This window comes from Plectropomus leopardus, chromosome 20 (genome assembly GCF_008729295.1).
Source record: "Plectropomus leopardus isolate mb chromosome 20, YSFRI_Pleo_2.0, whole genome shotgun sequence".
In the NCBI taxonomy this organism is placed as follows: domain Eukaryota; kingdom Metazoa; phylum Chordata; class Actinopteri; order Perciformes; family Serranidae; genus Plectropomus; species Plectropomus leopardus.
The window spans coordinates 5,128,604-5,200,692 of NC_056482.1; positions in this window are offsets into that span (position 1 = coordinate 5,128,604).

Genomic DNA, 72,089 nt, shown 5'->3' on the forward strand with positions numbered 1-72,089 from the left:
GGAGTTTACTCTTTTTGCTCAGCAGCAGGAAGCATGTTGTTCTACCCTTAACCACTACAATGTTCTTTCTAAAGCTCTCTCCAAGGAAAAACTGCAGATCCAATGCCCTACAGCATGGGGAAATTATGTATGCAAGACATGTTGGTTGCATATGGTCAGCAGACAAAATTAATATAAATATGTTCCGGCACAATGAATTAAAATATTATTTAATTATGAGCAGAATGATTAATGTGCATTTAATATTCATGTTTACTCATGGGATCATTCCAGCTTCATTAACCCCCCTGTTGTTCATTTAATTTTATTTTTTAGAAAAACATGATGACAAACTTGACTTATTGGATTGAGTTAAAAACATTTTCCACTCCAACAATGTTGTGATGGAATGTCTTAGTGAGGAGTACTGATATTTCTCTGAATCTTACCCCCCTGTTTTTTTTTTTTTAGGACTGAGCATTTCTTTAGAAAAACATCTTCCAAGACCAATGGAAGTGTGCTTTGTTTTATTTTATGAATGACAGAGCTTTGTTGGTTTTACAGCGCACAGTCACTCATGACTATAGAGAGGTATTATGCAGACTTCATACACCAAGAGGGAACTCTTAAACCCCATCCTGCATCTCTGACACTCACAAAAGCACCAAATAGCCATTGAGAACAGACAGGGCTGCATGAAATATAGCCTGGCATAGATAGTCATTTTTTGTAGCATGGGGTGTCATCAGAATATTTTTTTTTTTACTAAAAATGGGGAGGGAGAGCAAACCATACTCAAAATAAGGTGTAGATATGAGGAACAAGATTAGGAATATGGACGAACATCCCAAGCAGCCACCCGACCATTAACCAACCTTTCAACAGTACTGTGTTCAACACAATCTCAACCTCAACTCATCAAATACTGACACTTTGTGTGTGTGTGTGCATAGGCATGAGAAGAAAGAATTAATAATGCTAAACCAGACTCTGCAAACTCTTCAATGAAATGTAACTCAAGCCAAGCAATTGAGGCTTGGTCTATCTGTTTGTTTGTTTTGGTTGTCTTTTGTTTTTACTCTTGTTCTCTTTTTTTTTTGTTTCCCCGATTTTTTTAAGGAAGTACCTTAAAATTCATTAATGTTATTGCTTTCGTAACTCTACCCAAAACTCGATTTAATACCATTGCTTTCCCGACTTTGTATTTGATTATATTTATGCACTAAATGGTGAATAAAGGTCCATAGGAAAAAAAAACCCTACCAATGCTTGGTCATTGGCCCTACACTTTAAACTACGACACACTAAGTGCCTCTTTAGCGTCAGTGGTGGATGCTTAGGGAGGGCAGGTCAATTTAATCGTTACACACATTGTGTTTTTTCAAAATAAACTGCAGTTTGTACAAAAAATATGTAATATCTGCCCAATAAATTAGGGGTGCGCCATAATATTGGCACTTCATTGGTTTCCGTTGATATTGACTTAAAATATTGTAATCAGCCAATGTGCTAATTTCATGACCATTCGTCAAACCGATCACCCCCCCCCTTCTGTTTTATTTTTTTGACAAAGTGAACACAAACAAAAATCAATCACTAGTTTGGGTATTTTTCTTACTTAAATAAATTGAATTTTTTACAATATCATGCATCCCTACAATAAAAAAATCATTTCATTTTTAGATTTACTTTAAGTTTAGAAAACAAAAATACTTGCTTAGGTTTAGAAAAAAACATCATGGTCTGGATTAAAATAAGTACCTTTATCAATTGGCATATACTGTATATTCAATATAGCTCCAAATGAACAGTCAAGCTCCAAACATATAAAATCAATGTGTGGCATCAGATGGTTTAATCGTGATGGGCCCCCATGAATAAATGAATGTGTGGGAAGCCCTGGATTTGGTTCATGAGACTGAAACAGGACGACAAAACAAAAACTAGAGATAAAACTAACATTAAATTGGATCACAGATCATCTTCAATGACAACAGTTCCCTCAAACATTTACCTTCACACCTTACTGACCACATACCATTAGAGTTGGACAATGATGATGACTACTGCATGTACAGCCATGACAGCATGGGTTTCATGGAGTATACAGCAGTGTAAGGGCTTTATTGGTTCTGAAGCACACTAACAAGGAAATCAATCACATGTTCAACTCTATGGATTTCTTACATTTTTCATTTTTGATGTGTTTCCAATAAATCTCACATCATATTGTGACATATAGGGTCTGTATTGAAGTCTCCCTTGTGAGACAACATAAAAAAAATAACATTGACGTTGATGTTTAAATGGTGTTCTTTTTTTATTTACTCTTATTGTATTTTTTCACTTGCTACCAAAACTGGTGCGTGAATATGTTCACTTCTGTATGTCAAAACACGAGCACACACACACACAGACAAACACCAAACCCCTTCTTTAATCCAAAAGTCATTAAATATTTATTTGCTTTTGATTACTCTTGAAATTAATTCATCAGGGAGAGCACTGACAGGTGCTCGCTGTTACTGACAAACTGCTGTGGCAGTTACTGATAACATGAGATACTTAAGTATTCTGCACTGTAACCCTCCTATCTGTCTTTCTCTCTCTGCCTCGGCTTTTTCCTCCTAACATTCCCCGCTCCACCGTTCTGCCTCTCCAAGCTCGGCTCTCCTTTCTCCTTCAGTCAGGTAAGGTGAGAAATGATACCAGAACCAAAACATTTGTCACAGCAACTATCCACTGAAACTAAATTACATCGAAAGGAATTGCAAGGGAGGAGTGGACAACTAAAAAGGATGAGGGGACGGGCTATTTATGAAATAAAAGCGCTTCAGAGGAAACAAAAGTGCTACCCATAGGTACAAACTGGGAGATGGGGAGGGGGGGTGTGTGTTTGGCATTGAAGCGAACGGTGTATGGTGTGAATCTTGCCTTTGCGGCAATGCCCTTGAGTTAGCCGGTGAGGCATTGAATGGTGCATTGTGGATGGGCAGTTATCTCCAAGGCTTCCCTTTCAGTGTTATTAGAAAACACATGACAGCAATGCTAGCTCTTATTGAACAGAAAGCTTCAAGGCTGTGGAGACAAGGCTAAGAGGCAAATCTGCAGGAGGCGAATGAAATGACAACATTTGACACCCTGTCATTCTCTCAGCATCTGGGCATACAGATGGCATAGAATGACATTACAGTGCATGCATGCTGTGATAGTGAATGCAACATGTATAAAATATGCTGAGTGATAACAGTGTAATCACTATGTAGTATGTAACTATGAATAGAAGCTAGAAATGCCTTAGAGCTGATCCTAAGAATTGGTATCATGGTCGATCTGGGCATGTTTCAATCAATCGCTGCAGACTTAAATCCGATCAAATGCCAATCTTTTCATTACTGCACTCTACTGTCCACCACAGCCTGCTAGTGCTGCAAAGCTGCTCCACAGTGTTAGTATTTCATATGCCAGTGAAAATTAATATGTGCCTTTGTGAAAAACAGTCGCTGAGGTAAAAATATAAAATATATTTAATCTTTTATCTGTCAGTGTACAAAACACTCAGGTAGCAGCTCCTCATTTTTAGCCATTACTGTGGTTCTGACCCGTCTCTATTGTCAGTTAAAATGACAAATCGCTAGCAGCAGGTCTGCCAAAGGTCATTTGTTAAGGAAGAGCTTCCACTTTGCAACACCACAGTACCAGTGCAAGAGGACAGCATGTTTTTGTAGTTCCAACAACTCTACATCTTCTCCAGCAAAACATTCCAGCTGATCGCATGTCAATTTCAAGAGTCACAGTCACGATGTGATCAATTGGAAGCTCAATATTTGGATCAAGTAGCTAGTGAAAAGGTGGGGTTGCCAAATTTTGTAGTCTACAGTTTTATTTTGAACATAGTGGATAAAGGCTATGTTTAATCAACGTTACACATCTTTTGTTGTTACATTTGTATAAAATGGGACTCACCAGATACCCAATATTTAATGCCAGAAATATACTCACTTTACTCAATCTAATTCCAGAAATAACTGCATCTCATGATGTAGAAAATATTTTACATACAACTAGAGAAAACAATTTAAGAAGAAATTGCAGTGTGACTGCTAGATCTAACAGGATCGCTGATTTTAAAAGTCGAATAATACCCACAATCTATGACGTATGAGGAACATTTTCAGGAATGTTGACTACCTGATGCTAAGCTGAGGCACCAAGATTATGAGATCACATGAAAATCCATCATGTAAGACTTCAAATAATCCGTCCTGAAGTAAAGCGCCAGTGGTGCAGACCAGTCAGTCTCCTGTGGGAAGCTACTGGTAGCTACAGTCGTGGTTAAGGTCAAGTGACATCACAGAGAATTGACAGTTGGTTTGGGCTGGGCAAAATGGAAAAAAAATCAATTATCACAATATTTTTGACCAAATACCTTGATGTCAATATTGTAGGTGCTTTCACGAAACATATACAAAATTAGATTTTTTATTACTAATCATCAGTAATGTGGATATAATGACTAAATGGATAAAGACGGATAGCGCAGCTAGAATAGACTGTTAAGTTAAGAAAAATGACATCACTATGATGTAATGCTACTTTAAAACCAGGAAAAGCCTACACTTGCAGTATTACAATATCTAAAATCAAACATGACATCTTGTCTTATATCACGGTATCAATATAATGTTGAAACGTTTCAAAAAACTATTATTAGTTCAAAATAGCAATGGTACCTCCTAAAGATCTTTGCAGAAATGCTGCATCAGTTATCTGAAACAGAGAGTATTGCTTAATTGAAAGAAGAGCAAAGAATGATGGAAAAGATGTTCTAGTTCATCTCCCAACTGGCCAGTGATAGACCGTGATAGACGATTGGTACATCCAACCCCTTGCCAAATTGCATTTTCCAAACAGTTTCCAAAAATGGCTCTTCAGATGGTTCTGTGCAACAAACCATCTGGCACATCGGGTTAGGAGAGATGTGAAACATTTTAAAGACTGAATCCAGTTTAAATGTGAATGTATAATTGAGCAGTTAGGATTTTTAAAAATGCATGAAAACAAAGTTAAACATTCCATACAGAGAAAAAAAAAATTGAGCTGAATGTTTCAATTATTCCAACTAAGACAAAACTTAATTGCAAAGGGCAAAAAGGACCTGCAAAAATCTATACATAACCACAGTGGAATTGAGCTGAAATATGAAGTTACATCAACTGATTTATAATGAAAGCATTCTTTTTTTTTTACTGGAGCAAACAAAAGGATTCTGTTCCAATCAATCCTACCTCTCATGGGAATACCATGTACAAAAGCTTGTCTATTGACCAGATTCCAAAGTCTCAATATCTCATAAACAAAAACAATAGCTGTTTGATTACTACTGTGGTGCTGTCCAAAACAGACTCTCATCACAATTTATCAGCGTAATGTGTATGTTTACCTCAAAGCAAAATTTGTTTCCTTTGCATAACGTTCCGAATTATTTCTCTGTATTTGATTTTGTAGCTTTCTGTTTTCAAAGTAGATAATATCCCCTACCCATGTTTGGCTGCTGGTGGGCTTAGATCCCTCTGAATGAGGAGAAGAAATGATGGGAGAGGGGGTTGGTGAGTTGGATAGAGAATGGTTTCCCTCTGAATAATGTAACAGCGAAACTGGGCAATATGACCACCATGCGATCTCTTACAGAATAGAAACAACTGTGGATACCAGCCCATCTGTGCTCGTGATTTCATCTCATGTGAAATGTCAGTCAAATCAAAGCTGGAGCCCGAGAAAGAGTCTGGCAGTCATTTTTTGGGATAAATAAAACATGGCAGAGATGACTCTATTGCCCTTTATTCCTCTCTCTCTCTCTCTCTCTCTCACACACACTCTCTCTGTTTCTATCTTGAGTTTTTTCCATTTATGCCGTGCTCGAGCCTGGGTGCGTTTTAAGCAGCAGGAGGTACAGTGGCTTCGGCTCCAAGCCTCGTCCACTATGGGCTTGTCGAATTTGATTCAATGAAAAGCAAATTTATGTTCCTAAATTTGAATAAAATTGTGTATTGTGCCCCCATTTTACAGTGCTGATATGTTGCTGAGACTTTTGTGTTTTCCCCACTTTTCTGGAGATTGCTCATCCTGGTATCAGGACAGTTAGAGTGGCTGCTATCTTGTAACCTACTGTACCATGATCTAAGGTCAATCAGGCGTCGTTCCTCTGCTTTGCATGTGGATAGAGAGTAACGGCTTGCCTCAGGCTGGCCAGTTACAAGACTTAAAAGGGTTGTCATGCCCGAGTTACAGCACAGGGGTACATTTATTGATTTCACCCTGATAACGCAATATAGACCATTAGGACCAACCTGATGTTTTCAATCAAGCAGTCCATCCAATTGGTTCATGCCACTGAGACATCCCTATTTAAAGGATAAGGCTGGATATTGTTCCTTTTTTTCATATTGTTGACAACTCCCTAAAATCAGCAATATGTATATCTTTCAGCAAATGTCTTACCCTGCCTGTTCCAAAGCCTCAATTCAGCCCATTAATTTTGAGTTATGTTTCATGACATTACCATGCTCCAGCTTCTAAATTTTGAGAATGTGCTATTTTATCTGACTCAGTTGTCTTAATTAAATATCTTTAGGTTTTAGAATAATGATTGAGTACCTTTAGGTTTTAGAGTCTAAAGACAAAACAAGAAATTTAATATCATCACATTGGGTTTTAGGAAATCTTGACAATATTTCAAAGACCAAAGAATAATTTTAAAAAATATTTACAAATTAACAGACCGTATCACAATGTTTGTTTACATAAACTTCGACATTAAATGTTACAGCACTGAGCATTGGTTGCCTCATTTGGTTTAGCCACATAAAAAAGGCCCACCTAAAAAAAAAAAAATCAACATCAGTTTTCAGTGTATGTTCTGTTTAGAATATTTTTACCTCTTAACCTTTACATTAAACAGCCTTTTCCAACTAGGTAATTAAGTTGTTATCTCAAAGCTACCAAACTCCTTGTCATGTGCAAGTGCAAGGTAGAGCAGTGAAAATATTTATTTTCTTTATATTAAAAAAAAACTCTGATAACATACTTTAGAAGTTTAAAAATGTACTGTAACTATGGCTGTTATTTAGTTTCATTCATAATTATATATCAAATGTTTGTTATTCTGATACACCACTGGGTAACACATCTATTAATATAATGTTTCATTAAAAAAAAATCAAAAAAATGACATCAATACATAACCTATGTGATGACTAAGATACATGAAATGATATGATGACAATAAAAAGTATTTAAAAAGAAGAAAATATTTCAAATATAGCATACACTTTTTTTAAGTGGTTAAAATACATAATGCTGTGGCCCCCACTCACAGCAGTCCATTGCTGAGCGTCTGTGCTGTTAGATTTGGTTAACCAAAGATGCAAGCAGAAGAACTCAGTTCATTAAACAAGCAGCAGAAACATCTGATAGGCCAGACCACCATATAACCAACCGTATCTTTGAACGTTACAGCCACTGCTAAAATGACAACAAAAATAAACAAATTTGCCATTTTAATGGGTTTGTCTACCCAGTAGTATTACCACAATGTCACACTGACTCTGTCAGTTGATAAAATAATTGTTGCAGCCATAACCTACTAAACCCTAAGACCATGCTTCAGGTTTTTGTGACATTTTGGTGCAAGCTCCTTATTTTTCCACTAAAATAAAATCCACAAATGAATTGTCAAATTGTTTTTTAGGTTGTCATCAGCTAAAATGTGACAATTTTCCGAAATCATTAAAAGCTCTTTTTCAACGTGAACGATCAACAAAGAAATTCATTTGGCGCTCGTGGGGAAACGCCTACGAAGCCACAGTCCTTCACACAGATGACTCAAGTTGTGTAGCGATACTCTCATGTGACACACTCAACACATACATATAAACATATCCAAGCTGTGATGCATTTGCTCACCCTTTCACTGCCAACACGGCTTTACTGATCACACTGCAAAAGCCTCTGTTAAGTTAATCTCTGCTGCTCAACATTTCATCAGCCCCGTCTCCTCCCTGAATCCACCTGTGGGGACTGATTCTAGGTTCCTCCTTTGGGGTAAGTTTGTTCTCATCACTTTGTGTTCTCTCAGTGTGTTAGGCTTTAAACTTTGTGAGTGACAGGGTCCTGTTTTTGCAAGATATGAAATCTGGATTACTGGATTAAAATTTGTCCTCTAATTGAGAAATAAATGTAAATTGTATGGGGAGTTGATGCGTGTATGTAGCTGGAGAACTTCATTCTTATTTCAACCACGCTCCATAACTTAGCTTTGCCTGCATGTTTTGCATTATTTAGTCAGTTTTTTGTGGAGTTTGCCTTTTCCATTTCATCTCATTTTTACATAAAGTATTTGACTGTTGACATCCACATTATTGCACAACATAAATATTTATTTCACAGCCTGTCAGAGAGCCATCACAGATGCCACTTTAAAACTTGGCAGATGTATAACAACATATACCTACCCAGCTTATGAAAACTACATTTTGCATGCACGGGCACATTTAACTTTCAAGCACTCACAACATTATTGTTCTTTCTGCCAAGCATAGGTCAGTCCTTTCAAACATCATGCAACGTTTTGCATGGAAATGTAGCCACTGTGGAAATGCTGGTCATGCAAATACAATGTACAGCCAGTTCTTAAAGGTTACATTTAACGCCTTTCAGACTAACTTAAAAAAATGATGAAAAAACCTCCTTGATCTCTACATGCAAAGTTGCCCTGAAGATACATACTGTGTGCATAATCTAATATTTATGCTATGCAAATTTCAAAGTTGAAGCTAATTTCAGAACTTGGGATGCAAAAATGAAAACCTTGGGGCTAGTTAACTAATTGACTTGCAAATGCATCTTTGTTTCACTGCCATGTGAGCTAAATGGATGTCAATGGGTCAGGACAGATTCACCCGAAGAAAAGGAAAACATGTAATGATGATGACCAAATGGAGACATTTTTAGACAATGCATAACATCTCAGTCTTCTCTCAGGCCTAAATGCATCACCAATGTGTGCATCACTGCTGTGAAAGACACTGAATATTTACAGCATAGTTGATAAAACTGGTAGCTGGGTATCTTAAAACTTGTAAACTTGGTGCATTTTTGCACAAGCGTAGGAACCTAAAATGAAATTTATCCACAACATTTCGAGCAACCAAAATCAACTGCAAGTTGCGTAAGTGAGCAGAGCCCTAGAGCAATCATTTCCATATTGTATTTTGTGTGAAACAATAACTTAGGCTAAAGAAGTGAAGTGAAGAGCACACAAGCCATCTTCTCCAATTTTACTGCTATTTCGTCAACATGACAACTTCTCTGTGAACCGATTCATGTGGTTAATGAGACCCTCTAGCAATTTATAGCGCGTGTGTTGGCTTTATCAGCTAAAAAAAAAAAGAGAAAAAAAAATAGATCTAGCATGGAAATTAATTGTCAAGCATTACTCGAACTATGGGCTGTGGTTATGATATGGAACAATATGATTTCTCTTTCCATTACAGCTAAAACGAAGCAAAGGGCAGCAGAGATGACATTATCTTAGCTGTTGTCTGAACAAAACTGGTCATCAAACATGTTTTGGATATCAAATCAGCGTAATTGCAGTTTTCACCATTAAAAACACACACAAACAAAAAAAAACCCACATGAGCAACTAAAACACGGTTGAGAAAGCTCGTGCCGCATTTCAAGTAAAAACTTGTCACAATTTAAATGCAAGCTCAAACATGTCTCACTTTTTTTGACAGTCACGCGCGCGCACACACACTCACAAGCACACACACACACGAAGTGATCACACCGTTTGAAATATCACTTTTCAAAGCCCAAACACACTAAAACCACAGCCACAAGCGCTGTCTGTCGAAGCAAACACGTCTTTTTCTCGAGTTTATCTTTGAGGACTGAGACCCCCCATGGGGAAAACACCGAGCTCATCAAAGACTGTGTGTGTGTGTGTGTGTGTGTGTGTGTGTGTGTGTGTGCTGTGCTTACCTCTTGCTAACGTCGCCGGGGCTTGCGAGCCGAGAAGCACGAGGATGCCGAAACTCAGGTAGCATCCTCCCGAAAACTGTCCCATCACTGCTCTGCGTGTCTCCCTCCCCATTGGGTCCGGGGGCACTGGCCGCGGGTCTCCGGCATTTGTCGTCTGCTTGAGGTACCTCTAAAACACGTCCCCGTGTCCCCCGACGGACGCTCTGTCCAGGTGTTTGGGTTAGTTAGTGTCCACCAGGAGAGCCGTCACCTCACGGTATCGCACTGCGGAGGGGGAAGAGATGGAAAGTAGTGCGGAGCGTTCAGTAGTCCGCTCTGTGCTGCGCGAGAGTGGAATAATTAGACAGAGCGCGCGAGCCAGCAGCTTTCGGGTTTTCGGGAGAGCGAGCGAGAAAGGGAGAGAGAGGGAGAGAGCGCGAGGGAGATGGGTCTTGTCCAAACCCCTGCGGACCTGTTGAGAAATTACAAAGGTGCGCGCGCGCGCACTCGCCTCGTTTGTGCGAAACAACATCTTTCAATTATCTCTCTTTTCCCTCTCTCATTTTTTTTTTCACATTTCAGCTACACCCAAGCCTGTTCTCTGGACAGCAATGTGGTCATTTAAATCGACACTATTGCCTTGGAGCTGTTGCCAGTGGTGTTGTCTGGAAAATTACGTTTTTACTAATTAATGCCTGTCGTCAGTCTATGAGCATATGCCTGTGATTGGTGTCCATTTGCCAATTAAGCAGGGAGTAGCCCAGTTAAATCAGATTGTATTTCCAAATGTATTTCTGTTGGAGTGATCAGCATATATATATATATATATATATATATATATAATTGCGTATATTACATTTTGGATTATCATCACTGAAGTACAAAAGCAGCCTGTAAACTACATTGGCCTTTTCAGCCAAAGTCTGAAGAAGTATTAAGATCCTTTAGGGACTGTTTGTTATGTATGAGGGAGAAAGAGTTGCAAACAGGGGAGGCATGTGAATTTATTTTTTTCAAGCCCCAGAGAGGGACTTGTGTGTTTTTTGTTTGTTTGTTTTGCTGTTGTTGTTTTTTGGCTCATGGAAGGAACATACAACTTTAAATGGTTGTATTTTTGTTTTTAAATGGCCCCCACATCCCAAATCCTGCTTCCAGGATTTTCTTTAAAAATAGCCAAAATCACACCAATAACAGTAGCAAGAAACTGTAAAAACAGAAATTCTTGTCAAATTTTCAAATGTCTGACTGTCATAGCCTACAACACGTAATTTTTAAGGAGGATTTGCGTTTTGCTTACAAAATAATTACGTGTGTTCAACTCTAATTCCCATGCTGTTTGCACATTGTTTTCACTCCAATACCTACAGTGTGAAATAAAAACATTTTTTTTTAAAAATGCATTCATGCATGCATTTTCTCACCGTCACTGAGGGAGGCTCAGTAACTTTGGGGAGGGTCAAGAAAAAAAACAAAGCCACACCCCTGCCACCCACCTCCTCTGATGAATAAAGTATAGTCCATTACTAAAGTATAAGCAATACCACTCAGTAAAAATCCTCATAAATTTAAAACTATATGCATAAAAGTGCATAAGTGGCAAAATTTACTTTCAAAATAAAAGTAAATGTACTTACTAATCAGGCAAATTGGCTTCTGTCAAATTGTATTGGTATTTATTATACTTTTGGACAATTACTACTTCTGTAAATCACTTTTTTATATGGTTGCTGGGTGAAACTGATTCTGGCTTATTTTCTATATTGGGGAGTTGTTCAATGTATTATACTTATAATAATGTATTGTGTTTTGGTGCCACAGTGGGTAAATTCAGGCAATGAAGGAGGAGAACAAAAATGAAGACAAAAAAGTCACACACAAGTAGGTGTGGTGAAATAAATGTAAGCCAGACCAGCGACAAATTGAGCAGGGGCGTGACAGGTGAGGAGGCCAGGAAGAGGTAATAAGGAACAGGTGCCTCGATGCACAACAAAACGCTGATAGTCTGACACTGACTGGGGAAAATGAGCTGATATAAGTAGTGATTGGGGAAATGGGACACAGGTGAGCAGTGGGCGTGAGAGTCAAGTGGTTGGGACATGTGGACAAGTGTGAGGCCATCTGGTGGACAGGTGGAGAAGTGCAATAACTGCACAGCATCATAGAAATGCAGGGGAAGGAGGCAGAGGTTCTGACTTATGGTTTGTTATATACGGAATTTGTAAAGTAACTATATCTGTGACATAAATGTAGTGGAGTAAAAAGTACAAAATTTCCCTATAGTTCAAATTAAATTAAATTAACCCTTTAACATTACACACACTCATATCGCTCTACTTGCAAAATGACTTTTCAAAATTAAGCTTTGAAAATATATACATTAATATTATTTTTTTAATTTCACTGAGTTGATTTTTTGAACCAACATCAGTCCTAATAAATAAATAAATAAATAAATACTACTACTAATAATAGTAATAATAAATGTCAAATATTCATTAATTTTCACAATTTTAACCCTTTAAATGCCAGATTTTTATCATGATGCCACTATGATTTTAGACCAAATAAATGAACAAATTCTTTTTGATATACTATGTGAAAAGTATTTTTTTTATTTTATTTCTATTTTTGTTTTACTATCACAGCCAGGGATATGTCAATGATTTGCATTGCATTGATTGTGACAGTGCACCTTGTGGAAATAGCATATATTGACTCCATATGCCAAATATGGTTAAAATGACATCATCAGGTGAAAAAAAAAAAAAAAAATTAAAAACTCCAAGTCAAAAGCCCAGAATAACACCCAGAAATAATACAATACATGTTTTTATGCTTTGATGGCTGTGGGATCAAAAATTTCAGTTTGAATAAGTTTCAGTCACACATTTTCTATAGTTATCAGTATGAATAACAGTATATTTTTGACTAATTGTAGGAGCTGAGCTGGAAATTCCAAAATTAAAAATACAATATTGCCAAAATGTATTCCATATGCATAAACACTGCCAAAATAATCAAAAAATGAAGAATGAGAAGCACATAATATGTGCCAAACAGTCCCTAGGCGAGGAAAATAATTTAAATATCGCAGTTGGCTAGTTTGATTGATATGATTTCCCTGTATTATCAGAGTACTTTCTGAAATTTATCTTGCGTCCCAAGACAATTTCACATATATACAAATAAATACAAGATATAAAACACCACAACTAACCAAACCACAAAACCATATTACAAAGGCTGCATATCACGTCAGACATTCCAAAAAGCAGATGTAGTGCAAACAATTTAAATGTTCTCAATAACAGTGATGAAAGTATAGGTACTTAGTTACTTTTGACTACTGTATAAAGGCTATGGTTGCATAATTCATCAGTATCAATGTACGACTTTTAAAAACTGATATTTTAAAATACTTTGATTTGAAAGGTAACCAGTAACTGTCAGATTAAAGTGGAGTAAAAATGCAATATTTCCAGTACAAATGTGGTGAAATGGTATTATAAAGTGACATGAAATATAAATAGGTCTCCTCTACTAGAGTACCTAAAAATTGTCCACGCTTGAGTTAATTCCACCACTATGAGCTACTATTCTCACTCAGTGTTCTCTCTGTTATCATCTCTATTGAAACACACTGAGATAACCTCAAATCAGAACGTATCCACTTCCACAGAATCACTGCCGCGCGTGCTTATCAGCAGCAATATACTGTACAATCCAAAATGTGTGTCCATTTGTTTCGTATGTAAATCACTGCAGTTTGACCTTCTCTGACATAATTACCCCTTTGACCAGAAATGCAGTGATTCATTTCCCAGAGTTCTTGCCAGGGGTCACCCTGTCAGGCAAGGTTAACCACTTGATAATATTTCTAAAGGGAGCCGTAAACTGCGCATTAAATATCTGGGATAGCCTTAAGGCTATTGAGCTACCTGTCAGACCGTGAACAATAGAAAGACACTGCAAATGCTCGTCTTTTCTTCTATGAATGAGTCAGTTTTAATATTTAGAAAACACCAAAAGGTGCAGAATGACACGTTTAATTGCTATAGTAAACTTTAAATATCCTCAGCTGTGATAAGAAACATGGGCTGTTGATTCCCAATGTAATAAAACTACTAACTAAACACCCTTGAGCTGCTGAGGAGTATCTCAAATGGTACTATATTACCCCTGCAATGCCAAAGAAAGTGTTCAAGTGCTTCACTGTGAGAAATAATGTTGTGGGTCATATTAAAACTACTGAAACTGCAACTTTTGTGAAAACTAATCAACCCACAGGACCAAAAAACTATCAATGGAATTGGGCACTTCCTCTATAGTTCAGGTATATGTGTGAGTGCATTACAATTTTTTTTTAAAAAAGCTCATCACAAAAACAAATGAATAATAAATTAAGAAATACTTTTATCCGTGGAGACAAGATAAAAGCGTGTTTTCAGCCTTTAAAGATTTATTTGCTCTATCCAGCGTACAAAGCAGACAGGTCCAAACAGTCATACTCTGCTGTGGTTAGTTTTTGTTATTTTCAAATCCAGACTTTGTGAATTTGTAAAACAATGTCTTTGGTCTTTCTAGTCACAAATTTAATGCAAGAGTGGAGGGTATCTTGTTCTTAACTTTGAGTCTCAAACACTTGTGCACATCTGTATGGTTATTCAAATTCAGTAAGGGACTGTTCTCTATAAATCGGGTGGCTGGGATGTGACTATAGCCCCCTGGAGTGACAAATATTTTCCTTAAGCCTCTCTGAGTGACTGGGGTAATGCATGGCGCCCTGTTCAGCATAAATAACCATATTTTACAGTTTCTGGCTATGATAAATGGTGTGATTTTGGAGACTTTAACTCTTTGAAACATGGATCATCAGTGTTGTTGTGCTGCATTCAGAGGCCTTTTACAAGCTATTTGAGCATTTGAAAAATGAGCACATGGGTTCACTTTCTTTCAGTAACATGGGGAAAAAGGTAATGACCAACTTGGTAAGAAATTGCAGGAAACTTGTTAAATGTGACAAGAGAATTAACTAAAATTATTTTCATGTTAGAAAATCACTCCCCCATATATTTAAAATTATGTCACAGAAAAAAAGTGATAAAATCTCTCTATATATTTTTTTTAATTCTTCGTTTTCATTCTTTTTACCATTTTCTTGTTCGATTTTGTTTTTTTATTTTCTTCAAATTATTAGGTAATTTTCTTGGAACTTTTTTACTTTTTCTTTTGCTAATTTTTGGTTTGTTTTGTTAAGATGATCGTTGCCTTCTCCCCATGTTTGCTCATCTTTCAAAGGGTTCAAGAGAACGTGCCTTTCAAACCCACTTGTGCGTTTGGGGGTTTTGAAGGTATCTAAAATAAATACAAAAAGAAACATTAAAAGTTGAATGTCCCTTCCTTAAGCCAAATAAATAGCATAACCTCCTCCCCAGAGCTTAAAAAATATTTGAAGTGCCTCCCCCATTTTGCACCATTCCCTCCCATCTTATAAATAATCAAGAAAATGAAAATAAATCATGCCCGAAAACATGCTACCATTTAAGTCTTTTTTTTAAAAGAATGATAAAATAAGCACGGCTTGCACCTTGTAATAAAGAAAAACGATGCAGGTAAATATCCTGCAAATACATTGTTGATGTCATTAAACAGCCACGTTTCCCCACAGATAAGATGCTATACGGGAAAAGCCATTTTCTTGCTTCATTCTGTGATGGAGGGATACCCAGACTGCAGGTGCTTGCATGTATATTCTCTGATGGAAATATGCTAAGCAAGCACTTTCTTGCTTTTACCAAATAAAGCATTTAAAAGAACAAGGCAAAAACTTCATCGTCGCTGAGCTGCAGCAGCATTGGCCCACAGCAGCAGTGAGTGACAAACACAAATAATCCACTCCATTGTCTCATGTATATTGAATTTGGTGTGTATTATGGAACTCCTTCAATTTTCCTCCTGCCAGTGTGTGTGTGTGTGTGTGTGTGTGTGTTTGGCACAGCATTTACAGTCTTCCCACAACTTTGCAGGGCCTCCACTGAGGAACAGTGAATGTCACTCATTTACTCAGTCAACCAAATCCGTCTTCCAGAAAGCTCTGCCTGTGAGAATGATATTGTTTTTTAATCCATGCAGTGTTGCTGAGCTTGCATGTGTTTTTTTTTTTTGCAGCATCGCCTTTGTGCTACACAATCATAGTGATACACACAATCAGATTTTAGCTGTGTCTGTTTCTCAATTCTTTTTACAGCAAAGAAACAATGTAGCAAGTGAAGGCTAAAGGTACCTTGTTGAGTGTTTGGCCACAAGTGGCATTGCAGAGCGATGCTTGTATAAATATTTTATTGTTTTATTGTATTTTAAATGATCTGACTGTATTTTTAGTTTCTCTGTAAAGTGCCTTGGTTAACACTTTCATGCAGGAGATTGGAGTTCATGTCCTGTAACAGATACGTAATCACAAATTACATTTTTATCAGTCACAACCATGATCTTTCCAGAACCCAAAACACCATTTTAAAGGGGCTCTATATGAAACTCAGAACAGATGAGTCGTCTGGACAAGACCCTAAACATAGAAACAGCTGAGCCAGTGGCTAGCTAATGATGCTAACTCTGTAGAGAACTGGAGAGTGGGCACCACACTTCTGCAAAGACGTGGTAACAGCCCATTCTCATTCCAAAGTCATCATTTATCGCTGCTTTTGCAGTGCCTTCAGCGTACGATTTTAATGCCAAAAGCCACCCTTTGCATCTGTATGATACAGTGCTGGACAGCATCATCTGAGAATCCAGCCCGACAGAACCATTTGTATGGTTTTTTATGCCGCTGGACAGCATCTGCCAAGCAGCATGATACCAGGATGCCTGGCATTACTTAAGACACAGCCAGGCAGAACCTGTCACGTCAGCATGATACTCTGTTAGACAGGGACATGTTGAAATGTTGCCAGTAACAACATGAATGGTAGATGGGTCCAACAAATCCAGCACTTTCATGCAAAAGTTCAGTGTTTGCTTCTCATCTGAATGTGATGTTTTTTTCTAGACCTTACCATGCACCTCCCTCTCCTAATCCTAACCAGCCCTGACTTTGCTGTCTGATCCCAACCACCCTTGGCACCATGTGCATTTATTGACCTTTCTCATGTTGGCTGCCATGTGCTTTTGTTGTCTAAAATGGAAAAAATAAATTAAAACTGCATAATCCCACCATGTGCTTTTGTTGGCATCAAAGTAGTGGCATCCCAGAACATCAAAAGCAGATGCAGAGGGACACCTAGATCCTAATATGTAGAAGTTGAAGTCTACTGCAAAGCAGAACCGTGACGACTTGGTGTTGCATTGCTGGATTTTTCAAATTCAAATTTAATGGTCGTTGAACACATGCACAATTTAGGCTTCAGTCTTAATAATCACCTTATTTTACATGGCTTATTCAAAATTTTGCCAAAAATATGGTGCATGTAGGCAGTCTTTTGCTGTGTGTCCTCCATATTCTCTCACCCCCTCTCCTGTCAGTCAACAAAATTGCCAAAAAAAAACAGAAACTAGATCCTGTCAAAAACACTAAATTCCGTGCTCCTGTATACATTTTGGTTTCTCATGGGACAGGAACACTGGTCTCTCGAATGAAAGGTGTTTGATTGTTTGAGCCAGCCACATCCGCTAAGTGGACTTTGTTGCTCTTCATGCTATGTTGCATAACCTTGCTTCTGTAATAATTGCTAACAAAAAAATGTAAATATGGGGTTTTTGCTTGTAAAAACCACCTAAGTGGTCGTATTTTGGAGGACCATTTTGCAGATAGAGCAGAAATTGGGAATTTAATAAATAATTTGAAAATACACATTACAAATAGCCATGTATTTGTATCTCTTGGTTGTGCTAACTTTTCCAATATATTGTACATGTGACATGTTTTTGTTTGGCAATAGAACTGACATGGATGCATACTGTATTACTGTATGTGTCTGAGCAATAAGGTGATATGATTCACATTTTTTTGCAGACCAAAGAGATAAAACGCTGTAAAAGATGAGAGTTAATATAGTATAGTTATATATAAAGTTAGAGAAAAAGGTAGCTGCTTTGAAAAGCTTTTATGAGCTCGGAAATGCACTCCAAATGTTTTTTTTTAGGGCTTAAGGATACATAATGTCTCGGTGAATAATGCGGAATACAAATGCACCGTATAATGAAACCTCCTCAAGGTACCTTTGAGTGCATCGCTTGAAATGTAGTTCAGAGATGACAGACATGCAGTTGCTCATCCGCCCTCCCTGTCGGCTAACCTGGAGCTTTGAACCAACAACCCCCCCCCCAGTCATTAGCCCACAAGTCCAACATTCCCGGGGCTCAGTAACCTCACAGTGCTTATCCAATATACGATGCGTGTGTTCTGATGCAAAAACAATGGGCTTCGCTTTTCTATTAACCATTGTTCTTTGGTTGTTTAGAGAATAGCCAAAATGTGCAATTATACAACAAAAGACAAGGAAGAAAATCAATGTATTGGGTGTATTTTTCTATCTAATTCAATAGTATTGAGTTTACTATTCATATTTCCGTCACTGAGATCAATAATGGAAGAGCTTAGACAAAAACAATTTTATTTATTGAACAAATCTGACTTAAGGGTCTTCATGTTCTTGCTAAACAACTCCTATACCATGTTTCATTTAGCTTTTTTGTCCAAAACAATACAAATTTTTTATTTCGTAACAGTTGAAACTTAAAGGGATAGTTCAGATTTTTTTGAAGTGGGGTTTTTATGGGGTACTAAGCCATAAACAGTGTATTATATACAGTAATGTCAGTTGGAACGCTCCCAATTTGGAAAAGCAGGCCATAGTCCAACATGCAAATTTAGCAATGTACTGCTGTGGATGGGGGCCAGCAAAAAAAATGTATTTTAGCAAAATACAAACTAAAAAAATAAATATCAGTTCAACTGTACACTACATTAAGAGTATTTTTTACTGCTTTTACTTCACATCAGACAGTGATTTCCAACTGAGAATTGAAGCTGTTATATTGCTCTCTTCAAAGCCAGACTCCATTGAGAAAAATAGTGATTTAACATCATCAGACACAGGAACTGCTGGTCTACCACTGACTCAATCAGTTAATTTGTTTGTCTTATTGTGTGATTTGGGCGTTTAAAAGAAATATTTGAGACTCATTAAAGTCAAATAATTGCACAAACTAAGTAAATGATCGAAGCAGCAGTAGCCTAACAGCTCCTGTTTTCAGCAAGCTAAAATGACAACAATGTCAACAGAGTCTGCTGACTTTTTCTGAAAGGGGGAACTAAAACCAGTAATGGCTTCCCTGTCAAAATGGACTGTCTCACAGAAAGGTAAATTGGTGAAAATACTCTCAATAAAAGCGTGCACTTAAACTGATGTGGATTTTTTTTTAGGTGGGACATTTTTTAAGTGGCTAAAATATATTTTGTTGCTGCCCTCCATCATCATCAGTACAATTGTTGGCTTTGATTGAGGCTGCCAACTGACACTAATACATAAATACCACATATAACACCACTGCATTATCCCTTTGAATGCTCATTCCACAGAACACATGCTGTATAATAACATGCAAGGCTTAAGTTATTATGATATATAAAATCAAGTGGAAGTCAAGAGACCACAGCTAAAAACTTCTCTTCAAGGTTCTTGTTCCAAATCTTACTGGGTGAGAGAAGCAAACATAAAAGAATCGATTCAAGATTAGACAAGGCCCTGATCTCCTTCTATCACGGCACACACAGCCAGCAGCACACGCTCACAGTACAAGCTCATTTGGGCATGAACAAGCAGAGGTAATTTCCTGATTGGAGGTATGGGCTGACCACCCCTAGTGTAATTGTGAAAGGGAACTGCGGGAGGAGGTGTGCATTAGCAGTGCATGCGGTAGGGAGCTGGTCAATAAAATAAGGTCTTTTCATCTTTTATAAAAGCAGTGCACCTCCCACCATAATGACAGTCATGTAATGGAAAGGAGAGTCGACACCAGCCTCTCCTGAGAGGCAAATCATGTTCTTGTGTAGGAGGTGCAAAGCAAGCCCATATATAAATATACGACACCATAAATGTGAATATATGCCCCGGACAGACGTATACAAGTGCCCATACATGTTGCCAGGGCCCATTGTGTTCCCGTTGAGGCTGCATTCACATTTAAATCCTGTCTGAAAGGGCCAATCCATACAATAAGCATATGGGAAGACGCATCTGACTCATCTGTGTCATGTACTTGACTGAATAAAGGTGCATTCAAGTATTCATTTTGCTTTATGTACAGTACAGCCATACAAAAGGCCTTGGTTGCCAATACTCTGCATGAGGTCATAATCTGATTAATACATTTACACGCCGACATAGAAACTGACAGCTCTCCGTATAATCCTCTTTACAGGCATGAAATACTAGAATGACTGATTCAATGATACAAACTTGAATAAGTGAAAGACTTCAGTGAGGGCTCTTGTGAGGCTTGTGGCTTTCATATACGCTGTATCATTGACATACATTAATTGGTTATCTTCTCCCATTTAGTAAAAAGTACCTCAAAAACTTGTTCTTGCTTTTAATTTGAGATAATTCTAGCTTTCCTCTTATTCCCTTACCACCCTTTAACACCTTGATTGATATCTGTTTTCTTCAGTGGCATTTAAACCTCAGAAACAAGAGAAAATTGGTTTAATATCTTTGAAAAGCAAACTGAAAGGGTTTTCAGGGTTTTTTTTTTTACTAATTTCATGCCAGTTTTTGGGCCATCCCATGCAAAGTTGATCGTTTCCCTCACCTTTTTGAAAGAAATAAATCCAGTTTGCTCACGTATTAAAGTGTTAAGAGTATTTTTAACGGATTATCTGCATAGTCTAAGTTTTTTTTGTAAATAGTCTTCTGAGGGTTAACAGAGGGAAAACTCAAATGGTCTACATGGAATTTGAATTCACACGCTTTGGATAGTGGAGCTGTCAGGAGTCTGTGGGGTGAACTGAGTCTCACACAGACAATTGAAAATAAATCAAATTAATTTTGGTCGGATGATTTTATTATTTGGTGGTTTCACACATTATTAATTAATTAAGAATTAGACTTAGTTAATGTGATCAGGGTTCAGTGTGAATAGGTTTTGATTTTGAGGTTAATACCGGTGAAGTTTCTGCAGCTTAAGTCTGATCTTCTGTCTCTCCCTTTGTGTTGATCGGTGCTGGAGATGGAGATTGAGTGAAAAAAACACTGACTGGGGACATCGAAATGTTGGTTGGAACCAGCACCACACTCACAATATCTGGGATAATCAGCCTAATTTTAAAGCCTAGTTACAATTTGAATTCAAAAGTAACTTTGAAACTTTAACTTGGCTAAATGTGGGTTAGTAAAAAAGAATGGGGCTGCCTTACTGCCAAAAGCAAGTGAGAGAGTGCTAAATGTAAATTTAATTGTGGCTTTAACACAATTTATTGCAAAAATAACAACCTCCCCAAATGGAAATACAAGTTAAAAAAAAAAAGAATTAGAGGAATGTTAACTTAAATAATTGTCCAACTCAAATCAATCTACTTCAATAAAATTAATCCAATAGAAAAAAAATATGTTTGAAGTCCACAAAATGCAAAAATAAAAAACCCACAAAAGAAATGTGATACACAAAGAGGGGGAAACTTACCTTAACTTGTTTGTCCAGTAGTTCCAGCCGTCCACATACTCTGTGACTCTGCCCTTTGAGGAAACACCAAGTAACAGAGACATTAGAGGGCTTTGTCCAGTGCAGGCTAACCAGTTAACAATTCCCTTCCCTTGTTCTCATAGGCCACTCCCCCTTCACATGTGTGCAGCAGCACACCTGAGCAGAGAGAACCGGCTTGCAACAAGATTGAGCAAAGGGTGAGAGAGAGCTGCAACATTTAAACAGTGTCTCTCAAGGTTATTTTACTTCAGAACCCCCCCAACAAAACAATGTCTTTCCCCTCACTCCTCTTCCCGTACAACTTTTTTAGAAATGACATTTTATTGTTGTTGACAATGTCTTAGAGAAGGAGTCTTCAGTGTTTTTAGACCAAGAACCTCTTAGCCAAAATCAAGTCAAAGCAGGGACTCCCAGCTTATTTTATTGTTTTTTTTTAATAGTAAACTTTGTTATTCATACATTTTTGCAAGGCAGCAAAAACAAATGAGGCAGAAATACAATGTAAAACAGTAACACATTGAATGAACAACCAAATAAACATGTAACACCAGGGTATTTTTTTCACAAACTGAAAATAGTGCAAAGGGATTTTAAAAAATAAAATAGACATTAGAATTAAATTCATATATTTAATTTGGAGCACGGATTTCTGGTCTTCACTGCTTTTCTATTGCATGAGGTAGATAGTGTTTTAATGTAGGACTCATGAATTTCCAAATTCAACTGTTCAGCCAACAAGGAGGGAACTGAGAGCAGGTAGGTCTACATGAGCTCAGGTGGTCGAGCCGGCTAGCATGACGGGTGTTTGGCTGCTTTTGTTATAGCATTACATTAACTGCGCCGTTATATCTACGAGCTCAACTGACTCTGAGTCTCCTCACTTGAGGATGAACACCAGCCGTGTAACATATTTGTAATTGGATCCCAGTGCAAATGTTTTCCTTAGAGCCCTCACTTTGCCCCAAACACACATGTTGGTGTGCACACACATGCACAGACTTTCACAACCACGGCTTAAAATGGGCTTGGGTTGTCCAGGGCTCAGCCGTGGAACACAGGCTCTTTTTCTTGGGCATGTAGATAAAATTCCAATTTTAATTTTTCACAGCGAGCTGGTGGCCAGTAGCAGCACTAGTTTTAACCTATGCAGCAACAGAATGTTTGCCGGTCCAGAAGGAAGTCGGGGTAGTCAAGACCGCCGTAGGATTTGTACTGGCTGAATTCCAGTTGCTCCAGAAACACATGGTGAGCTGTTGCCCAATCTTGCCCCTGCAAGGTAGGGTCAAAATACACAACTGCTAAATGTTGCACATCAAAACAGCGGCCCCTGTTGTTGAACTGAAGGACATCCCTTCCATCCTGCAAACTCTGGACTCGAACCACCACAGCCTGATTTCTCCAAGCAGCAAAAACCCACAAGCACCCCTGACATGGTTCTGATGCTCTTCACTGGTTGCACCGTCGATATTTACACCTCTGATGAGCAGTTTGAAAGTAGTGCCAAAAAGAGTGATGTCCAGTGATGCCCACCCACACAAATGGCAGATGTATTTACATACAGCAGTATTGGTGTACTCCAGCTGGTGTATTTAAGATGCCTCATAACCTTCTCAGGCATCCACTGTGGAGGCCTAATGATGTTTACATGTACAGCTGGGATACGTGTGTGCATACCAACACGCCCACTTAAAAAATGTTGATTTCTGTCATCTGTCTCCACAATACAGCATCCTGCGTAGAGCAAGGCCATCATGTCAGATCACTGTCACTGCAGGAGAACTGCTTCCTGCCAGTTAGGATCACAATGGCTGTGCTCTGTTTGGCCTTGCCACATGTTTGTTTACTCAGAGGCAGGGATTGTGTAGACTTTCTATTAAATGACGGTCAAGTGCTGGCATGTTTGCTAAATGCTGGGGGTACATTGATCATTGAGGGTTCGGTGCGCTGAGGTGTACTTATAAAATCAAACATTGTAGCTGTCTGTTTGCAATGGTTTTGTTGAAAACTTGCAACAATAGCAAGAACAGTAAAATTCTGATCACGTGTTTGTTATTCATTAGCATTCTGTGGCAAATTTACAGAGTGTGGAGGCTTATTAGCCCAAACTGGCACCTGCTTGGCAATCCTGTTAGGCACAAAACCCTGAAAAGATGAAACAAATAGAAAACAGTGCTGCATCCTTCAAGCTATGAAATTTGATAGTCTTAAACGTAACACCACTTTAACGCACAGATGTAAGATGACTGGTACTACTTTTTTTTTTAAACAGATATTACCGCAGCCAGTGAAAATGTTCTGTACCAATAAAACAGCCCTGACATTTCTGTTTATGCTAAAGGCAGAGTACAGGGAGGGAGAGCGGTCCTATTTCGATGAGGCAGCAAACACACATAGAGCACAGCAGGTTATCTGTGACCGCTGTGTCCTCATAAACACGAGGCGATTATGCTGAAGACGCGATAGAAACATTTAACCAACATGTCCTTGCTTTTCTCTGTGGTGTTCTGCTGGCCTTCAGGCAAAAAGCAACTGAACAAAATAATAAGACAGAAAATTACACAGAGGCAATGTGTGGGAGATATTTCATTGTAAAGCAGTTTTGTTTGTCTGTGTTTGGTAAATAAGTTCTGAGGACAAACTGGCTCAGTTTTTTGCAACACTAATGGAGATTATACAACATCAAGGCCTGAACTGAAGATTTGCTTATTTATTCTTTCTAAGAAATAAATTAATCACTCACAGTTTTTGTCACATTAAATCACTCAAGGTGAAACTCCAGTGAAATGTGATCCTGTCAGCTCCATCAACTTGCATGTTATAGTTTAGTCCTTTTTTTTGCCTCCCCCTAAACTGTAGGCTGCTGCTTTATGACTGACCGTGTATCCAGATGTACGTATGCATACGACATGCAGGACGTATGTTTATAGCACCCCGGATGGTTCTGGTAATCCACAGTTTCTGGCTGTGAAATGATTTAACTACAGCTTTGTTACAGCTGCTTCTGTTGTTTTACAAATTAAATCGACCACACACAGTGATGTCCTGGAAAGTGTTTCAGACTCTAATTGGCTCGGAAGAGTCCTGTGTTCTGTCAGATCAGCATACAGGAAAAAGAAAAAGGGTCACCTGGTTAAATGGTGCCGTCCAAACTCATGCCAAGTATTGGAACAAAGAGTTTCCTTTTCCTGTTGATGCATGCAGATTAATCAACACATTCTCATCCTGAATCATCAAATATTTCCACTTTCCAGTGGACTGCCAGGTCTACATATTGCGCTCTGGGTGTCCTTCTGCATTTGCTGTTTCCTTTCTGTGATGCCGCTAATGTTAATGTCAATAAATGCACATAAAGGGATTACACTGCACGTTAAGACAACAAAAGCACATGGCAACCAACACTGGGATGTCAACAAAAGCACATGCTAGCACGAATGGTTAAGATTAGGAAAGCGAACTTCCGCATGAAAGTCCGAGGTTTGTTTGATCCATCCACCACCCCATCTGCCTGCCCGCCCTATAGGGTGCTTCATGCTCCTATCATGTCATTATAGGCAGCCTTTCACCCTGACGTTGTCCAACAGGTTCCATCTGGCTACGTTCTGAAATGACGACAACTGTCTAAGCATCATGCCGTTCAGCCATCCACTGGCGTATAATAACACAGCCAACTGTTCTGTGGGGCTGTATTCTGAGCTGACGCTGTCTGGCAGTATATCATGAGGATGCGAAAGGAGGCTTTTTGACATACAGATCTTATGCCAAAAGTACTGCAAAAGCAACGGTATTTGACACCTTCAAAATGAGAAGGACAGGTTAACATCAGTACGGTCTCACAGAAATATGTGAAATGGACAAGGCCCTCTAAACAATGTGTGGTGGTGAGCACGAAATGTGATGAAGCAACATGCTCGCAACATGAGAATAGTCCAAAGTCTTTCATGAACTGTTGCAATTTTGTTAGGTTGAGAGAACAAAAACAATACTTGGTTAAGTTTAGGAAAAAGTTGTGGTTTCAGTTCAAATAACTACGTAGGAGACATAAGTGGCGTAAAGTTACATACGTTGCGTAGTTACGTGAAGTCTGTAATGTCCGTTAAGTCAAGTCAAGTCATGTAACTATATTTAAATTTGGTGTAACAGGGGGCACAAACAGCAGTCTCCTGGTTTAAAGTCCATGTTTTTTGACCCATCTTTCATGTGCACCCTACCCAGACTTTCTTCCTCCTTAAATTTAATTTGTGTGTCCACCAGGACAAAACATCCTCATGAACTTTGCATTGGCAACGCTTTTGCAATTTTAACACATTTTCTGCCCATCATTATGCATTGTTAAGAGTTCTTATTCATTACACGTCTTTCTATGAGATTGGACAGGTAAACACCACCTTTGGAAAAAGTGAGGAGGATATTTACTCCTGGAACTAGGGGCACTCAAAATACCTCCTCCCATATTTTTGCATGTACGTTTGGCTGTTTTTTTTTCCTTATTTGAAGTACATTAATATATTTGAATTTATTTTAAGCTTCACATCACATTTCTCCCTTGCCTGTAGCATCTAGTGATATACAGTACCTTGACTATTGTAAAATGACCAACATATACTGAAACAAGGCTGGGACTCTGCTGTATATCTGCTCACATCTGAAGACTGCCAGGAGCAGCTTACCTTTTGTTAACCTCCCCTTGGATAAAATGAATAAAATAAAAACTTTGTGTGCATTCTTGCACTGTGTTTGCCTCTCAAATCTGTCTGCTCAGACCTTGAAGAGCTCACATAGCCTCTCCCTCTTTAACTATAAACGAGTACTGATGCACACGTCAGTTTCAAGGTCCGAGAGGCAGGTGCACGAGAAGCATAGACACGTATTATATGTGCATGAGTGTGTGTATGTGCGGTTGTGTGGGGTAACAGAACCAGAACGCGTTGGGTACAACACAAAGAGCCATTGCCCTCCAGCAACGGGCTTAGCCTTAGAGAGCCATCCCAGTGACAGGGCCGGGGGTCCATGGAGCTAATCAGACCCCTGGGACATGCTCTCAGGCAACAGTTTTTGTTGTTGATACTTGGGGATTCTCTACACATAAGGACAAAGAGGGATAAAGTCAGTCTGAAGGTCTTTCTCTCCCCCGGCTCATCGTCCACCTTTGGCTGGGTGCTGCTGACTGCAGGGATTCATGTGCTGGTCCGTGTGAGGACACAGAGTCGACAGCTTTCTCATTATTGCAGATACTCTCACACCTATCACAGTGTGTTATGCATGCATGATGCAATGTATAAAATGCTGAAAAAATGTCCATGAAAGCAAAATTTAAACTGACCAGTTTCACTTAAACACCCACAGTGCCCCATTTTAATTAAAGGAAATATCACTCTAATAAAATAAAAGCATCCAGAAAGATTTTGAATGCTGTGGTGTTTAGAAACTGGATGATCGTATAACAACATCATCACTATTCAAAACCGAAGAAGCAGCCCCGTGGGACTCGCCCTCAAGCAGCAGTTTGTGTTGTTGATGCTCAGAGACACAGAGGGATGTAATTGGTCTGAAGGTCTTTCTCTCCCCTGCTCATCGACTAGTTTTGAGTGCTGGCTGAAGCAGTATATCATTATAGTATATATGCTAATATACAGCACTGTTGGCAGAGCACAGCTACCAGAATGAGGCTTCACATTTTATATCGTTAAAGGTGATTGGATGTCGGATGTTTAAATACAGAACCAACACGTTTTTAACCCTTTGAAACCTAGGCAAATTGGTTCGCTGTTTTTTTCACAAACATGGAAAGAAGGCAGTGAGCGAATTAAAAAGAAATGATTATTGATTTCAATGATTAAATGAAATTAGCAAGGAATTAGTAAAAATGTACAAGAAAATTACCTGGAAATTAGCACAAAAAAACAAACAGACAAGACGGTAAAAAAACAAGGAAATAACCTGAAAAACTCATTAAAGTATAATAATTCAATAAAAAATATGTTTTAATGTATAATGGTAATAATTAGAAATATAATTCTATGGAAATTTACTGCCTTTTTTTTCTTTTTTTTTTAAATTCTACCTACTAATTTCTTGTAATTTTCACGTTTCAGAGGTTGAAATATTTTGTGAAAGGAGTGAATGCATCACAAGAAAGTGATGTCCATCCAGGTTTTAAAGGGTTAAATCACCAAATAATAATTAGGTAAGCATCCAGTATTGATTCACTTAATTACAGCAAGGTTAGAAGTATTGATAATTCAACTAGACTAGGTTTGTAACCTCTTTTTAACCCCGAATACTGAATGTATTATTATGCATCAACCTTCAGATTTGTCAGTGTGTTCTGTCATAGATGACACAGCATATTTAGTCTCTTCTTACACGGGATGCTTTGAATACATTCATTTCATGTCTAGGGAATCAACATTAGTGCAACAAGGAGATGAGGCTCAAGGTACGTTGTTATTAAAATAATTGAATGATTTTTGTTTTCACACAAGAATTGACTAGCTGGCTTCCAGTTGGAAGTCTGGATTTTGTTTTGTTGACTATCACGGTGTATGCAGGGCCTCTCGTACGAGGGTAAAAAGGGGGAAAACTGTTCTAGCCACTAGGGGGCAGCATATAGAGGAGAGCAAAAACTACATATTTTCATAATGCCCACATTTTATTTCGAAACAAAATCATCAAGATTTTTAATCAAAAATAAATGACAACAAATGAATTTATTGTAGTAAAATGTACCCTGTTTCATAATAAAAAGCCCTTTTCTAAAAATCCTATGAGTCTAAAAAACTAACAAAAACTAAAGAAATGAAAAGCAAAAAAAGCAAAGCAAAGCAAAGAAACAAAAGCCACAAAACAACAACAACAACAAAAATGCACTAGACCATTTTAGGAGCTCAGCAATTTCCACGGGTGGGCCTGAGTATATGTGATTATATATTCCTGTATTGATAACATCAGGAAGGATTATAATCATATTACAATCCCCTTTTATAATAAAGGAGTCCTACTCATGGATTTGTAATAACTGCCTGCAAAATCTGATTTCTGACTAATTTATATTATCTCCTTATGAGATTAGTGAGCCAGTATTATAATTTTCTACCCAGTACACACCTTAATTGTGTTTCTGTTTCCTTCACATAAGACAAAAAGCAAAAAACAAACACGTGCACTTATGTTATGATTAAGGCCTTTTTTACCCAGCCGAGAGATCACACCACCACGGCCCGAGAAAAACATACCATCTGTGCAATAATGTTACTACACCAGAATCTCATTGGAAACATTTCCACACAGTTCAGTCTGCAGAGATATACCACTCCTTGTGTTTTATGGAAATCAAATGTCAAAATTGACTAACTGGTTTCCCCCCAAAGCTTCTCTAGTAATCTTGCCCCGGAGCTTCTGACATTCATGCTAAGGTGAAGACGAACTGTCTTTGGTGATTGGTGCAATATTGCTCTGGGGGTTTAGAGCAGCTGCCAATCAGGGCTCTCGCAATATAGCCCGGATTCTGATCCAGATTTTCACTGTCGAGTGAGCTATATTCTCAGGGTCCAGAGGTGAAAAAATTATGCATGAGTCTAAATCCAGAACACATGGGTCACGTGTCAAATCGTAGCCTATTCTATATTATATTTCAGCGTCTTTGGATATTTTAGGATATTCATACCTTCATTATACATATACAAGTGCAAGCGGAAACATGCTGCAGAAAATGCCCAGAGATGTGTGGTTAACAATGCAAGTCAATGATCAAATGAAAAACTGTTTGATAGAAACTGCCTTAAAGGGATAGTTCAGATTTTTTTGAAAAAGGGTTGTATTAAGGTATCTACAGATGTCGGTTTGCAGGCACCCAGTTTGAAAAAGCAGTCCGACACTGAAGCTAAACAATCTACTGCTGTGGATGAGGGCCGGAAAAAAGGCATTTTTGCCACCTAAAACAGAGGCCCATTTGAAAAAAATCAATATCAGTTTAAGTGTATGCTATATTTTGAGTATTTTCACTGCTTTACCTTAATTGCTGACAGTGACTACCAATTGGAAAAGAAGGCTGATACATTGCTCTCTTTTGAACCAGACTTCAGCGAGAAAAACAGTGATTTAACATCACTAAACGCAGGAGCTGCTGGTCTACCACTGCCCCAGACAGTTAGTTTGTTTGCGTTATTTTGTGACCTTAGTGTTTAAAAGGATTAGTTTAGAAATCAACAAAGTCACAAAAGAACACGAGCTAACTAACTGATGGAAGCAACAGTAGACCAGCAGCTCCTGTGTTCAGTGATGTAAAATTAGTTTTTCTTAATGGGGTTTGGTGGCTTTTAGAGAGCATAGATGAGAAACTGAAACCATTAAAGAAAAGTTAAGTGGTTAAAATACTGTCAATCTAGCATACACTAACACTGAAATAGAATTTTTTAGGTTGGATTGTTAGTAGGTAGCTAAATTATGTTTTGTTGCTGGCCCCCATTAACAGCAGTACATGGGTTAGCTTCTGTGTCAGACTCCAGCCTGCTTCTCCAAACTAGGGGTGCGCCGACTGACATCTACTGTAGACAATACAATGACTATGTATAAGTAACCCATATAACCTCACTTAAAAAAAAACCCCAGAACTATCCCTTTAATGTGTGCTTGATTTTGGAATCTATTATATATATATATATGTTGCGGACTTTTACTATTACACACTTCCCACATTGTATTCCAACTATGGCACAGCAGGATAGATCTGATCATATCTTATGTGATCTTATCTGTCCTTGCTTTTGGCAAATAAAATAGTATAAAGAGTATAAAATTCAGATTAAAGTAGTCTTTACTCCTGAATCCCCTGTACACAAATAAGCCATACTAATGAAATGTTTTGAATTGTTTGAATGTTTAGAATATGAAGATCTTCATATGGTGCATGAATACAAATGTGCATATGTGGCACAGGCTCTAAGAGAAGAGAGCAGTACTGAGGATGACAGCTCCCTTGTTTTGCTTCACTTCTGGAAGGAAGGACTATATATCTATGAAATAGTTTTATAAAGTACTTGCACAGTCTTGACATATTTGGGTAGTTGTGAGTTTGTTAGTCGAAGTGTTATGAAAGTAAACAGTGTGTAGAGGAAAAAAAAAATATCAAGCTGGGCTCACTGCCAACTGCGCCACTGGCAGTGTACATCTTAAAGCAGCATAAAGATATCTCAGAACAAAGTTCACATGATGCATCACATCCTCTGAGACCAATTATCTGTTTTTCCTTCTTAACCGCGCAACTCTCAATTTCCTCTCGTTTCAAAACCTAACACAATAAATTGTGCGAGGAGATGGGTGGATTTTTATGTGAGGCAACTGAGAACTTTCTGGGTTTTGAAATGTAATATTTAAGAAATGTTGATGGTGAATATACAAAGGGAAAAAAAACTGTCGCTATTATAAAAGCATTTTTGCTTTCTCCATTTATTTTTATATAACAGAAATATCCTATTATTTTGCAAAGAACAACACTGTTGACTGAGTAATGTAGACGCATGTCTGTTTCTTCTGTATGCTCTTCCAAAAGACACCTCATGAGGTCATAAGTCATCTTGTCGCATAAAAAGGATACTGAAAAGGCCAACACATCCACAGCATGTAACAATTACTCCTGAATAAAAGTTGTGAGAAAGTGAGGCAAGTACACTGCAAGGTCTTAAATCAGTGCTCGACAGCTCAGGTGTTTTGCTTGTCTGCCACTTTGATTTGTACCTGTGGGAGACGGAATGACACCCTTTACCCTCCTTCCTCCGTCGACCTTGAGCGGGAAAAACCAGAGGAGGGATTGGAATTGGCTCCGGCCCAAACTTGAATAGTCATCTGTCCTCCCCAATCAGTCAGCCTTTCTCCATTAAAACAAGGGCAAAGCACCGAGCGAAAACATACAGGGCTAAAACACACAGGTGTCGGTGTAGAACAAAAGAGAAGCCCATCTTGCCAAAAACTCTGGGAGGGAACAGGAAGCCTCTGCCCTTGATGGATGCAACATCCATGGAGAAAAAAAAAATGCAAAGACAGTTGTTCCTGAACACACGTTGAAATATAAAGTAATGATGTTGGGGATACAAAGTCAAAATGTAGTGCAATTTAAACTGAATTTTTAGAAAACTAGCTAAAGGAAATCTGAATTTAAATGCTTTCTCGTCCACTATTGTTATGTGAATATTGGGAGATGGTCCACCGAGAGAGTATGAACTAGGATAATCAGAGGTACCCCAGATATGATATTATCATGATAATTAGGTCATGAAACTATAGTATTGCAATTTTAAACATGTTATGCTGGGTATTGTTATTGCATATATTGCGTCATTGTGGGATTTAATAACCTTTCTTCAAATTGCGGAAAAACTTCAACATCTGTTTTTACCTCATGAATTTTCAGTGTGTTCATTTCACTTGAGTGATTTTTATAGCAGCAACATGTATCTAGCGGATTGAAAAAAAGCTTAATTTGAATTTGTAATATTAATAATTCATAAAAGCCTAATAAAATATTGATACTCGGCGGTCCTATATCAATACAGTATTGCTACACAAAACAATGCGATACAACAGTGTTTCGAAGTAATGGTGTAAGACATAAAAAGTCCAAATGTAGCGCAAATTTTTACTGAATTTTCAGAAAACTGCCAAGAGAAAATGTGAATTCATGTGCTTTTCCATGCACCGGTGTTGTGCAAATATTGGGAGTTGATTCATCGAGATGAGCAGTAAATTCTAAATCTCCAGTCAGGTGCCACTGCAGAGGAGGGCACAATGAGATGACTCAGAGGAAAGAAAGGGATATATAACACTATATAATGGAAACAGTCAGTTTTGAAGGACTGATGTTGCAGCTTTGAGTTTTGGTAACTGCCCATGTGCATACAAGAGCAAAATAATTCTAATAATAGTTCATTTAACATTTTAACAGTATAAAAACAAATGAACTTACAGATTACGTTTCTTGGCGAGCGAAACAAAGCAGATGGAGGAGGCTTTTGAGATATATCTTCCACCTGTGTGGCATCTGACAACATGGCAGATTCAAACCTTATACCTTTAACTATATGAGCTGTACGTGAACAATGCCAGCAGATGTCTCTAAACTGCACTAAAAGCAAGAGATATTTTGTACACGACTGAATAAGTCAGTGACCCACTTGAGCTACCCCAGTTCAGAAAAAGTCTGGACACGCCACTGCGATTCAACACATAACTATAAATCCATCTTTAGTGGCATTTATCTTATATATGATCTTTGTACTCAATATACCAACTTTTCATTCTGCCCCAAGCATACTCACTTTTAAGCAATATTCAGGTTATAATATACTCCAATTATTAGTGTTTCCACTCAGGGTTTTTTATTGTGTAAATTAAAAATGTGCATAAAAAGGTGAATGGAAACACATCCAAAGACAGTGCCAGAATAAGTATTTAACCCTTTAACACTGGGATCAACATCAGTTTTTTTGTGCTGCATTCAGATGCCTTTCACGAACATTCAAACCCAGAGAAATAAATTTAATTTCTTTGAAAAACAAAATATATATATAATGAGCAACTTGCCCCCACTTTGCCTGTGTTTAAATCTCATTTAAAAACCTCCTGTTCTCCTTGGCCTTCTCAGATCCTGTATGACAGTTGCCAGTTTGTGGTGGTATCTTATGGTTTTATTGCCTTTTTTTATAAACATTTTTTAATGTGCTGTTTAATGTTGTTTATGCTATGTTTTATCTTTTTATTGATGTACAGAACTTTGATCTACTTTATGAGCTTCATAAATAAATTTGGGTTGGACTGGATTGGAATTATTATCAAGAAACGGATGAAAAAATATCCAAAAGAAATGTTGTTTTGTCTTAATTATGTATTAAGAATTATGCTACAGAAAAAAAGTTAAAAAAAAAAAAAAAAAAAAGGTTATTTTCTTGTTTCTTTGGTTTAGTTTATCTTGTCTTTTTGCTTATTTTCAGGTAGTTTTCTTGGACCATTTCTACTAATTTCTTGCCATTTTTTGTGCCACTGCTTGTCAAGTTGCTCAATCTTTTGAAACAAATCAGACTAATTTACTCATGTATCAAAGGGTTAATGCAAAGGCTGTCTGCCATGGAAATTATTGATGAGAGCTTTTTTGGATGCATATTCTATAAAACATGCTTTCAAGATGCTCACCTAGCTGCATTTTTATTCCATCCAGAGAAGAGGGCCTCACAAAACAGAAAGCACCAGAACAGAAGTGGGCTTAAATCACATGAGGTCTTTTGGTATTTCCAGTTCGGAGCTAATCCGCCTATATTTTTTGAGGAAAATAGCTGTGTTTATATGCAAAATGCCTCATGAATCAGGCGCTCGCCCTCTTGTTTGTTTGCTCATCTGTTGATTTTCCTGGCGACAGTTAGCCTATGTGACCCCCAGCGGCCACGAGGAGCCATGGTTCATTGTTCAGCTGACACTGAATCAAAATGATTCACTTTCCTCCTCTGCAATGATAATGAGCTGCTCAGGGGTCTTCTGTTTGTCCTTGTTCCAAATAACACAGTAAGAGGAATAAAAAAGGAAACTGAATGATATTAAGAAGTCGCTTGTCTTGTTTTTCCCTGACAAAAGGTACTGTGATAATTTTTAGAGTTATTTTCCCAGAATTATCTGGGTTTTTTTTCCTAATGTCATCACCATAAATTTCTGCACACTTTTGATCCACCTGCCTCCAGCTGAGCACCTCTATGTTTAATTCATGGAGGCTCGCAGATCAGTCAAGAGTCTTTTATTTTTTTGACTACAGCTGGTTATGCAAAGACAATGATGCCGCGTTTCCTCAGCAGACTGGAAATATGCGAAACAAAAGGCTCCACATATGAAAGCTTTGTCAAAGTGGAAAGCGTCAGACCTGCAAATTAGCGGCTGAATGATGTAGGTAACACATTGTTTCTGATTTCGCCGTGCCGTTCTGCCTTTAATAGAGAGAAAGAAAAAGTAGATGGGTGGCAGTAGACAGCAAATTTTAAAAGGGAAAAATCCACAGTGTGAGTCCTTGAACAAAAAGTTGAAAAAAATGACTTCTGATTAAAAATATTCATAATTAAGTCTCACTCTCCTGCTCTCTGTCAGAAAAAGTGCTCTCATATTAATAAACAAAATCTATTCAAATACTAACCACAGAATAATACATCTAACAGGTAATGAATGAGTCCCCATAACACTATTAATATTGGATTGGATCTCTTTGCTGTTTTATTTATCCAAGTTTCAACAAGTGGCAGATTTTCTAAAGATTGCATTAGAAACCAAAACACATCCTTCGCATGCTTTCGACAGAAACATGTGCAAACCCTTTCAGATGAGGCAATCTTCAAACAAATCAATCCACTCAATCTGGAATGGCCAGTTACCCCCGTGCTGTGGAGATTGGAAAGATTCCCATGTTTACAGTTCTGTGAACTGACGTTGGGAAAAAAACTCTCGTCAATCCTCATTTTGATAAATAATAAAATGAACTAGACGAGCCGGAGCTGATTTTATATGAACGTATAAGGATTTCATCTTATAGTATCTTAGCTCGACTCCCTGGAGCTGCCTCACATGCCTGCTTGCAGACAGTGAAGGACTCTAAACCATGACCATGGATGACTAATATATTCATACAGTTACTATTTAACACAATGACATCCACATACTTTCATATATAATACTTTTCCACAACAGTGATTGTTCACATCAACAACAGAGGGTTAAAAATATTGTGCTTTAACAATATAACCCTGTATCCATTCAATTAAGGCTTACTATACTGAAAGATGGACTCAGATGGACAAAAGGCATGTGTGTTAGTTTAATTTTGAAAAGAATTCGAAATGTTCCCAGCCAGGGTGACTGTAGGTATCAGGCACTTAAATGTAATGCTTTTCAAGATCTTTTCAAGTTTCTTTTTAGCCAAATTTAAGAGGGATTTTTGGATAAATAATCTTTTTATTAAATTACTGCAGGTGAATAGTTAATATGCGATCCCATGCAGGTTTTCTGTGGGAATATCGTGTAAGAGTGAGTCAAGCTAATCTACATTTTGCCATCTCCAAGGAAGCCAAATTGATGGAGATTGTGTTGAAATATGTTTTGGAGCCCCAAGTGGGCGTTCAAGAAACTGCAGGTTTGGCACTTCTTTGTTGGCTTCATTTTCAGCTGCAGAGGATGCCGCTTGGTTTTTTATTTGTGTAAATACCATGAAACTAACGTAGTGTTATCCCCCATGTTGAAAAGTTGAGTCCAAACACTATCACAACATGATATGTACAAAGTTTTCCAACTTGTCCTCTAACTTATGTAAAAGATATGTCAATGCCCTCAAGAAAGGCACATAGAATGGATGACGTGGATGATACTTTTCTGTGTGTAATGTGTAATAATATATTGTATGAGTTACTGGTATTTATCCGGCCATCTCTTACAGACACCATCATAACCTAAAGTTACTCCCTCTTGTAAACAACACATTGTTCATGTGTCTTCATAATCAGCCACTGTAACAAGCGCTCAATGAAAAGTTATTTGGAATATTGAAGTAAACATGAAAAAAGTGATCTGATAATCAGGGTGCCAAATCCCCTCCTTATTAAACAATAATCAAGCATGGACGTAACCTTGAAGGAGCCTAACATAACAACGAGCCGGAGTGATGGATGAACTCGACCGCAGAGGAAGTGCACAGTATAAATGCATCCCGCCACCAGCTGAAGTTATTTGCTCCAGCATTCACTCGGTTATTCAGTCAGTCAGTAAGTGGAGCCGAGGCTTAAATCAATCCATTAGATCCATCCATCATCTCAGTATCTCGGCGGGAGACAAACACTGATGGATCTGCTCACATCGACTGGCATTCCACCTTAAAAATAGGCCCTGCTCCTGTGTCTTAGAGTGCACTGTGAACAGAGTGGGAAGAGGAGAGAAAAAGCTTGTGTATTTGCGTTTATCTGTTGGAAAGCACAACCCCAATCACTCATCACGTTTCGTTGACAGCGAGCACATGACCACTGCCACATCCTGTTAGTTTTCCTTAAAGTGAGTAACTTCAGCAAAAAAAAAAAAAAAAAACATAAGAAAATGTTTACTTCTCTTTGCTGTCATCTTTTAAGTAAAGCCTTCAGCATATTATAATGACTAGCTACATGTGACAACCCTTCAAATTGACAAGTGACAGCGCTAATGAGCAGTTAAAAATAAAGTAACTCCTCATTAGCAGAAGTGTTTTTTTTTGTTTTCCAGACAAATAAAACTCTTTCACTATCTGAATGAATTGCTGCATGTTTCCCCAAGAGTGGAAACAGTTGAAATAATTTAAAAAAATACTTTGACACAGAGATGGAGCGAGATAAAAGAAAGTGATGGCAGGTGCGGACGCTCTGCAAGTTAGAAACACATGGATTCACTTGTGAGGGAGCCACTGGTATGCGGGGCAGCCAACCATGAATTTAAAAAAAAGAATATTTAAAAAGAGAAGCGTGTAAACCATAAGCCACCTGGTGACATTTGTGAAAAAAAAACTGTTTGGCCACAATCTTTTGCATGGGAACAAGATCATTTGAGTTCAAGCTGTTGTGGGGTGGTTGACAGTTTTAGTGAGTGATGCTATATATTATGCAGCAAATACAAATACAAATCCCCAAAACACAAACATGTGAGATATATATATATATTTAAATACGGAAAAAGAAAAAAAAACATTAATTGTGATAATTAAATCTCTAATATCTATGAATTGTTGGCCACTGCTTGTGTGTGCAGCTCTCAATCATATCAATTTTGAGAATAAGCAATCATGCAACCATTTGGTGCAGATTCCATGTGGCTATAACTTGTCATATGACTACCAGGTAAAGTGAAGACCAAGAGCAAACAGAATCAGCTGAATCACCTGAAACGGAGCATGGCTGAGAAGTTAGATTCCAGAGCTGCAAAAATCAAACCAACATCTTGCTTTTTTTTTTTTTTGCATGAATGCAATTTTGAAGCATTCAGTCGTAGCTGTTCAGTCTTCCAGTTTTGCCGGTTGGTGCTAGATAAAATCTATAACTTCCCAGAGGTTGGCATATGTTTACATATGAGTCCATCCATTTTTGATTGGCTGAATTAACCTAATCTTTTAATGGTGATGATACACTGGATCTGTTGGTGTATGTGAAGTCAACAGAACCTTTTTATTTTATGGTACTATAACTAGGGGACCTCAAATGAACACAAAAAGGAAAAAATAAATATGGACACACTGTCCACTGTCCCTGTATTATCATCAATCTGTTGATGCAAACTTTCATAATGTCAGGCACACTGCAGCTTCAACACCTTAAAATAAAAAGCAAGTCCTGTGACTAAAAATCTTTTTAACATCAAATCCATTGATATCCATTTGCCTTTAAATATTCATTCACAATAGCTTTTTTTCACGACTGTTTCTGTCAGTCCTGTAAAGCTTTAGAGGACTGCGAAGTTCCATCCATCAATTAGCTATTAGAGAGTTTTAACTGTATTATTTTTTTTCCAAACAAATAAACTACACAATGTTTTCACACAGGGACAACACACCGTGCTGTACAACATGAATCACAAAAGTTTGCCAATGAATACAACTGTTTTATCACTGTAGACTAGACCGCAACATCTAAACATTAGGAAATAAAATAGGCCTGTGATGGCAAGGAGTTGCAGCTATAAAGTTACAGTACACACTGGATAAAGATGACCTCATTCAATACAGGATATCTGAACATGCTGCGAGGAGGAGCCGGGAGTGGAACCAGCGCTCCTGTGAATAGTGGACCACCTGCTCTGCCATGTGAGATACTGCCAGGTCAGATGCTAATCAGGTTTTATAACAACTGACTTTAAAGCCTCACCTTTAAAACCTCCACTTCCATCTTGCATCTAAAGGTCAAATGTAAGCATCAAGTATTTACATTCAGAATTATCTGTATGTGCAAGAATAGGTGAGAAAAAGTAATGAAATCTGAAATTAAGTATGGCATCCTATACCCCCCCACCCCCACACATTTCTTGCGGCTGCAGATAAAGTATGTGACCTTTTCTGCTGTTCACTAGTATGCAGAGCGGGTGGCTATTAGAAAAGTCGCTGAATCCAAGACGGGCGATAAAACAGCTGTTAGCAGTAGGAGATGTGTGCTGAGCTGGAGAACTCGAGCCTCGGCTTTGAGGGAAGGATAAGGATCAGTCAGCAATGAGACCACCGCCTATTGCCTCTGCATATCTAACTCTCATCAGTCTCTCATGGGCAGCAGCTGCGGTGGAAAAGGTGACTCAGTGCTCATTCTCAGCTGACGTGTGACACTGGAAACCCATGCTGCCACCACATTAGGCACACTGTAGACCAGATTTACCACGTGGAAACATAATTCTCAGTAAGTTTTTAATCAACTGAACATAATTTCTATAAAAAATAATGCTAAAAAATAAGTTTCAGATTTTTTAAAATGAGGATGTATGAGGTACTTATATATAGTAAGTGTATAATATGCAGTAGATGGTGGTGAGCAGGCCCTCAGTTTGGAGAAGTAGGCAGGAGTGTTACCAAAAAGCCCCACCTTAAAATATCAATAACAGTTGAAATGTTGGCTATGCCATTTTGAGAACATTTTCACTGCCTTTTTTCCACCTTTTTTCACTTTTTCCACTGGGGAAGTTATTAATGGATGTTCTGGGTAAACCCACCAGACTCCACTGACAAAAAAACAGGATTTTAGGTTGTTGAACAGCAGCTCCGCGTTGCTCTTTGTCATTGTGTGACTTTGGTGAATCTGAACTAACCTTTTTAAACACCTAAATCACACATATAACAAAAAAGGAAGCAGTTGACCAGCAACTCCTGTGTTCAGCATTGTTAAATTACTGATTTTCTCAGTGGAGTCTGGCTGTGAAGAAAGCAATAAAGCGACTTAAGTTCCCCATCAGAAACCGCTGAAGACAGGCTAATGTGAATTTATTTTAAATATAGCATGCACTTAAACTGATATTGATTTTTTGATTTTTTTTTTTTTGGCTAACACCGTAGGTGGGGGTTTTATTTAAACATTAGGGGGTTACACATTTGAAATGGGGGCTTCGGGGGTCCTCCTCTAAAATATTTTGAGCAGCAAACACTTAATTTCCTGTATTCTGGTAAGTTTTTTCACACTTCTCAGTGTGCTTTCTGTATAAATTTATGGTGTAAATATCTTAAACTTTGTATAAATAAATACATTTAAAGTAAATTAAAAAATCTGTTGACCCTGTCCATAGCTGTAAATTACAGACTGACATCTACTTTATCTAAGGCACTGACTATGGATAAGTATCTCATACAACCCTACTTCAAAAGATCCAAATTATTTATTTAAACACCAAAATATATCAATATATAAAAAAGCACATCATCCAAGATGAAATGATCCAAATTTGACAATTTGTGTGACACATGTACTGGAAATGAGATGCTTTGTATTGAAACCTATGGGGGGAAAAAAAATCAAGTCACATTTTCACCCTTTCATCTGACCTCAGAGCGCCAAACTGGTTGAATCAGATCAGACTCGTGAGCATGACTAATGACGGTGTTTTGAAGCATGCAGGACGCCACCACAATGTGGCACACCTTTGGTATGTAGACAGACCAGCCCTCTGTGTGATCGAGCCAACAGGATTCAATTTTAAGGATGCCAAATTGTAAGCTCAACAATGGATACTTGACAATGCCTTTGAGACCAACTTGAAAAATGAATACATCTGACAGTAACATAAAACTGTAAACCTAATATTGTTATTGATATACACATATCAAACAATCTAAAGTAATGGAGCACACATTTAACCCCTTGAAACCTGAGCAAATTGGCTTGATTGAAGGCAATAAGTAACTTAGGAAGAAATTGCCTGAAATTTTGCAAGAAGATAGTAAAAAGTTATGAAAAAATTACCTGAAAATTTACACACAAAAAAAGAAAAGAAAAAAGAAAACAAAAACAATCAAACAAAAGAAAAATAAGCAAGGAAAAGATGTGAAAAAATGCTTAAAACAACAATGAACCTGAAACATAATTTTAAATATGCAATTATTATAATCAAATCATATCTGGACATTTTTCCCTATCTTCTTTCAAAACATTATTCTAAATCTACAAAATCTTGCAATTTGCAGGACATTTATTGCCACGAGAGCACGAGAAAAAATAGGTTTCAATGGGTAAATATAAGAAACAATGATTAATATAAGCTAAGATAGTTATGAAAAATATTACCTGAGGCATAATGATTAATATAGGCTATTTTAACAAGTATCAGGATGACAGCATGTCTGTACTGACAGCATTTAGCATTTTTCTCACTCTATGTTCAGTAAAAACACTAACATCCACTGACAGCTGGTACATATTGACTGTGAATATTGCACACGATACACCAGATTGCAGCACGAGTGATATATAAATGTATGAAAACATGACATTCACAGCTAAACTGGAATCCATATTTTCCTACAGGCTAAGTAGTAGTAAAAGGCATTGGTTAACATCAGGTTGGTGCAAACAACAGCTTTGTGCATCATTTTGCTGGTGCACAGAGCTGTAGTCCTGGCTGTGATGGACAACTTGTGTGGTAGAGCAGAGTTCTGACTGTGATTGCTTTCGTTCAATTTGATTCTGCAGTTGTTTGACAGGAAACATTTGTTGCCGAGGGGGGAAAAAGTTCATCATGCATCAATATGCATGGAAAAGCTGGTGCTCAGGCTTACTGTATCTAAAGAATTCAAATTAAAAAGAGATATTGTGTCCCTGTGGCTGCTGTACATTATTCACACTTTGCAACTTTACATATACTGGGCAAGATGAACAGTGCATCCAAGCTTGGAGATCACTGCCTTTAAGGTGGAGAGAGGAACTGAGTCATTATTAATTGATTAAAAATGGACAAGAGGCAGTAACACCATATGAATCGCAACAACAGCCAGGTTACTGCAACATCAGAACATTGCAGAAAACTTTGGCCTGTGATAGTGAGATGCCTCCTCCATGTATTTGTACTGGTTGAAGATAACTTTATAAAATCAAGGATATTTACTTCTGCCCAGAAGGTCAAGTCTTTGGCTTGGTTTGTTTATTTATTTATTTTTTACCAGGATTTTCAGTGAAAACTATGAGCCCAGCTTTCACTAAACTTGGTGGAAGGCTGTAACATTGGCAAAGAAAGAACCCATTTAAGTTTGGAGCGCATCAGAATCACAGGTTAGATAAACAATTATTTTTTACTTTGATACATACAGACATATGTTGTGCAGGATATTCAATATGAAAGTATTTGAACATCATCATGTATTATAGCAACTGTTTAAAGGTATGATTCATCCATTGTAATAGTTTAGGTACTTTCAGAGGCCTCGGAGTCCTTCACTGTCTGCAAGCAGGCATGCGAGGAGGCTCTAAGGAGTCTGAAGGCTAAGATACGATCAGATCAAGACCTTGTAGAAATTTAGACTCTTATGTTAGACAAAGCTGTATGATGTGTGTAATACTCTTTATAAAGGTGAGTCATTGCTGTTTCTGTAATTTTTTGGTATGTCTTAATCCATGTACATGCTGTACCAAGAGCTTCTCAGATCCAATTTATGTTGGCATTAAACATTTATATTCATGTCATGTCAACTGTGACTCATCAAATTTAGATTATTATTCATTGAGATGAAGATGGACCAAGAGTACAGGGTTTTTTTTCCAAATCAGCATTTTAGCACCCATTGATCCCTTATCTTGAAGTCAATGGATTTATTCTTTTTTTTTTTATATATATATATTTTAGATGCTTAATTTAAGGTATGTGGTTAACAGGCTTAAAAGACCTTCACTTTTTGTTCTATGGCATAAAATTTGTCAGTAAATCCCCTTGTGAATGTTCAAGCTTCTAGGTGTCTTAAAGAAGATGGTTGTTAACAAGGGGTTGACCAATAATGTTTTTTCAGGGCCGATAATGATACCGATTGTTAGTACTTAATGAGACCATGAAAATATTTCAATTAAAATGTAGAATTTGGAATATAACAAACTCCAACACAAAACTTTAAAATGCCTTTAGCAATAGCTCCCTGAGGCTTTAAAAAGTAAAAGATTCTCCCATGCTGACACTTTTTTGCATGTATTGCAGATTCCCTTACCTGGTGTTGGCTGAGTGTAATATGTACACTTTTTTTATTAATTTATTTTATCGGCAATCATTTAAATAAAATGACAAAATGTCCAATACCGGCCCCAATAATTGGCCAGGACGATAATCTGTCAACCCCTATTGTTAACAAAGAGGAGCTGGGAAATAGAACATTAGGCTTTATTAGTGTTGGGGCGGCTGTGGCTCAGAGGTAGAGTGGATCATCTTCTAATGGGAAGGTCAGTGGTTCGATCCTCAGCGCCTCTGGGCAACATGTCAAAGTATCCTTGGGCAAGATACTGAACGCCAAATTGCTCCTGATGCCGTGTCATCAGGAGCATGGTTAAGGTTACAACCTAGTAGGTGGCACCTTGTACAGTAGCTTCTGCCACCAGTGTGTGAATGTGTGTGTGAATGGGTGAATGTGACGTCCTGTGAAAGCGCTTTGAGTGGTCAAAAAGACTAGAAAAGCGCTATACAAGTACAGTCCATATACCAGTTACCATTCAACCCTTTATCGTTCAAATGTTATACTGGATTTGAGAATGGTAGAATGGTAGCTTATTTCTAGTGCTAAAGAAAGACACAATGAAATAATAGCAAAGAACAGACACCATAAACCATTCCAACAACGCACACCAAAAGAAAACACATGAATGTGAAAATATGCACATTAAAATGTCCATGAAATCCACAGTACAGTTCGACCCCCTAGCATTTCAAGTAGCAGAACAGGCAAAAAAGCACAGTCGTTGATGTAGTAGAGTTCAGTCCAGCGCCTTCAGAGCAATACAGGTCAGTATATGTGAACTTGTGTGGAGATAGCAAGAGGAGCAAAGTGTTCTGACTGCTGTAAAAAAGAAACTGTTTTAGTGCCAGAGATCTCAGCAGCCTAAAAGCCTGGCTCCTAAACCTGGAAAAAGGATTGCTTTAATGGCAAAGTTGTTCCTGCATTCCTTTACTTTGACTTTGTATCAGTTGCAACTCTCTGGGCAAGTAACAGATCTGTGTTTTGTAGACAATATCGTGCAACAGTTAGTGCCTGTACGTCTGCATGCCCATGGGGACAGTTACAGGTTCTAAAGACTTTGATTCAAGCATAAAAACAGTCTTTGGCGTACTGTCTGTACCTTCTCTTATCACCCCTGTGCTCCTCACCATCTCCTTCCGTCCTCAGACACACTTGGCAGGTTTCATTGGGAAGTGGGAAATGCAGAGCTCAAAGGACCAAAGTGTTCCTCAGTTAAGCATCTGTTGAGATGGTTTGCAGCTATACTTTGTGTCAGATCGAGTTGCTGGCAATTACTGTAAATTGCATCAGTGTACTTCTGCGCAATGGCTGATTCACGGCTTTGGTACTTGTCACGCGTGTGACTGTTAGCGGGGAAGGCAGTAAACACCGACATGGCATTATTGGCTGCTGATGGGTAATGCCACAGAATTACAGGCAGCAGAAATGTTTCAGCATTAACAGGCTATTGTCTGACCTAATGTTCACTGCTAGTTTCTGGGCAGTAGTTAGTTTTCTAAAAATATAACTGAAATACTTTTCTCTGTCAAATTTCTTATGAGCTTCAAAACTATGTGATAATTAAAAAATTATTAATTATTCCATCATCTCAGCATTATTTTACAGGTGTAGCTGCTGGCATTGTCACAGTTTGTTCAGTTCATAAATTACCCATGTTGGGATTGCTAATTGATTGTAATTGCCTGTTTGCTAAACCCCAGTCATTGTTGAAGCCTAGCAATCATAACTGGGCACAGCAGGCCTGTCAAGCTCTGGATTTCTCTGTAAATGGAAGCAGTGTTGGTGTGCATGAGGCTGTAGTAATAGAGATACACCGCACAGAGTGCACAGTGTGGATTGTGGTATCTTTTTCTAGCTTTTCCAAAAGCAGAACAAAGGAGCAAGAGTGTAAGGAATGGATTAAATAGTTTGGATTAATTAGCTATGGTTAAAATCTGTCAATGCAAGTTTTTTGCAACCTAGTCACCAGAATCAGTGCTGGCATTGTACATTTTGACCATCAACATTGTATGTTTTACATATTGGACTTACTGAAACTTGTATTGAAACTATTGAAACAGTTTTTTCATATTTCATCAATGCTGTGGCTGACGTGGTTATCTTTAGGCACAAAACCACTTGGTCATATTTCGAGAAAAAACAAGTTTTGAGTTAAAACACCTTTTTTTGGGGGGGGCATAATTACAGCTGGAAATGCCACCAATGTCTTGCTAAAAATCATGCTGTTTTTGGTTTTGGCTGGAAATGCTGTCGATGTTTCACAGCTGGAAATGCCCAGATGTCTCCCCAATAAACACCCGGTTTTGGCAGCACAGTCATGACTGGAAATGCTCCAATGGCATGCCAAAAAACAACGGGTTATTAAATTTTTATTTATTTATTTTAATGTTGTTATTTTATCATGTTATTCTTATTTTTAACTTGTGCAAAAATGCAACATACATAGACATGGATACCATATTTGAGAAAACGTCCTAAATTTAACTGCTTTTACAGAATGTTAGTTTAAGAATTATCATCCTGTTTTCTTTGAATGTCCATTGCTTTTCCCTGGTTCATACCATGGTTGTACCTCTAAATAAACTTTCACTCTCTTGTCCCTCACTATTTTGCACCAACAAATGTTGATATATGTGTGAAGAAATGTACAATGCCAACATTATCTTCTGGCGACTGGGCTGTTTACCCATTATATTAAAATATTACAAGTAGTGAATCTGCCAACAACTGGATATTTGCTGTGCGAAAAGGAAAGCTTGACAGCCATAGCAAAAGAAATTAAGAGGGCAGGACGTCAGCATTTATACGTTTGAAAGCCGTGCATTTGTATCAGAAGATGGCCTCATTTACAGAGTTAATCCTTGTTTGTTGTGAAAACACTTCCACTTCACTTGCATTGCTTACAATTGGTGAAAAAGCTTCACACAAGCTGCCACTTGATCAGATGCAAACACGGTCCATGTATGAGGACAAAGCTTTCATCTAAACACTTCAGCACCATGGAGAGAGACAGACGCCACAAGTAATGACATAGTGACATAGTAAATCAATCAAAACAATAACCAAGTTACTTCCATATGCAAAGATTGCTCCTTAGCAACGTACCATCCATGGCAACATTCAGTGCCATTTCCTCTCATCTTCTCATTGTGCCACAATTCCATTACCTACGGTTTTATCAGCGCTTCAGCAGCCCAGGTTTTGCTGCCTGCTGTGACCTCCCAGTTTGCCTCTCCTTGTTCCACAGCACTGCATTAACCAATCCAGTTTGCCACCGCGCCTGAATTGGTTTAATTAAATCCAGGGGCCTTAACACAGTCATGAATTTCAAAGAGTGCAGGGATGCATGAACGCATAAGCCAAAAAACCTACACCGACTCGGTCCTGCCAACTAAACGTTTGATCATCAATAGTTGATATTCATGCAGTGCACACCAGAGGTCCTAAAATTGAATCTCATATTCTTTAATATTCCTGTGTTCATCAGCATGCATATTAATCATAGAATTTAAATCATGGGAACTGATTTGTCTCTAATGGACTGCACAACGCATCTTTATCAGTTTTCTTAATTCCTTTTCTCCTCTCAGGTGCTTAAGCTGACATGAGACTAGGTAATTAATTCACTTAGTGTATAGAAGACAAGGCAATCAGTCAATGTGAGAGACAGCAAGATTAATTCAGGCGTTTTATACTGATGGCTACTAGCTCAATATTATATACTTTAATGAAATTGTTCATAAGCAGTGAGAGAGCTACAATGTAATAAATGGCCATAGCATAAGGGGGGGTGCATATATTACTTCTATAATACTGGTCTTCAAAACACGGGGGAGGAGTAGCCTATATATGCGTACTGTATTGAAACCTAAGCCTCACTTAATGCTAGAGTGCAAGTGTATTTCCTGTGTAATCCTCTGTAAGCATTTCCTGGATCCTTGGGAAATTTCATCCCTTCCTTTTCTGAACAGTTGGGAGGGTAAGGGGAGGGGAAAAAAAGCAGCAGAAAAAAGGGGAGTGAATTACTGCTGAGCTGATGCTTAGTGATGCCTAACACTAATTACATTTTTGCTGCTGTTTTAATGGAGTTTACATAAAGTCTTGTGGCAACCATGTGGGGAGAAAAGGTACCTTGTTTTCATTAGATTGATCACTGATGCAGAAAGCACCTAGAGTATTTTTGTTTAGAAAATGGGTGTATTGTGCTGTATGTGGGCAAAAGTCATGTCCGCCTGTAATGTTGATGCAAAGCTGCTGTTGACATTCTTTGAATTCCATCGTAATAGAGCAAGTGAACGCACAGTGGATACATTTACATGCCCAAAGTAGTCTGTTTTTTTGTCCTTGTTTTGGAAAAAGCAGCACGTTCTCATTCCGAACGCATCATATACGGGTGCTTCTGCATGAATATGATTTCTGCGTAAGATCCCTACCCCAAATGCCAAATTTCGCGGTTGCATGGTATGCTGCAGGACTGCAGTTAAGAAGTAAGCAACCTGATGGAACCTGTTGCATCTGTATGATACAGTGCTGAACGGTGTAAGGTTGAAACACTGCCAGTAATGGCATGATATAAGGAGCATTAAGGTCCCTATAGGGCAAGCAGGATCCAACAAACCTGGGACATGCAGGAGTCTTGTGTTTGCTTCCCTTCTGAATGGTATGGGTTTTTTTCTACAACTTACCATATGCCTTTTGTACCTAAACCTAACCAGCCATGCCCCACATAACCAAGTGCTTTTATAGTGTCGTCCCACCAGGTGTTTTTGATGACATCCTGGCATTGACCATAAACAGACACGAGGCTGTGTGTTGCAAACTGCAGTAAAAACCCTAAGTGAAACATAATAATAAAGCATATCCGGCATCCTAATAGGAAAATTCTAAATTCTGAAAAACGCCTAAATCAGAATATTTAAATGGGATATACTGTTTACTTGACCCACATCAAATTCAGAATATTGTCATATTTGAAATAAAAGAGGAATATTTGTGTGCATGTAAGCGGAGCCAGAGTGATGTATTGCTTTTCCACTGCGATAAACAGAAACGCCTTTATGAAAACATTATACTCCTCAGGATACCAGAGTGCATATTGGAAGGAGGGTCAAGTGAAGAGTAGCTGAGATAAGGTTGATGTATGTGATATGCTTGAAGAACCACCATGTGTCAAACATGTGATAATGGGAAGCTTCCCTCCTGAGGATCCACAGTCTTTTGATGTGCGCTCTAATTAACCTACTTCCAGTCTTTGATTGGTCATTTTCATTAAGACCTCATATGTTCTTACTTACTCGGTCTTCATAGGACAACTATTGACAGCGTGTGGTGTAGAGAGCCGGGCCAAGGCCACACTCTCTGTAATTAGCCTGTTATTGCCGTCTTATTTTGCATGAAATTATTATTGATTTCCTTTGTCACGGTGCATTTTACATATCAACCACAGCATAAGTTAAGATAAGGCAATACATTTGTCATATGTCTTCAAGGGTAACAGGCTAACAAGTATTGTTTTATACATCTATTTAAGAATCAGTGCTTTTTATGTGATGAAACGTGTCATTAGGGATTGCCAGAGGAAATAAGTCTTTTTGAAATTCCAATTCCAATATCATTGATATGTAATGATCTTCATTATTAGTGTAGCCTACACATATATTTACAAATATTTACTTGTACAGAAATTCTTGGTTCCAAGAGAATAAAATCCATCTGTGGATCAGTGTTGTGATCCCCTGATTTTCCTTTAGTGCCACTTTGGTTGGTTCACCATGTTTGTCCACACTGAACTCCTCAACTGTTGGATGGATTGCAATGTAATTTTATACGGACATTCATGATCCCCACAGAATTAATCACTTTGTAATCCCATTACTTTTAATCATAGAGGGCCATCATTAGGTCAAAAACTGAATTTGTGCAAGACTTTGATTTATGACCAAATACCTGCAAAACTAATGACATTCCCATCAGCCCAGAGCTGTACTTTGTGTTAAGTTCTGTTTCGCATATGTTAGCATGCTAATCCATTTAACATGATGGTGAAAATGGTTAACATCATCAACCCATTCTCTTCCCAGGTTATACCGTTGCTTTGTTACGCCCCTCGAGGGGCACCTTTTAGCATTATCTTTCTGTGACTCACAGACACATTGTAATTTGATCACTGTTGTGGAGCAACCTTGGTTAGGTTTACGCAACACAAATACTTGCTTAGGTTTAGAAAAAAAGATCATGTGTTTGGTTAAAATTAATATGTAGCCTTTCCTGATGTCGACATGTCAAAAGAGTGTTGTCAGTGCGCAACCACCATAAGTACATTATGTAGCATTACGTGTAGAAAACTGTGACTTTTGGTTTCACAGGGGACATGCAACATTGATTTGGTCTCATACTGAACACAAACAGAGGTCTCCTAGGTGAAAGTCCAGTTTTGTTTGACCCATTCACCACTCGTTCCACTCACCCAACGCAGACTTTATCGCTCTCTACACTATTTCCCTAACTATCAGTATCAAGTATACCCTACATGGGTTTACTTTGGAGTTAGTTGAAAGCCTGGTGCATCCCATAAATATGCTAAAGGCTGCCTTTTATGTCAATATCACATGCCCAGGGGTGTGCCAAAGTGACAGTATTTGACAACCTGTGGGTTAGAACAGGCAGGCATTACACATGCTAAACATTTTTAGTTATGCTTATCAGTTAGTTTGTAGACTGGGTTTGTCATCAAATGTATGTTAATTAACATAATTTTGTTTGGTTTGATTTACTATGTAAAGTGTCCTTGGGTCTTGTGAAAGGCGCTATTTCAATCCAAGCTATTATTATTATCATTATTATGATAATAAAACTTACATTAGGAACATAGAGCCTATTATGACAAACAGCAGATTTATTCCTTTTTGCATAAGACAACTTTCTGGCTGGTGAGAAATCGGCAACATAAGTGAAGGTTACCACTGGGACTGTGAGAGTAAAAGCTTATTGGTAGATAATAGCTGAAATCCTGCATTTCAATAACCCTACGCTCGAGCCGTAGGTCATGTAGATATTTGCCTATTGAAATATTCAACTAAGGGCATTTGACACATCTCAGAATTGCCTTGATATTACTAATGGATTTCTTTTTGAGTCTGTATCTCAAGTACTTCACTTCATTTTACAAGGTGTCAAAGCAAACTGTAAAAGGTATCTATTCTATTTAACCAACCAGTAATATTTTACCATCTAGGGATTACGGGTTGAGTTTTTGTATTTCTGTGTGTTTGAATGGACAGTTCAAGAACAATGGACTTCTGTCTGAATATTTTGCAAATCTGTGTCTTTCTTAATGTTTCTGAAAAGTCAAATCGATTTTTATAAAGCCTGATCACAACAGAAGTAATCTACGGTCATTTTTCATATAGAATAAGTCTAGACACAGAGACATGGATCAAGAGAGGAAAGGCGGGGGACCCAAAGAGACTGCTTTTGCATAGGGCCCAGAATTTGGTGCTATGCCCCTAATGATTGTGTTGAATTTTTTTCAGCTGCCACATTTATGTAATTGCCTTTCTTCTCTGACATAGTTCCTCCCCTTATTGTCTCTATTACTGACTGAAGTAGGTTTCACATTTCTGAGCAGAGTTCCAATTTTATAATACAACTTTTTAATTTGTATTACATTTAAGATATAGGTAAGACATTCTAATATTAATACTGATAACTGTAGACTACCACAAAAATGAATTATACTGCTACACTCAATACCTGAAAAACATATCAGTAATACAAGGTGACACAGACAGTAATCTGCCATGAAATTCATAAGCACCTCTGTGGGAGGAAGAAGGAAGCAAACAAAATCATCCCAACTCTCCCCTCTCACAGTTCAAAATAAACTATAATCTGTGACCACTCTGATGAGACGCTGACTTATTATTATCACACGGAGCAGCCTACGTTACTTTTCAAAGCTTAGCATGAGTCTCGGGGGATGTTTTTTATTTACCGATTCTATCAGTAACAAACCCTGGCAGAGCCCCAGTCACCATGTTTATTAATAGACAGTCGTCTCAACTACTTGCCAATGAACTGCTATTCCCTAAATATGTGAAGGGATTTGCCAAAGTGAGTGCTGAACGAGAGAGTGTGTACTGACCAGAGTGCATATTGTTTTGCAGCAGTCAATGAAAATGTAAGTCATGGAAATGTTGCTGGAGTGTTTTTCTCAGATCTTATTTAACGTGCACGCACATGCTCCTTGATTAAATATTTTGACAAAGTTAAGTGGCTCGTGCTGTCCATAAGCAGTAGGCTGTAACATCAGTAGAATTACTTTTATGCAAGAAACTGAACATTAGAGTTGTGGGACTGTCTTGGTATTTCACAGCACACGGTTCAAATCCTATAGAATACACACAGGTGATACATGTATAGTTGATGCTTTGAGGCTCCACTTCATGCGTCCACAAACTGGTGTGATATGTGATATGCGCATCTTGTTTTGATGTGTACACAGCATAATGTTGATGCTGGTCATTAATAAAAAATGGCACCATCTGCTCCCCGCCTGTGTCAGTGCTCTGTGCAGGATATGTCTACTCCAGCACTGTTATGATGGACAGCAATTCAATAATCCACCTCAGAGTAGGAGCATGCAGCCCAGGCACCAGAAGGTGCTTTCTCCTACCGCGAGCAGCACAGTGACACATTATGCTCCCACAATATGGCAGCTGACCCTCATCTAATCAATAGTATCATGGAAGCAGGCCTCTAACATCCAATTCTGGTGTGTTAGGTTTAGCTTAGGCTTCAATTAATCAGCACAGTGGTTAATTGATTAGCTGCGATATGCTAAACAGACAGCCGGCGCTGTGTTTAGAAAGGGATTTGGGTGTGGGATTTATTTGAAGAATTGACTAAAATCAAGTGCAGCTATCAGCATGTATCTTTTCATCAGTGTCAGCATCCCTGCAGTAAATCTCTTGAAATAATCTCATAACTGGTGGCCTTAATCAGGATGAATGTGTTTATCTCAAAATACTCAACTCACAAAATCATGGCAGAAAGGAATAAATTGTGAATAAATTGTGAAATACAGTGATAGAAAATCAGCATCTTTCCTCGCAGAAAAAATTGAGAACAGATATGCAGCAAAATTGGCATGTTTGTTGTATATATGAAATGTATTTTGATTTATTTGCAAGAGCAGGGACCGGCATTTTTCATATACTCACTGTACTGATTCTTAGAGGTGGGGAACTCAAGTCACTTGACACTAGACAGACTTGGGTTGCAAATTTGATAAGGTGCGCCTGTTTTTGTTGGCCTGTCTCTGGCTGAAAATGTCCTTGCAAATTTTTAACCACAGGGCTACCAACTCTCAATTGACTGTGAGAGAAACACAACTGACACTTTTCACCTGCTCTTATTCCACACATCCACTTTCTCAGAGAAAAAATATAACTGATTACATTACCTGCATTGATATATATTATAAATTTTATCACCATAGTTAATTAAAGGGTATATTGTTCATATAAAACTGGAATTGCTGGGCTTTTCATTTTGTAGATAATAATATTGGATATTTTAATTTTATTTTGATTGCTGAACCAAAGATGTCCCCAGTTTCAATTTTCAGAATCTGGTCACCTTAACAATTTGAGGACTTGAGACTTGCTCGACAAACACTGATAAAAGACTTAATATTCATTACTTGGGATTTTTTTTAGACATATGACTCCACTTGGGACTTGACTTTAATGGTTAATTACTAGATTTTTCTGGATACTGAAAAGTTACATTTTGTCTTTTAAAACCTCATTGAGTGTTTTCTACTGCAATGTGAACAAACCTGGTGACATTTTAAACTGTGAACCAACAGTGGCCAAAGTGCAGGGCCGTTATCATGGAAGGGGCTGGTCCAAAAATAGAAACATTTGGATTCAAGGATTATATAGTTTATGATGAGGTAAAAAGAGAAGATTGCAAAATCTGCAGCTGAAAAATCAGTTACTTGACCACTGCAACATTCAATGTGATCCGTCACAACAAAACCCACAAAGAAAGGTAAGTCAGTGTTTCTTTTTAGCTTATTAGCTTACAGGCTGGTCAAAGGTAAGTCAGAAAGCGTTGAAATTAAGGTAGACTATGTTAGATTTGGATTTAAATCAGTTATAGAAAAAAACAATGTATTCAACAGAAATATGACAGGGGATAAATTGTGATTTGTTTACCATATGTTTCACATGCTGCCACCTGACATTGCATATTTACACATTTTGGTGCATTTTAAAACAGGCAATTCACAGAAACTGAACTTCAATATGCAAAAATGGAAAAATTCCATTTATAATTTTGTGACCGTAGCTCCTGACTTATAAAAATATGAACAGACTTCCTGCTGGGTCCTGGCTATATTATCTGCAAGCAGGCTGCAACAGTTTTAACTAATACTGAAAATAAAAGGAACTTTTTATGACCACTTTGTTTTAACTGATTTCAACACATGGTGCTGCTCTGTCAGTGACCTTCTCCGTCTACTTATGACATTTTAGATATCCTTATAAAGTCAGCTGTTTACGCCGCGGGATGCCGTTACCGTGATGTAAACAAATGCGCATGGTAGGATGATGCAGCCCAACGACTGTCACAATGGTTGGGATTAGTCAACAATTCACGGATGATTAGGTTAAGGCAAAAGAGGCAGATATTAAAATGATTAAAATATAAAAACAAACAAACAAACAAACAAACAAAAAAAATCACATCCACACAGGAAGCCAACTCCAGACTCAGGCATGAAAGTAGGCTGTTTGTGGGACCCATCCACCGCCCCACACGCCAGCTCTATAAGCGCTCTCATGCTCCTTATATTATGTTTTTACTGGTAGGGTCTCTACCTGGCTTTTGGCGTCACACTCACACAGAGCAGACGTGTTGGAAAAGTTTGGAGTGAGAACAGGCTGGAACTTCATATAACTTGGATGGATGTAGCTACTGTAAGGTCAACCACTGGTTTGTGAACTGCTGTGTTGTTGTTTTTTTAGAGCCAGAAGTGACCATATTTGGGCGAAAGCGAGCTGTGGAGGAGGGGGGGGGGGGGCTGGCTGGAAGCCCAAGACACTATCGACAGACATCCTCAAACAGCACCGCCCTTAAATATGCATAACTTTGGACCTTAATAGCCGGTAAGTAATATAAAAAAATTACCCTTGTACAGTTGTCATGAATGTTGAAATAAGCTGTAGAGACCTGTTTTTTTTTGTTTGTTTTTTTTGTTTTGTACCAGGCTGTAAACATGTTTATTTCTGCTGTTAAGTTTGGCATCTTAACAAGGGGTTCTATTGGGATTTACTCTTTTTTGGAGCCTGATCTCATCTGCTCTCCAGATGAGGTGCAGTTCATCTCAAAACAAACATTTTAATACATATACACTGAAAATAACATATGTAAATCCATTACCCACATTCAGTGGCTCCCCACTTCATCCACAGAAAAGGAAACGCATGTTGGCATGCTCGGTGTTCTGGGCTTTAATCATCACAGCATGAGCAGGCCTCAAATCAGAAGGCAACAAGATGCCACTACCTTTGTCACACTGCTCACTAATGCATTGCCACACTCTACTGAATAACAAAATCATGTGATTAATTGTGCACTTAACGGGTGGCCTTGTAGCACACGTGTGGTTAACCTGGTGTTTATATCACTTTAACCTTGGAGATGGGCAGATTGTGACACAGAGATGAATTAGCTTTCACCAACATGAACTCCATCTTTTAAATCAGATCATTGAATGCACCAATATCTGTACACTGTGCAGCTGCAATTTACAATTTCATTGACGTAGTCCCATTATGGCAAAGGGTATGCTTATTGTAGTTTTCTATGCTAACTGCAGATAGTCTTCTTCAAAAGTACCTGCATTTGCACCTTTTGGTTACATGAGAAAGACATTTTAATCATATGGAGAATTTTCTGGTGTGATTCATCACGGCTGTACTTATGCACACAAATACTTATGACTCATTAAAGAACAATAGCAGGAAGCACTTGGCCAGCAGCTGTACTTAGCACCATTTAGGTTAAAGGAATAGCTGTTGTCAAGGCTCTGGAGTCAAGAAATGTGTCATGAGTTCGCATACACTGCTCCCCCACAGCTCACTGACTGTTGTGGCTTTCAGCTGCCATGCTACAGGAGGCATATGCTAAAACACTGCTGCAAAAACTGTGACCATTAGCCTGCAATGTATGGTGTGGACTAGTATTTCTATACAATCACAGGTTTGTTAGATTTCAGATGACATCAATATGAATCATTACTGAGGACAATTTGAACAATGAAACACTCAGGTTTCCAAATGCAATTGTGTGTGTGAGAGGCCCACAATTTCAATACTGCTCCAAACACGGATACATATTATTTGAGCAAAAAAATCTCATCACATTATCCACATGCAAATTGTCATGACTGGCTTAGAGTGCCATGGCAAATGAGGAAAAAGAAACCAAAAAATGCTGTTAAATTGTCTGACTTGATTTACAAAAACATATATTAAATTGCAAAAGAGATGAGATGTGGATGGAACGGATCATAGAGAAAAGACAGAGTCTATCCAAGAGGACAAAGGAGGCAGCTTAAGAAGTGTGTGAGATCATTGGGCCCTGGTGCCCCCAATCAGTCTAAATGAACAGGCCTGCCTGTCAATAACATGAATCTGCAAGAGAAAAGCAAACAAGACACAGCCAAACAGGCCAAAGGGGCCACTACAAAATAAAGATAGAATTTTAAATGTTGATTTATAGAAGCACTTCAGATAAAAATCAGTTTACTCTTCACAGTCAAAAAATCACTCTTTACTCTTCGTTACATGCCAGCAGACAGCTAGATGGCACCTGCAACCACATCAAGATACGGGGATGGGTGGACAGTTTCAGGCTGAAATGCTGCCAATAATGACATAATATAAGGAGCACAAAGGTGCCTATAGGGTCGGCTTGAGGGGCAGCTGATGGATTCAACAAACCCCAGACTTTCATGCGGGACTCTAGAGTTCACTTCCTGTCGAAATGTGATGGGTGTCTTTTCTACACCTTACCATGTGCCCTTGTTGCCTAATCCTAATCATCCACGCTGGCGTGTGCTTTTGATGACATCCAGGTGTTAGTTGCCATGTGCTTCTCTTGCCTAAATATAACCACATGCAGTGAAATGCCATCATGTGCTTGTGTTGACATCTCTGTAACAGCATCCTAGAACGTAAAGAGCAGACGCAAAAGGATACCTAGTGCGCAATATGTAGACACAGAGTCCACTGTGTCTACAAAGCGGCGGCAATATGTGACAACTTGAGATGAGAACTTGTTGGCGACATCAGTTTTGTAGATGGAAACACACTACTGAATCTCCTTGGTACCCCCCTTAGCTGTTCAGATGTTAGTACTGTTAATGACAAAGCATTATTGTACATGATACAGAACACTGGCAAACATTCAACGTACTGCAGCTCAAGCTCTGTATGTCCACATTACAGTGTTGCATGTGTCATTCTAGCATTGACTGATGCTTCCTCAGTGGGCAAGGTGACTATTAAAAGAAATGTCATTACAGAGGCACCACATAAAGTGCATTTAATGTTCAAATCATCCACGTCTCCATGTCAGACAGGGTAGAGCGGAGGGAGACTACTTTTTGTCCTCCCTCTAGTCTGTATTCCTCCCTCCTGTCTTTATTTCAGGCTAATGGCACATGGAGGTTAAGGACCATTAGTCCGTTCCCTGGACTATAGCTGCACCTATTATAGTGCTACAGCATAGCTTTCTTCAATGGGCCAACCCTACTTTATCACTGCTTACCCAAGACCTTTCCCAGAAGGTCAGGCTTTTCTAATGACTCGTGACTTGAGTCATGAGGAGGAGAGGAAAAGTGAATGGGGAAAATTGCCTGTAGAGAGAGACGGAAGAGACGGAGCAAGAATGAAAAGCAAGGACGGGGAGGAAAAATGAAGAGGGCAAGCAAAAGGTTAGTGGTGTTGGAGAAGGATATATCACAGGGACAATAATAGGTGTAATGTAGACAATGGTGGATTACTCGGGTTATTTGGAAGTCATAGTGGAGTACCTTGATTTAATCAGGAAGGCATTCAGAAAGACATTCATAATAATCCCAAATCTGAATTTTGGTGTGATTGAGTTCTTCACATCCAGATTCCCTGATTACGCAATCACTGACTTGATTTTGGTGATCGAAACTAAGACTGAACCGAGTGCATTTGTTCTAGACCGAGCAAGGATAATCTCCACGAAGGATAAGAGTAATGAGCTGCATTATATTGTGCAATGAACCTTTGAAATTGGAAACAATATTCTGTCATTAAGTTCCTATTATTGCTGTGGTTAGATTTCCTATTGACTAATTTTCCATCAGTGACTGATGGAGGGGGAGTAGGAAATCTGAGCAGCACGCGCAGCTGGGGATACTTAGAAATTCAGAGATATAAGCTGAATTTTCATGGTGTACAATGTACTCAGAAATCCTTCACCTTGATTATAATTGGCTGACCTGTGATCCAGTCAAATTCCTCTTTAATGAGCCTCAATGATTAATTGCCAGGAAAAGCAAAAAAGAAAATGTGCAGCAATGTTATGTGCAATTTAGACTTTTCTAACTGACCTACTCACAGTTCCTTTCCCCATGTGTTCAGCCTTTGCAATGAGGAATGGACAAAGGGCAGTTCTTACAATTTTGTAATTAAGTGAGGAGGAATTCACAATGAGTACAAGAAATTATAATTGCTGGAAAATGGTAAAAAATCATCCTGGTCAGACGAACATAAAACCCTGACATTTCAAAACGTGTGGTTTGGGTTCTGAACACTAAATTTAAGTGACTGAGTCATCGTATATGGCACATTTGCTGGTCCCAGTTTCTGAAATACCCTCCCGCTGAAATACATCAGAGATAGCTCTCTTTCTACTCCACTGACCAGCAGCTGAATGTATTTTAGAACATTCCACAGGGTGTATGGGATGCAGCTGTGTCAGGACTCAATTTGATGGCTAATAAAGAGATTTCACAGCATCTACTGCAACTATAAAAACAGCATGGTTTACTTATAATTGTCAACAAGTAAGCAGAACTAACCAACACTCTCTTTATACTGTTGTTTGTTTATTCTTCTAATGTTTATTCTCGGATTCAAGGACATATTTTACTGTTAAGCAGCCCAGTTGCCAGAAGAAAATGTTGATTTTGTATGTCTCTGCAAACCACAGATATGTTGCATTTTTACATTTCCTATTTATCATATCAATGTTTTTAAAGTGATGTACTTCTGACTATATGGACATAAGCTCACTTTGTCATCAAAATGCCAACTTTTTACCCACAGTCTACATCCTGTGAGCCAGACTAGTGCTGCACTTGATACATTTTTTTAAAGAGAGGAAAATATAGAGGGGGAGCAGCACAGGCAGAATTATTTGATCATAATTTTAAAAGTTTATTAAAGTTTGAAAGAAATGGTACTGTACAAGGTTTTAGCATATTCAAAGTTGAAAAGGTATAGTCTTTGAAAGTTTGGAAATGAATGAAACTCAAATATAATATGAATAGAACTGTTTAAATAATCATGGCTCTACATGGTGAGGAGTTCAGATCTCTAAGCCCGGTACACACTGTGATTTTGGGCTGTCCCAGACAAAAAATGACCAATGCTGGACACCTTCTTGTGAGGTTATTCTGGGGCAGACCCGCAACACACTGAAATGAATGCATTTCCCATCTGCCCCAATGGGAACACGTCGGGATCTCTGATAGAGGACGAGGCTGGAGAAAAGGACGTTTGGGCTGCTCTGCCTAGCTTGCTGCCACCACCACACAGATAAGCAGTGGAAAATGGATGGAAAATAGACTATCTGTTACCTAGAAATATGAGTAATGCCAACCTGCTTTCTGGGTGAGCTTATCGGCCATAAGGCATTGGACCACAATGTCTCATTACTTCCACATTTGGGCATACAAGGCGCAAATGGTTGAACAAATGGAAGACAGATAAGCAAAAGAAAGGTATATGGGAAAAGATACAGTGTCATTGTAGGAATATTGCCTTCACAGGTACAGGACACACTGACTTGATAATGTCAGCCAATGATTGGAAAGTAATTGCTTTCTAATGAATTTCAGTTTTTCAGTGAAATATCATCTTTCGCCTCTGTGTGAAAGATAACACGTCGATGTGAAGACCTCCTCCCAGTAAAATAATGCAAAAGTATTGGACATGTATTTTTGACAAATAAGTGGTGTTGCAGTGTGCAAACTCTGGCTAAAATCATTTTACTACCTATTTTGTGTCCAGTTTTACAGTTTGGGGGTATTATCGCCAAAATAGTGGGCAGCATTTCAGTGTGCTGTAGGCAAATGCAAATAAAGTTCTGCATTGTTAACAGGTTGAGAATATTAGATCAGGTGCCAGTTGAGAAGAAGTATGCCAAAGTAAAGTGAAAGTTAAAACTTGTTAACGGAACAGTTCAACACTCTGAGAAATGTACTTTTTTGCTTTCTTGCCAAGAATTAGATAATAAGATTGATACTGTTCTCATATTTGTCCATTGAATAAATGGCTACAGCCTGCAGCTGGTTATCCTAGCTTTGCATAAAGACTGGAAACAGGAGGACACATCAGTTTCTGTATGGTATGTAGGGATATAACATGTCAAATAGAGACCCATTCAGTCTATAAGTGCTGGCAGGAACATTTTGCTCAGTTCAGAGGCAATCTAACTATTTTTCTGTCCCAGTCTTTATGCTAAGCTAAGCTATCCAGCTGATTTCTGTAGCTTTATATTTACTCAGAGACAAAACTACTCACGACCACTGTTCCAGGGTTTTTTGATGAAAGCAACTAAAATCTGCCGACCTTATTGTCACTAAATTAAGACAGGCATCACCGCACTTTCTGTAAACTACAGATATGTTACATGTGTATGTTATCATATGTAGCTGAAATATTGAAACATTTCTTCACATTTTCAGTTATTTTATGTTGTTACACTATGGTTAATGTGTAAAAATGACCTGGATGATGTCACCAAAAACACTGCTGGAAAGGTTTTGACGTCCCCTTAAAAAATACCCAGATGTTGTCACCACAACGATGGAAATGTACTGACGTCACTTCAGAAAACACCCAGTTGTTGTCACCACAAACTGGAAATGTGTTGACGTTTTTTTAAAATACTTTGTTGTTGTCATTACAACTACCCCTGGATATGTGCAGACATTGTGCCTTATAAAATACCTAGTTGTTGCCACAATCATCACATGTATTCTGAAATATGTAACTTTATAGACATTAATATGATATGCATAAAAAGAAGACATATTATGTATCAATGGTTTGCAGAAACCTACAACTGAAACATTTTATTGTGGTGGCTGCAATGTGTTTTGTACGTGAATTGTAGAGAAATCACTTGTGTGAAGGGCTGTCATGGTCTCTTGCACCAATAATCGCTTCAGTTATGTTGGCATAAATCAACTATCTTTGGCGATGAAATCCGAATGAACCAATTATCCTGTCTTACAAACTTAAATTCACCTACATTTTCCATAGGCATGGGAAAGTAACAAATTTGAAGCCTTTTGTTTATTAATCTTGAATTTTCCAAGCAAGTCAAATATCACTGATATATTTCTTTTTCATATTCTGATTTTTGTTGTTATCTCCCTTCACTTTGTCCAGACTTATTTTGGACCGGTCCTGCAGGATTGCAGATAGTTCTGTATCTCACAGGGGCACAGCAGTGCAGACCTTATTTTGTTGCCCCTTTTCTGAAATTGTTTATTTCTTTTCCTTTCCTCAGCCAGAAGGCAATGCAATGCACCCAATACTCCACATCCAGAAACTGATACAAAAACAATCCTGCAAAGTCTAATACATGTGAGGTGCACTGGTGCCTTAAACTACAAAATAAAACCAGCAGCTCATGAAGGCATCAAATTGAAATATAAAACTCAATAGGGGAACGCAATAGCACAACATGAATGTCTACATAATATCAAAGGAACTCATATTTGAAAAACTGATAACTATGAATAATGTTTTCTGTTCAAGAAAACCAAGGAGAATGACTTTTTCACAATGACAGCATGACAAAAATAACCAAACTTTGGAGGAAAACTATGCAGACTTACAGCACCCTGTCTGTCCTTGTGGAGTGATGTTTGCAACAAAGATGCTGCTAAATGGATTTGTGTGTGTGTGTGTGTGTATGTGTGTGTGTGTGCGTGCGTGTGCATGTGCGTGCACATGCACATGCATGCACCGGCACACATCGTTTGTGCAATGCTTTGGCAGAAAGCTGATTAAAGAGTGAATGAGGAAGTTGATTTCTACCCCACAGTGGACCAACAATGTGCAGGATTAATCAGGCCCGGCTCCTATCCATGCAGGTTAATTAGGGTTAAATGATAATTAGGACACCATTAAAAAGGCAAACAACCACAGAAGACCCTTAATCCGCGCAATGCTGTGCTGCGGCCGGTAGGTTTATTTGTTTGTGCAGGGATGTGTGTACGGACGAAAGGTGTTTATGTGCATCCACTATGTATGGACTGTGTGTTTGTGATCTACATGTGTGAATTTGTCTGTGTGAATAGTGAATGAAAAATACTTATCTGATTGAAAAGGCCTTTTCTTTTCTGCATGTATTTCCTCCCTTGCGGAGGCATGACCTGGAAACTTACTTTGAACATCACTGAAGAAATGCTGGTTTTTGTGACCTGGCAGAGATTAAGGTCATGGCACAGAGTGTAACTGTAACTCAATAATGAAAATTTCATTCAAGTCAAAGCCAAGGTTAAAATATCTCCCATGTTTTCACAGAAAAAAATAATTCCTCACTACATCATATTTACCACTATATGTACTCAACTGCTCCCAAAATGTTCGCCAGAATGACAGCAGAATTATGACTAATACCCACAACGCCTTGCACCATCGCTGATGGGATGTAAATGTGTCAGGGTTGACCTGGAACATCCTCTTTGTCCCTACTCAGATACAATAATTTGCTCCCATTTTGTGCTCGCAAAATGCGACATCGGGATGTTGCAGTGACAAATTGGAATTGATTGGAGCCTTGGCTAAAATGTCTCAGGTTATGACCCCTGCGCTCAAAAGCATTTTCCATATTAGTATTCTGCACCTCGCTGCTCCTACCTGGCAGGCAAGGTTTTAGAGCATGAACAGAATCGATCTGCATTACTGTATCTCTTCAGTTTACTTTAGTTCAGTTAATTACACATTTTCTATTATTATTGTTATTATCATTACAATCATCATCACTCAGTGGTTAGTGCTGTTCCTTCACAGCAAGGTGGCATAATAAATCCTCCAGATCGATCTTAGTGGAGGGAGCCACAAGTCTGAGCACCTCTTCCCCCACGTTAAGTGAAAAATACTATTAAGCAACCAGTAATTTGTATATTGATCATTAAAGGAGCAGTGCGTAGCATTTAATGGCATCTAGTGGTGAGGACTGCAAATTGCAACCAGCTTCAAACTTTTTCCATGTTCCAAAGCTGAACTCAGTTATAACCCTTTTCCACCAAAATAGCTCTTGTTCTTGAAACGGTTTCATTTGGGATTCTTAGGATCTTATTGCTATCTACTACCAGTTTTGCATGGAACTACTGTAATCAAGCATGTGTCATCAATGAGGGGCGTTGCACGATGAACAACAAAAGTAAAGTAACAGGAAATTCGTGGATAACATTGGTTACCTGCAACTTTTGGTCTGTTGACAGATATGTGTTTCTATCAATAATGATAAGAAGGCATTTTCATTCCCTCTTTCCAGACTGTAGAATATGAAACATCCACTGACATCATGGTTTGTATTTCAGGTCAAGGAAAACCTGCTATTTTTTTGGTTCCATCTGAAAGCAAACTTTTGGGGTTTTTAACCAGTTCATTCATTGACAAACATGTTTGTCCATTCTGGCCTACTGTAGAAACATGGCGATCTTCATAGAAAAGGGCCCGCTCTCTACGTAGATGTAAACAGCTCATTCTAAAGTAATAAAAACATAAAGATTCATATTTTCAAGAAAACATATTTAAATTATATTGCATTTCTGTCACTATATCCCCCTAAATCCTACAGATTGAACCTTGAAGAGATAAATACCATAATACAACCTCGTTATTTGTATACTGAACATTGAGCAATTTGCAACGAAGAAGTTGAAACAAAATATTTTAATCCTTCAACAAAGAGTAAGAGTTTCCATTTTGTGATGACGGTGTTATTATTTAGAAGACTTGCAGCCCTCAAAATCCTTTTGTTGCTGCTCTAATTTATTGTAGCCTCAATTCATTCATTAATTCATTACACCTAATGATGGATATCGCCATCATACAGCCTATGGCCCTGACTGGGGTAGTCGCGGTGGTTTGTAATCCTCTTTATAGGGTCCCCAAATCTCTAGGGCTGGCACTGAACTCCTTCTCTCTGCAGCACCCAGATGTAAACTAGGTAAATTTATCAGCACAAAACACCCTCGGCATGCCTGAGTGAAAGCGGGAGCTTAGCACTGATAGTTTGGCTGTACAGTAGCAGTGGGCATTTTATTCCATCTTATTTTTATTTTTATTTTTTTCTTCCTTGGAAGGGTATATCTGGGGGGCTCCTGTGATCTGACTGCAGCCTGACTGAGTTATTCCTGAGCTGCGATAAGGGCTTGGATAAGCATAATGACGTTTGGAGGTGTGAAGTTTTTGCTCCCTTTGAATGGAGATGGTGATTCTCTCCTTACACCTCTGTGCTTATTTAGTGCACAGACTATGGCCAGGAATTTCAATGGAGCTTCTTATTCACAGACAGGTTTTTCCTGTGTGTGTCAGTGTGCGAGTGTGTGTGTGCTTTGTGTGTGACCTGCATTCTCTCCCTGTATTACCACCCAGCAGGTCCAGCTCCCTCCTGATGAGTGTCGAGACGGCACTGTGTCACTACTTGCTGGAGTTGAGGGGGTCATTCTTTTTATCTGCTTACCCAGTCAGCTGTTTCAGCACCGGCTGTGGATGTATATGCGTGTACTGTACGTGAGTTCATATGCGTGTGGCAAGGGGTGGTCGGGGGGAATGGGTCGGTTGGTTATCTTTTAAAGCAGCATGGCTCTAGGGATGGCAGTGTTGCTTGATTAACCACCAGCACTGTGGTCCAGACTAAAACGACTACTACACGGTTTGTCATGAACTTTGGTAGAGAGATCCATTTTTCCCAGAGGATGAACCCTACTGAATTTGGTGATCCCTGACTTTCCTTCTAGTGCCACCAGGAGGTTACCATTTTTGGTCTGTTGTAAAATATCTCTGCAAGTACAGGATGGTTTGCCATGAACTTTGGTACAGATATGTGCGGTCCCCAGAGGATAAACCCTACTGAATTTGGAAATTCCCCTGACTTTCTTTAGGTGGCACCATGAGGATGACATTTTTGGACTTCAGTGAAATATCTCAATAATTACAGTATGGATTGTAATGGCATTCGCTGCATATACTCATGGTCCTCAGAGGATGAACTACAAGGGCTTTGGTGGTGTCTTTATCAAGTCCCATCATCAGAATTGTCAAAATTTCATGTTGCTAAAAATATAGGCTACATTTTCTGTAGTCTGTAGTTTTAGTTGGACAATATGGAGCCCCTCTTTGGTCAAACTGTAGTGTAAATTCATGGAAATAGATTGTGTGCATTGTGGTACCTTTTCAGTGGGCTGTGGACATTTGTCCATGAAAAATCATTACCATACTTATAATATGAGCCACCAACATCAAAACAACTTCTATCCAGTGATTTGAGGATCTCTTAAAGTGTTTAATATGCATGTGTTGGTATTACTAGAAACTTCTTGTCTTTCATTTGCACTCATTTCTGCTAAAACTTTACTGACTCATGAAACTCTTTATACCTGGCATAATTTGTGCTGATTTTGTTGTTGCCTGTACCACTTATGGCAGAATGTCAAAGGGCCGTGCACAGTTATAACATCCACACTCTTGCTAACTGTTTGCTTGTCACATCAGCTGGAGATATCACTGCAGAATTCAACACCTCTCCTTCCATAGGGCAAACGATGGACAGTCCCGCAATCCGTACAACTTGTAAAATCGACAAAATAGATAGTGTTGCTGCACTGTCACAAAAACAGCCACCACACCATGCATTGATGATGTAGTTCTTTTTGGGTACACATTAAGATGCATTAGTGTTTACACAACAAAAAATCTGAGGTCCAATACATCCCAGACCACCTAACAACCTAAGTGGCCTGAGTGATAGGATCACAATGTATGTTGGCGGCTGTTTACACCTACATTTAGTGCTGTCTGCTTTTGATCCTACCATCCAAGTGTTAATACCACGCTCTATGATTTCTGTGCTCATTAAAACTCTATGAATAAAACAGAAAAAGAATTGTGATACTTTCAGCACCCTAATAGCTTCACATCAGGTAAAATAGGAACATGGCGTAATCTGCTAGAAAAGTGTTTTAAATCTTACTATGACTTTATAGATTCTTTTTTTTTTGTAAAACATTTTTCTATGGTTAGCAGCAGCTATGAACAATACAGTAATACAACAAATGATTAAAACTCATAACTCTTAATATCTTTGTTGTATTTTTCATAAAACTGATAACACTTTATGGGCAACATCAAATTTACATTCCGATGTGAAACCAGGCGACAAAACCATGTGCACAGATTGTGAATCAGCGGGTACGGTTTACATATCTTTTTGCACAGATTTAAACATCATTTTTTTAAATGTATTTTTTTTTACCATGGGACCTTTATTCTACTTCATATGCATAAGATAATCATAGTTAAGCCCACCCTTTATTTTGTACTTCCAATAAGTATGATGAGATTTCTTAGCAAAACCAAAAGCATAGAATATTGAGCTTTACCCTTGAACAGAGAAGAATTTTCCTGAGCACTACAGGTTTGATCTGAAGTTATTCTTTTCTTATTATGTCTCTTAGGAGTGCATTGTACCTCTAAAAGCCCTGTTGCAGCTTGTAAACCCTAGAGTCACATGGCTTTCACAGAAGAAATAACTCGGAGTTGATAAAACATTTGGAAGAAATGAGAGAAGAAAAAAAGGGGAGAGGCAACAGAAGCAATTTCATAGCTGAAGTGCAAAGAAAAACACAATTACTGCGGGAGGAGGGCTGGAGAACGGCTGAGTGATGTGCATGAGTGAGGATGTTTGGCCCGTCTGCATCGAGGTTGAGGTTGAACCACACAGGACTGATTAAGGCAACAGAAAAAATACTGACCGCTTCTTTCACAGCAGGGACTGTGAGGCGCTGGCATTTCAAACTAATATATAATTGTCAATTCCACTTTAGAACCAAAATCATGCTAAATGATGCTCAAGCCATTATGCAGTTTGACTTAGTGTATGTCGGTCTTGTAAAATATAAAGTGTTTGTGTGTCAGTTGGCATTCTGTGTTTTACACCGCAAGGATCATTTGCATTTGAGGTGGGTTTGGTACTTGCTCAAATTATGAAAATAGGTAATTGCTACAGCACTGTAGGTGGTAGATACATTGCATAAAAAGCCAAAGAAAAATGGATTTAAAAGTGTGTGTGCAGATGTCTTACAGAGTCTACAATAAAGGATACATACAGAGCAAATTTATCACATTTACTTTGCATCTGCTTAAAAATACAAGTGGAATATATTTCATGTATTTCTATTATATCATGAAATACAACTACTCAAGGGTCATTAAAGTCTTGAATACTTAAATTAAAGGCTGGCTGTACAGGACTACGGGACTTTAGTGGCATCAAGCAAGAAGATACAGATTGTTGAAACGTCACCTGGTTAGAATTCCTTTAGTGTTCATTATTCCTGAAGTTTTTACCGGAAGCTGAATTATCAGCAGACATTTCATCCTCTCCAAAACAAATGGACCAGGTGATTAAAACAAGTAAAAACTGAAAAAATCTGTGATTCTCCTCGCTATTTGCCATGTTCCAGATGGCTTGCTTGCTCATTCAGATGTTAAAGAGGTTTTAACTGGGAGCCGAATTATCTGCAGAGGTCTCCTCTGCGCCAAAACAAACAGAACTGGTGGTTTAAACCAGTAAAAAAAAACACTAAATAAAGCAGTTTTAAGTTACAAATCAGTCTTTCTGTTTGGCATGTTGCAGATGGCCTGCTTGCCCATCCAAATATTCAGGAGGTTTTAACCCGGAGCCAAAATATCTGTTGTGGTCTTTTTCTCTCAAAAAAAATGGACCTGGTTATTTAAATCAGTAAAAACACAGAATAAAGCCATTTCATGCTACAAATCAGTGTTTCTCTGATGCTGTTTGGCATGCCAGAGACAAGCCGTTAGCCTAGCACCTGCTAAAATCTGCTCATCTTTTTTCTGATTACCTAAAATCCAGACATTCAGGGCTTTTGACTTTGACTCTTTAATAAAACAGCACCAACTGAAAAAGTGCCTCTCCAGTCAATTTCATAAAAACCTCCACACACACACACACACACACACACACACACACACACACACACACACACACACACACACACACACACACACAGCCCCTTAAAACAACACATCAGCAACACAGTAAACAGTCATATATATGTAGTCAGCCCCCCCGGAGTCAAATTATCAGCAGAGTTCCCTTTCTCTCAGTCATCATTCTCACACTCATCACAATGCTGAGCCCTATTTGTAACCAGTGTTTGGCTTGTCTATTCTGCGCTATTGTAGAAATATGACAGTGAAAAATGACAATCTTTGTAGATGAGGACCCTATGTAGATATAAAGAGCTGATTGTAAGGTAAGAAAAACACAAAAATTCTTATTCTTAGTGGATTGTACTCGAAAGAAATCATACTATTTATATTATATTCCATGTCTGCCAATATATCCCCCTAAATCCTTCACAGTCGACCTTTAACAGTTTTATTTAAATATTTGATCCTTCCATTAACGGATATTTGCATATTAATGTTACTGTTCTACACAGCCCGGACCGTTTAATAATATATCATAGATGTAATCTTAGATGGTCTTGGTCGGACCTTTGGTCAGTTGTCATTCATCCCTGTCAACATTTCGTGTTACATGGCTTGGCAAGTTAATTGGAGTCAGGCGAGGTTCAAGAGGTTGCAGAAAAACACTGTAGCAGCTGACATGGGCTGCCCTCGGTGGATCGTGTTCCTCTGCCTTCTCGGGGAATGACGCATAAAATTCTCTTCCATCACACACAGGAAAATGTCAACTTTTTGCACAGCTTGAAACAATGCAAGATCCAGATCTGAATCTCAAACTTATTACTGGGCTTAGCAGGGGGTTACACTTTTGCTGGTGTGGATTAGATTTTTCTGGAAACACTGTCCGTTTTCGAACGGACTGCGGTGCTTTCTGATTTTAAAACATTCCAGCATTTCCCGGCTTTTCACTGAATTAGACTACAGGTCAAACTGGTTGCGTTTGCTGCCTGAATCGCTTTGCTTTGATTCAGCTCATTCGGAGCATCCACTCAGAGCGCATTGAATGCCCTGAAGTATTGATTGAATTAGACAAAGAACCCTCATGAGGAGAAAAAAAGACAGAATGCAATCATATTCCCATTAGTGCCTGGCTGGATGGGAGAAGAATGTGCTGGCCTTTTTCTTCTAGCCTTCCTTATTCAACATCAATTACTGTTCATTTCACACATTCTGTTCTTTCACTCTCCCCACTTTCCGACGCTACACACCATTTTCAGGCCCTGTTCATCAGGTTGGTTTCCCCCCATAAATCATTGCAGACTTAGAGTGTTTTCCCAGAGCCATCGAAGAAGACTATGGTTCCACGAGTGCTTATGTAAGGATTGAGAGAATTGTGTCCTTTTTTTCTGCCGATGGCACCTAAACTTTTTGTCTCTGAGCAATTGTCTGGCTGTGTTTTCATCACTGTCACATACCCTGTAGATTTCAGCTTCTTCACAGTTCTTTGCAGAACTCCTCAGCTTGTCGGTTTAACCTTGATGCAGTGTTGATATGCTAAAGGTTTATCTAGCTTAGAGTGTTAAGGGGGAAACCAGACTAAATAGGGCCAACACAAAAATTGAGGCTGGAAAATGGAAGCCTGATTTTGAGTGCAAATTGTTGACAAGAGTCCAGAAATTTGCTGCGTCCATCAAAGATTAACATGTTTCATAGTATAAGAGTTACTCCCACTAATACTGGCCATTGGATGGCATTGGTTAAAGGGGAGCTCCACCGTTTTTCACATGAAAGTCTGTTTGAAAGTGTACTCCTACATACATAAAAAGGTTTATTAAAAGTCCCTTGTGGCTCCAGACAACACGCTCTCATCCCAAGTCCTGACATATTGCTGGACTATTAGTGGACTCCTGCGTCTACGTATTACGCTCTAGATATCCTTCTGCGTCCTCTGTTGACGCTCTGGAATGCTGCTAACAACACCGAAGCCCCCAGGAAGTGTGCCAGACTCAGACGGAAATTTTACATGGTGGCAAAAAGTAAGTGGAATTACATCGTCCGAGTTGGTTACATGATGCCCGCTGGTCCGGAAAGACTTTTCCGCATTGACATGCATCAGAAAAAAGACATCTGTAAATCAGTAAAGAATTTTTTGTGATAACCAAAGCTCCCGCAAAAAGACTTATTTCACTATCTAGATTTAAAACATCCAGTTTGGTAACATTTGGGTCAAAAAGTCTGAAAGAGCGGCAAGATTAGACCACCATTTAAGCTAGGAAGGCGCTAATCAGGAAATCGATTGTTCAGTCAGCTGCAGTTACCCGCTCGGGCACACTCTGCTGCGCTCCGCTGCCATGAGTCTCGAGTATGCATGCTCTCATAGGAATGAACAGGGGCCCTGCCCACATGGCTGTATCCAGGCCCTGTAATACATCCATGACAACACTGGTATCAACAAAACCACAACCACATGGTGGGCTTACACTACAAAAGCATGTGGTTATGTCTAGGAAACAATATCACATGGCAACCAACACCAGGACATCAACATTATGATTAGGCAACAAAGGCACAGATGGTTAAGTTAAAGCAACAAGGGTTAGACTGAGATGCTGTAGACCGAGTAAAACCAATTCAGTTCACTGGACCAAATTTAAAGGTGGAATGTTTTCTTGTAATTTTACTTAATGCATAAGTTGAGGATGTGAATCCATCAACACAGCTTAAATTTCAACATATCAACTTTGACCACTACATCTTTTTTATTGTCTCTCTTGACATACACCTTTATTAATGAGTGGATCTTCAAGCATTTGAAAAATATATATTAATGTCAACTGGATTATGTGAACTGTACTTATTCTAATCCTCACTGGGAGAAAAAAATCTCGGCGGAGCGTCGTTCCATTGTGCTCCACAACACTAAACCCCTGCACTTGCCTGACAAGGAGTCAATGCACAAACCTGCAAAGCCTGTTCTATTTGTTCTGAAAATGTCACTGTGAAGTACCGTTCTGTGGACAATAAACAGGGTGCAGACTTCACTCTGTGTCACAGTGAACGAGGAAATACAGCGAGAGCTCACATGTTAGAGTACTGTCTGCGGTGGAAACGCTAAACAGATCAGGGGTCTAGGTACATGTCTCTTTTTGTTCCAAAGGTACTACACTGAAAGCTTTAAATGGAAACACAACTTTAATGATAAAGAGACCCAGGACCTGCAGTGACAGAATGGGACCTGACTCAGACCAGACTGACCATAATAAATTGTGGACCCACAGGTCATGAGAAACCTTGTCTAATTAATTTATTTTATTAAGTCTAGCCCGCAACTCCCTGGTATTCCTCAATTTTTTCTCAAGTGTCAAAATGTCAAACTAATCAAAAATATTTGCTTTTCTAATGCTTGTCTAGAAAAGTCTTTAAAGACCCAAGGCATGCGCAAGTGTTTTAAATTTTGCCATTGTCTGAACGTAACAGGCAGAGACAGAATAAAAAAAAAAACATCCCTGGGTTTTTGACTCTCAACATAACGCTCGAAAAATGCACCAAAACGCTCAATGTCACACTTCAAAAGAATTCAGTGGTTAAAACAAACTGTCGTTTCCACATAATGCATAGCATAAAGCAGAGTTTATCCTTTTTTCGCAGAGTGTGGTTAAGTCGATGATGAAGTTCAATATGCTTAAATGTCATATCTGGCTTACAATGACACTGAGCCACACAGAAACTTTTCTTAAGAGCTTCAACAATCACAGATTCACAGGCAGCAGCCATTCACGTGACTCTGCTGGCTGATGTTAATCTCGTGTTTAGAGACTGAAAACCTTCTACCTGACAGTTTGAAAACACCTGTATACTGATGCAACATCTACTTGTTGTTATGGTAATTTAGCACTAACCGCCATCTACAACCCCACCATAGAAACTAGAAGCTAGCTTCCTTCAAAATATATGTCGTGTGTGTGTGTGTGCGCGCGCGTGCACATTTTTTTTCAGGGTTTACCTTCATTATCATCGCCACGAGTCTTTCCATCTCGGGAATGAAACATCTGCTGTTTGGGCTTTTTTGTTCAACTGACAATTATCCACGCAAAGATGTTGTGTACAAACATTTTTCATACTAATCCTCTTCTCCATCATCGCACATTTATCATTCCTGGGAGTCTATTGGTGCAATATTTCAGCGCGACGCCAGAAATGTCAGTAATATAATGCATGTGTGAGTCGGTTTTATTTTTCTTTTAAGTGAACTATTTGGCACGCTTCCACAGCTTAAATGGCTCCGATGTTTCCTGTGACATTTTTTTATGGTAAACAACACTATGATTTGCGGCAGACTTTAATGACTGAGAGCTCTATAACAGTAATCTAAAAATGGCATCTGCAAAGAAGGACAGACTTGCGATTACATCATTCGCTTGTGTGACACAAGAAATGAAGGATCACATTAATCTGCAATGCGTCCCATTTTCATTTCATTGTGTGCGAGCAGATGCCACTTCAGGGGGTGATGTGTTGCTAAACATAAACTGTTTCCAAGTATTTAAATGTAGCTGAGCATTTCTAAAGATATTTTGCAGTTCAAGATGTGTAAGACATTCCCTGAACATATCACACAAAAATATGAACAGCTAACCTGTTTTAAGTTATATTTTACT